The sequence below is a fragment of the Salmo salar genome, chromosome 01 (assembly GCF_965601325.2).
Source record: "Salmo salar chromosome 01, fSalSal1, whole genome shotgun sequence".
NCBI classification, from domain to species: domain Eukaryota; kingdom Metazoa; phylum Chordata; class Actinopteri; order Salmoniformes; family Salmonidae; genus Salmo; species Salmo salar.
The window spans coordinates 162006274-162067221 of record NC_138291.1 but is presented as its reverse complement, the minus strand read 5'-3'; the positions used below and the strand labels follow the sequence as shown (position 1 = coordinate 162067221).

Genomic DNA, 60948 nt, shown 5'->3' with positions numbered 1-60948 from the left:
TATCTATATCTTTGTAAAACATGCAAATGATTTGATAACATTTTCACCGAAGCCAAAGAGTTTAAATGACCTAAAGAGAAATTCATGTTCAATTGTGTCAAAGGCTTTACAGAAGTCCGAAAATAAGACAACCGCATCTGAGTCAATTGCATCTGAATAATCTAGAAGGTCCAAGACTAAACGAATGTTAGAGTTTATGTGACGGCACTTCATAAATCCTGTTTGAGTCTCATTTACAATTGTATCTATTCCTTTCTTTAATCTTTGGCATAAACCAGAGCAATCAATTTGTAATCAATATTTAATAAAGTAATTGGTCTCCAATTGTTAATGAGAGAAGGGTCTTTATCGGGCTTCGGAATCAGTGAAATAAGGCCCTGTTTCATAGTGGAGATCATTTCCCCATTTTCAATGCAATCTTGATACATAAAAAATAGGGTCTTCTAGTAACTGCCAAAACTGTCTATAGAATTGAACTGACAGGCCATCAGGGCCAGGTGTCGTCAATATGATGTGTGTGATTGTATCCAGCTATGTGCGTCATCGCACCGTTATATTTGATTTAACCAATCCGCGTTTTATTACAATATTTAACTTTTTTAGAGGCATCACTGGAGACGTAGCGCCGCCTGCCGGCCAGTGAAGGTAATGTTGTCAGCAGTACTCAAACATGTCTAAATATCCCTCTGTCTAATTGTTTGTTTGTTTATTTATTGATTTATTTAATTGTTTGTTTGTTTGTCTCTAGCTATATTTATCTCATAGTACCATTTAATCTACAGTTGACATACATTCAGAGAGGCAGAAGCATGGACGGTAGGTCAGTGAGGTTTTAGAAAGACAGTTTATTCAGCATTGGTTAGCAGTGGGGATAAGCTTGGGGTAATGGGTGAAGTTACTGCTGAATGCGGCGGATGGACTGGATCTGAGGGGTCTGGGAGTGGGAGCCGAACTCCCTGAAGTGCTTGTACTCGCCGCAGTGACGGTCACACTCCATGATGTACTGGTAGCCACGGTATCCGGGGTACTGGTAGCACACAAAACTGTTAGGTAGAGAGACAGAGAGATTTCAGAGTCAGTTTGCGGTAATGGCTACTATGAGGCTAGGGGAGTAATAAAAAATGAAATTGGAGAGAGGATGAGAGAGATTCATAGAGAATGTAAGAGAGAGAGGCAGATTGGAGTGAGAGCTTGAGAGTGAGTGTAGTATTATGTGTTTTACTTTTTATTATTTCTCTATTTTCTTTCTCTCTGCATTGTTGGGAAGGGCCGTAAGTAAGCATATCACTGTTAGTCTACACCTGTTGTTTACAAAGCATGTGACAAATAACATGTGATTTGATTTGAGAGAAGGAGAGAGGGTGAAAGAGAGGGTGAGAGGGAGATTAACTGTGTTAAAGGCTGGCTACTCACGCTCCAGACTGGATCCTGAGGGAGCCAACCTCGTTGTTGCACCAGCCCATGGCCTGAAGGGAGGGGTAGTCGTCACTCAGCTCGCCCTTACGACCCAGGAAGTTCTCGCGCTCATAGATGGTCATACGGCACTCCCTGTGGTTCTGGAGGGGAGAGGATATTAGTTAGTCAATCAAGAGGAAGAGTGTACATTTACATTTTAGTCTTATCCAGAGCGACTTACAGTAGTGAATGCATACATTTCATACATCCCCCCCCCCCCCGTACTGGTCCCCCGTGGGAATCAAACCCACAACCCTGGCGTTGCAAACACCATGTTCTACCAACTGAGCCACACGGGAATAGATAGTGGTAGAAAGAGATATGGATAGATAGAGTGGTGGTTGTGTTACTCACAGCGCAGGCAATGGGCCTGAAGGAGGTCATCCTCTCTATGTGGTAGGCATTGCTACCACTGAAGGCATCGCACTGGGGGTACTCTCCTCTCTCCAGCACAAACTGCTGGCCCTGGTAGGAAGCATGCTCATAGCCAATCCAACTATAGGAGAGAGGGAGAGACAGGGAGGGAGAGAGGGAGATGGAGAGAAGATGGGAGGGAGGGAGGGAGGGAGGGAGGGAGGGAGGGAGGGAGGGAGGGAGGGAGGGAGGGAGGGAGGGAGGGAGGGAGAGAAGGAGAGAGAGGGAGAGATCATAATTTCCCCCCGGCTTCTCTGAGCAATAGTTCTAAAGTCTGAAACCATACAGTGCTAGGTGAGTGTGTCTGCGTGTGTATGTGGATTTGTGTGTGTTTTTTACTCACGCTCCACTCTCAATCCTGAGGGAGCGCACGGTCTCAAAACCAAACTCCATCACATTGCAGCACTCGGAGGTGAACTCATGCCGACGGCCCTGGAAGCACTCCTCGTCGAAGACAATGATCTGAGGGGGCAGAGAGAGAGAGACATGAATTACATACTCTATCTATCTATTTACCTGGACAGGTTAAAGCTGAGGTTTGGGTGCAGCCACAAGTACCTCTACAACTCCCTCTTTAAAGCTGTGCTATTGGTCAATTTGGTTCTAATAACAGTTACATGAACCTGGGTAAATGGACCAATCATATGAGACTATGGTAATGCAATGTGGTCTGTTTTGTCTAAATTTGGGCAGGGTGTAATCTGTTCAGCTGGAACAGAAATAGTGTGTCTAGACCCGAGCCTGCTGTTATGACAGAACAGTCTCCTGTGATAAACAGTGTGTCCTAAGCTCAGCCTGTTTCTCACACAGTCCTCTGTTAAAGAGCTTTCCTGAACACACAGGCAGGCTATGCTCAAATACTTTACAAATCCATCCTTCCTTCCCCTCTTCCTTCCTTGGGGTAATCACTGTTCTGACGTGGCTGGATAGGTGGAAGTACACTACATTGCTTTCAGATCATTGACTACTGCAAGAAATGATGAAAAGTTTTGAAATAGGGCCAGAGCAGACCTTTATATAATGCATTGAGCTGTGCTGTCATCCATACACTCAGTTAATCAGTCTCACATACCTTCCAGTGGCCGGAGAACTTGGTACAATGGTGAGTCATCTTGTCTGGAATGAGAGTGGACCGATAGTAGGACTGTTATAAACAATTGTAGTCTTACAAAGTGCAGAATGTTACATTTTTGCAATGTACAACTCGTGATGCTAGATAGACTGCTGAGAATTTCTTTCCCACACATTCATACTCATATACACACACACACACACACACACACACACACACACACACACACACACACACACACACACACACACACACACACACACACACACACACACACACACACACACACACACACACACACACACACACACACACACACTTTCTTCTCACATTATTAACACACACATACACGGTGCCCCAGACACACAACAATGTTTAGATACAAAGTTTGCCCATATCAAAAAATACTGAGCATCAAACAAATATATGGGTGAAAATTAAAACACAAAAACAAATAAAATAGCTGGTGGAGGGAGAAAATGGAGAAGTATTGTGCTTCAAACCCCAGAATAGTTTCCAATGGCAGGTTAGCACAGCAGGACTCCATCCATGTGTGTAAACTATTCATACTCTACGACCACAGCTACGCTATGCTACGCTGCATGGCCTGCTTTTGTACTGAAAAGGCCTATACAGCTCCAATGCTCTAGAATGTGGAAAGGCTGGTTTAGCTTTGTATGCAGGGCTAAAAGGCTTGATTTAACTATGTGTTGTTCGGGGCTGAAACGCCTGTGAGGCTAGTATCCCAGCGAGCCTAAAAGCATGAGCTGTGGAGCAACTGGCCTGGACAGCAGCACCATTGTGTGAGGCTGGATTGAAATCATCAGCAGCTATTTACACATCCCTGATTAGAATGAGGAAAGTCCAGCTGGCCAGGGTCCATATCCAGGATACTACTCTATGTCTATTTTTCCTGTGTCGATCTAACCATTTTTCTCTCTATTTACCCCCTTTTCTCTCCTTTTTTTCTCCTCTCTCCATCTCTCTTTCTCTGTCCATCCTATGTCTGCCCCTGGTCTCTGTTTCAGCCGCCCAGAGTTAAGCTTTTGGGCCTGCTTGGCTGCAGTATGAAGTGGTGGGGGACAGACCGAGTCAGTATGGGGCCTGCTACCCTACCCTGGGTACTCTGCCCTGCTCTACCTGCCTGCTTGCCTGCCTGGCTTGCTGGGTGGATGATCAGGCTGGTGCTGGGTGGGACAGAGGGACTCACCTTGCTTTGATGCCCTTGGCTGTCCTGGAATGAGAGTGAGAGGACTCACGCGCCCCCACCCTTTTAAAGCCTCCCCTGGCAAAGGGCCACGCTGAAAGCCCCGGCTCAGCAGCGGGGAGGGGCTTCTCTTTGTCCCACCGACAAAAGCAGGGTTAATCTATAGAGGGCCAGAAGTGCAGACACCACAGTATCACCCAGGGCAGGGACCAGATATGGGGAGGAGAGAAGGGCACTTAGAGAGCATGTCAAGGGGCGTGGAGGAGGGGAGGGGGATGCCCTCAAAGCCATGTACAGTAGCCTACACTGTTGATTTCTCTCTCTCTCACTTCCTCTCTCTCCCTCTCTCTTCCTAACCATCTCTCCCTTTCAACCTTCTCTATTTCTATCATTCACACCCCACGTTTTCTTATGAGTAAGTGAACTAGCTAGCTGTGTCCCCAAAGCCTAATGGATGACCCTCTCCTACCTCTCCCCTCTGTTGACAAGCTTGTCATGTCCTTTACTCACCTATAGAGAGAGACCTGTCTGTCACACTGTGGTTCACCTCACCTGCTCTGCTACAGTCACTGTCTCCTATTAACCCCCAAATAACAAAATACTGTCTCTATATACAGTGCATTCGGAAAGTATAAAGACCCCTTGACTTTTTCCAGATATCGTTACGTTACAGCCTTATATTACAACCTGTATTAAATCATTTTCTTCCCTCATCAATCTACACACAATACCTCATAATGACAAAGCGAAAACAGGTTTTTAGAAACATAAATACCTTATTTACATAAGTATTCAGACCCTTGTCTATGAGACTCGAAATTGAGCTCATCATCCTTGAGATGTTCTAGAACTTGATTGGAGTCCACCTGTGGTAAATTCAATTGATTGGACATGATTTGGAAAGGCACACACCTGTGTATATAGGGTCTCACAGTTGACAATGCATGTCAGAGCAAAAACCAAGCCATGAGGTCGAAGGAATTGTCCGTAGGGCGCCGAGACAGGATTGTGTAGAGGCACAGATCTGGGGATGGGTACCAAAACATTTCTGCTGCATTGAAGGTCCCCAAGACACAGTGGCCTTCATCACTTTTAAATTAAAGAAGTTTGGAACCACCGAGACTCTCCCTAGAGCTGGCCGCCCGGCCAAACGGAGCAATCAGGGGAGAGGGCCTTTGTCAGGGAGGTGACCAAGAACTAGATGGTCATTCTGACTGAGCTCCTCTGCGGAGATGGGAGAAACTTCCAGAAAGACAACCATCTCTGCAGCACTCCATCAATCAGGCCTTTATGGTAGAGTGGCCAGATGGAAGCCACTCCTCAATAAATGGCACATGACAGCCTGCTTGGAGTTTGCCAAAAGGCACCTACAAGGATTCTCAGACCATGAGAAATTAGATTCTCTGGTCTGAACAAACCAAGATGTACATTTTTGGCCTGAATGCCAAGCATCACATCTGGAGGAAACCTGGCACCATCCCTACGGTGAAACATGGTGGTGGCAGAATCATGCTGTGGGGATGTTTTTCAGCGGCAGGGACTGGGAGATTACGTAGTCAGGATTGAAATATGAACGGAGCAAAGTACAGAGAGATCCTTGATGAAAACCTGCTCCAGAGCGCTCAGGGCCTCAGACTGGGGCAAAGGTTCACCTTCCAACAGGACATCGACCCTAGGAACACAGCCAAGACAACACAGGATTGGCTTTGGGAATAGTCTCTGAATGTCCTTGAGTGGCCCAGCCAGAGCCCGGACTTGAACCTGATCGAACATCTCTGGAGAGACCTGAAAATAGCTGTGCAGAGACTCCCCATCCAACCTGACAGCGCTTGAGATGATCTGCAGAGAAGAATGGGAGAAACTCCCCGAATACAGGTCTGCCAAGCTTGCAGCGTCATCCCAAGAAGACTCAAGGCTCTAATCGCTGCCTAAGGTGCTTCAACAAAGTACCGAGTAAAGTGTCTGAATACTTACGTAAATGTTATATTGTTAAAATGTCTAAAAAGCTGTTTTTGCTTTGTCATTATGGGGTATTGTGTGTAAGTTGATGTGTGTGTAAAGTGTGATAAGACTTCATTGTTATTATGACATCATCAATGAAGCTTTCAGTTTAATGTCATTGTGGAAGGTTGACAGGACTCAAACCGAGCGTCTTCAAAATAAATGTACACAGTTAAACTTGTGCCTGGAAGACTTTTAGATTGTTGACAAAGTTGTTGTTTTCCTTTTTTATTCTGTTAGCCCACATTGAGCTACAGCATGTAGTGTTGATGGTGTGTCTCTTAGTTATTCCTGTCATTAATCATAGTTAATCAGTCAGTATGATCAGGACATGCTTCCATGTTTTATAACACACAGTAGCAGGAGGCTCCATTTGCTGCTGGAATGTAGAGATCTATTTTGGCAGAGAAAGAGGGAGAGAGGGAGAGAGAAAAAAATGGGGGAGAGAGAGGAATGAGAGAAGGAAAGAGAGAGATAAGGAAAGAGAGCAATAGAAGGAAAGAGAGAGACAGAGAGAGAAAGAGAAGGGAGAGTAAGGAAAGCGAGAGGGGAGAGAGAGAAACAGAGAGAGAGAGCTAGAAAGAAACATAGAGATTGAGGGATAAAGCCAAGCCAAGAAACGTGACAGAGGACTGAGATTGTCAAGGACTCCAGCCACCCAAGTATAAACTGTTCTCTCTGCTACCTCACTGCAAGCGGTATCAGTGCACCAAGTCTGGAACCAACAGGAGCCTTAACAGCTTCTACCCCCAAGCCATAAAACTGCCAAACAAGAATGCTGAATAGCTAATCAAATGGCTACCCGCTGCTGCCTATTATCTATCCTGTTGTCTAGTCACTTTAACCCTACGCACAGTCAGAAAGTATTCAGACCTGTTGACTTTTACACATTTTGTTATGGTACCACCTTAATATAAAATGAATTAAAGTGTTTTTTTTCTCTAACATTTACATAAGTATTCAGACACTTTACTCAGTACTTTGAAGCACCTTAGGCAGCGATTACAGCCTGGAGTCTTCTTAGGGATGACGCTACATGCTTGGCACACCTGTATTTGGGGAGTTTCTCCCATTCTTCTCTGCAGATCATCTCAAGCTCTGTCAGGTTGGATGGGGAGCGTTGCTGCACAGCTATTTTCAGGTCTCTCCAGAGATTCGATCGGGTTCAAGTCCAGGTTCTGGCTTGGCTACTCAAGGACATTCAGAGACTTGTCCCGACTGCTACTGCGTTGTCTTGGCTGTGTGCTTTGGGTTGTCCTGTTGGAAGGTGAAGCTTCACCCCAGTCTGACGTCCTGAGCACTCTGGAGCCGGTTTTCATCAAGGATCTCTCTGTACTTTGCTCCGTTCAGCACTCCCTCGATCCTGACTAGTCTCCCGTCCCTGCTGCTGAAAAACATCCCCACGGCATGATGCTGCCACCACCATGCTTCACCGTAGGGATGGTACCAGGTTTCCTCCAGACGTGACACTTGGCATTCAGGCCAAAGAGTTCAATCTTGGTTTCATCAGAACAGAGAATCTTGTTTCTCATGGCCTGAGAGTCCTTTAGGGGCCTTTTTGCAAACTCCAAGCAGGCTGTCATGTGCCTTTTATTGAGGGGTGGATTCCATCTGGCCATTCTACCATAAAGGCTTGATTGGTGGAGTGCTGCAGAGATGGTTGTCCTTCTGGAAGGTTCTCGCATCTCCACAGAGGAACTCTGGAGCTCTGTCAGAGTGACCATCGGGTTCTTGGTCACCTCCCTGACCAAGGCCCTTCTCCGCCGATTGCTCCATTTGGCCAGGCAGCCAGCTCGAGGAAGAGTCTTGGTTGTTCCAAATTTCTTCCATTTAAGAATGACGGAAGCCACTGTGTTGTTAGGGACCTTCAATGCTGCAGCAATTTTTTGGTATCCTTCCCCAGACCTGTGCCTCTACACAGTCCTGTCTCAGAGCTCTACGGACAATTCCTTCGACCTCATGGCTTGGTTTTTGCTCTTACATTCACTGTCAACTTGGGGACCTTATATAGACAGGTGTGTGCCTTTCCAAATTATGTCCAATGAATTGAATTTACCACAGGTAGACTCCAATCAAGTTGTAGAAACATATCAAGGATGATCAATGGAAACAGGATGCACCTGAGCTCAATTTTCGAGTCTCATAGCAAGGGGTCTGAATGCTTATGTAAATAAGGTATTTCTGTTTTGTATTTTTAATACATTTGCCAACATTTCTAAAAAACACTTTGTCATTTTGGGGTATTGTGTGTAGATTGATGAGGGGGATAAGTATTTAATCCATTTTAGAATAAGTGTCAGGTGTGTGCGTACTGGTAGTGAAGTCAGGTGCAGGAGAGCAGAGATTTGTGAACAGGCGCACACTTTATTGAGGCAAAAGTGCAAAACGTGCAAAACAGTCACAAGAATTATGTTTAACAATAAACATCTTTGTGAAATACCACGGAAAAACAAACCAGTCTGGCGCGTCAACAACAATCACACACAAAGACATGATGGGGGACAGAGGAATAAATACATGTAGATCGATTGGGGAATGAAAACCAGGTGTGCAGGGAACAAGACAAAACAAATGGATACATGAAAAAAATGGAGCGGCGATGGCTAGAAAGCCGGTGACGTCGACCACCAAACGTCGCCCGAACAAGGAGAGGAGCCGACTTCGGCGGAAGTCGTGACAATAAGGCTGTAACATAACAATATGTGGAAAAAGTCAAGGGGTCTGAATATTTTCCGAATGCACTGTACCAACCATCCACAGGCTCCGGTCAGAGAGAGGTAGGCTAGTGAGTCCTGTCTCTGCTCTTCTCTCTGTTGAGTACTGCTTGACTAGCCAGTCACTATTGTTAACACACAGACACTTTGTTGGTACTGAACTGTACATTGCTGCTGTGAGCTAATTCTAAAGCTATCTGGCTAGCATCAGAGCTACAGTATGACCAGTGATGGAAAAAGTACCTAATTGTCATACTTCAGTAAAAGTAAAGATACCTTAATAGAAAATGACAAGTAAAAGTCACCCAGTAAAATACTACTTGAGTAAAAGTCTAAAAGTATTTGGTTTTAAATATACTACATGTAATTGCTTAGGTATGTAAAAAAAAAGTGTAATTACTTAGGTATCAAAAGTAAAAATCATTTAAAATTGCCTATATTAAGCAAACCCCATGATTTTCTTATTTTTTTAAATTTACGGATAGCCAAGGACACACTCCAATGCTCAGACATCATTTACAAATGAAGCATGTGTGTTTAGTGAGTCCGCCAGATCAGAGGTAGTAGGGATGACCAGAGAGGTTCTCTTGATAAGTGCAGGAATTTGACAATTTCCTGCTAAGCATTTTAAACGTAATAAGTACTTTTCGGTGTCAGGAAAAATGTATGAAATAAAAAGTATATTATTTTCTTTAGGAATGTAGTGAAGTAAAAGTAAAAGTTGTCAAAAATATAAAAAGTAAAGTATAGATACCCCATAAAACAACTTAAGTAGTACTTTACACCACTGCTATGACTATGCTACCACAATGTGGCTAACGCTAAATGTAGTGTGTGTGGCTAACATAACCAGTCACACTTTATGAACAAATTATACACATAATAGCATAGTTCTCATGCCAAAACATGTGTTCCAGTGGCTTTTGGCAGTGATTACAGCTGTGAGTCTTTCTGGGTAAGTCTAAGAGCTTTGCACACCTGGATTGTAGAATATTTCCACATTATTATTTTTAGGATTGGTTGTTGATCATTGCTAGATAGACATTTTCATTTATTGCCATAGATTTTCATGCCGATTTAAGTCAAAATTGTAACTAGCCCACTCAGGAACATTCAATGTTGTCTTGGTAAGCAACTCCAGTATATGCAGTACCAGTCAAAAGTTGACACACTTACTCATTCAATGTCACAAAAAGTGCCGTGTTGAATTGACCGAACTGCAGCGGGTATGTGGATACTCATTCTTTTAATGAAAAAACACAAAGCATCCACAGGAAAAACCAAACAATACTCACGACCAAACAGTGTGGCAGGCTAAAACAAGCAGTGCTCACAAACAATACCCACAAACACAGACAAACACACCCTACTAATATAGGACTCCCAATCAAAGGCAACTCAACACACCTGCCTTCAATTGGGAGTCCAATCCCAATTAACTCTACATAGAAAACAAACCTAGAACCTATACCTACAACTAACTAACTAAACCTAGAAATACATAAACACAGAGCAGTGCCCAAAACCCCCGGAATACATAAATAAAACATACACCACCACCCCAAACCATATAAAACAAATACCCTCTACCACATCCTGACCAAACTCCAACAACAAATAACCCTTAACTGGTCAGGACGTGACAGTACCCCCCCCCCCCCCCCCCCCCTAAAGGTGCAGACCCCAGAATGCACCTAAAAGAAAAAACAAACCCCCAAACAAAAATATCCCCCTAAACAATAAGGGAGGGAAGGAGGGTGGCTGCCGTCAACGACGGCACTGTGCTACACTCTCCCTCCCCAACCCACCTATCCTGGAGGTGGCTCAGGTGCAGGACGTGGACCTCGCTCCACCTTCGGCGTCGCCCACTTCGGTGGCGCCGATAGCTGCGCCGGGCCACTCGGGCTGGGCCGGAGGGCAGTCGGGCCACTCTGGCGGGCAGTCGGGCCACTCTGGCAGACCCGGGCAGTCGGGCCACTCTGGCAGACCCGGGCAGTCGGGCCACTCTGGCAGACCCGGGCAGTCGGGCCACTCTGGCAGCTCCTGACTGGCGAGGTTGGGCTGACGCACTAGACGCCTGATGCGTGGGGCTGGTACTGGACGTGCCAGCCTGGAGACACACACCTCCACGCTAGTGCGCACAGCGGGAAACACCGGACCGTAGAGGCGCACTGGCGGTCTTGAGCGCAGGGTTGGCATCACCCCTTCAGGCTCGATGCCTACTTCGCCCTGGCACATGCGGGGCGCTGGTACTGTGCTACCGGCCTGAAAATCCCAGGCCTCACCACAGCCCCAACCCCAAAGCACGGGACCTGTCCAGTCTGCCCTACAAGGGTACGGGGAGCTGGCCTGGGGCTCCAATCTCGCCCCGCCAATTAGCCCTTGTGCCCCACCCTAAAAAAATTATTGGGGCTGCCTCTCGGGTTCTACCTGCCTCCCAGGCAGGTTGTCACAGTGGACCCGCAACTGCTCCCATGTCCAGTCAATCCTTTCCTCCAATACTTCCAGCGACCAGGAATCCATCTCCTCCCGAGCGCGCTGCTTCCAATAGTCCTCCTTGACTTCCCTCTGTCCTCTTCTCCGCTGCTTGGTCTTTTTGTGGTGGGTAATTCTGTCACAAAAAGTGCCGTGTTGAATTGACCAAACTGCAGCGGGTATGTGGATACTCATTCTTTTAATGAAAAAACACAAAGCATCCACAGAAAAAAAATAACAATAACCGATACTCACGACCAAACAGTGTGGCAGGCTAAAACAAGCAGTGCTCACAAACAATTACCCACAAACACACAGACAAACACACCCTACTAATATAGGACTCCCAATCAAAGGCAACTCAACACACCTGCCTTCAATTTGGAGTCCAATCCCAATTAACTCTACATAGAAAACAAACCTAGAACCTATACCCACAACTAACTAACTAAACCTAGAAATACATAAACACAGAGCAGTGCCCAAAACCCCCGGAATACATAAATAAAACAACCTACACCACCACCCCAAACCATATAAAACAAATACCCTCTGCCACATTCTGACCAAACTCCAACAACAAATAACCCTTAACTGGTCAGGACGTGACATTCAAGGGTTTTTCTTTATTTTTACATTGTAGAATAATAGTGAAGACATCAAAACTATGAAATAACACATACGGATTCATGTAGTAATTAAAAAAGTCAAAATATATTTCATATTTGAGATTTTTCAAAGTAGCCACCCTTGCCTTGATGACAGCTTTGCACACTCTTGGCATTCTCTCAACCAGCTTCATGAGGTAATCACCTGGAATGCATTTCAATTAAGAAGTGTGCCTTGTTAAAAGTACATTTGTGGAATTTCTTCCCTTCTTAATGTGTTTGAACCAATCACTTGTGTTGTGACAAGGTAAGGGTGGCATACAGAAGATAGCCCTATTTGGTAAAAGACCATGTAAATATTATGGCAAGAACAGCTCAAATAAGCAAAGAGAAACAACAGTCCATCATTACTTTAAGACATGAAGGTGTAACGCCCTGGCCATAGAGAGGGGTTATTGTTCTTTATTTTGGTTAGGCCAGGGTGTTACATTGGGTGGGCGTTCTATGTTCATTTTTCTATGTTTTTGTATTTCTTTATTTTGGGCCATGTGTGTGTGTGTGTGTGTGTGTGTGTGTGTGTGTGTGTGTGTGTGTGTGTGGCTCCCAATCAGGCACAGCTGTAGTTCGTTGTTGCTGATTGGGAGTCACACATAAGTAGCCTGTTTTTCCTTTGGGGTTTTGTGGGTGATTGTTTCTGTTTAGAGTATTTCCTAACAGGACTGTTTGGCTGTCGTCTTTTGTTCATTTTTGTAGTGTTCTCTTTTCAATTAAAATTCTAATGATGAACACATCCTCCGCTGCATCTTGGTCTTTCTCTAACAACGGCCGTTACAGAAGGTCAGTCAATCCAGAAATGTAAAGAACTTTGAACGTTTCTTCAAGTGCATGTGCAAAAACCGTCATGCGCTGTGATGAAACTGGCTCTCATGAAGACCACCACAGGAAAGGAAGACCCAGAGTTATCTCTGTGGCAGAGGATACATTCATTAGAGTTACCAGCCTCAGAAATTGAAGCCCAAATAAATGCTTCACAGAGTTCAAGTAACAGACACATCTCAACATCAACTGTTCAGAGGAGACTGAGTGAATCAGGCCTTCATGGTCGAATTGCTGCAAAGAAACCACTACTAAAGGACACCAATAATAAGAAGAGACTTGCTTGGGCCAAGAAATACAAGCAATGGACATTAGACCGGTGGAAATGTGTCCTTTGGTCTGATGAGTCCAAATTTGAGATTTTTGGTTCCAACCGCTGTGTCTTTGTGAGATGCAGAGTAGTTGAACGGATGATCTCCGCATGTATGATTCCCACCGTGAAGCATGGAGAAGGAGGTGTGATGGTGTGGGGGTGCTTTGCTGATGACACTGTCTGTGATTTATTTAGAATTCAAGGCAGACTTAACCAGCATGGCTACCTGTCACAACTTCCGCCGAAGTCGGCCCCTCTCCTTGTTCGGGCGGCGTTCAGCGGTCGACGTCACCGGCTTTTTAGTCACCACCGATCCATGTTTCCCTTTTCGTTTTGTTTTGTCTTGATTACACACACCTGGTTTCAATTCCCTTATTATGTTCCTTATTTAACCCTCTGGCTTTCCTTTCTGTTTTGTCCGTGATTGTTCGTTGTTAGTGGTTGTTGGTGTTTCTCCTCACACTGTTATTTTGCTGTTGGAGATTTTGCTTGTGTTTTTCGGTAAACAAGACTGTTTTCACTCAAACCTGTGTCCTGCGCCTGACTCCGCTACGTCTCCAAACCAAAAGCGTTACACTACCACAGCATTCTGCAGCGATACGCCATTCCATTTGGTTTGCTCTGAGTGGGACTATCATTTGTTTTCTAACAGGACAATGACACAACACACCTCCAGGCTTTGTAAGGGTTATTTGACCAAGAAGGAGAGTGATGGAGTGCCGCATCAGATGACCTTGCCTCCACAATCACCCGACCTCAACCCAATTGAGATGGTTTGGAATGAGTTGGACCGCAGAGTGAAGGAAAAGCAAGCAACAAGTGCTCAGCATATGTGGGAACTCCTTCAAGACAGTTGGAAAAGCATTCCAGCTAAAGCTGGTTGAGAGAATGCCAAGAGTGTGCAAAGCAGTCATCAAGGCAAAGACCTTGTGAAGATGCTGGAGGAAACAGGTCCATAAGTATCTATATCCACAGTAAAACGAGTCCTATATCGACATAACCTGAAATGCCGTTCAGCAAGGAAGAAGCCACTGCTCCAAAACCACCATAAAAAAAGCCAGACTACGGTTTGCAACATCACATGGGGACAAAGATAGTACTTTTTGGAGAAATGCCCTCTGGTCTGATGAAACAAAAATAGAACTGTTTGGCTAAAATGGCCATTGTTGTGTTTGGAGGAAAAAGGGGGAGGCTTGCAAGCCAACGAACGCCATCCCAACCGTTAAGCACGGGGGTGGCAGCATCCTGTTGTGAGGGTGCTTTGCTGCAGGAGAGACTGGTGCACTTCACAAAATAGATGGCATCATGAGGATGGAAAATTATGTGGATATATTAAAGCAACATCTCAAGACATCAGTCAGGAAGTTAAAGCTTGGTTGCAAATGGGTCTTCCAAATGGGCAATGACCCCAAACAGACTTCCAAAGTTGTGGCAAAATGGCTTAAGGACAACAAAGTCAAGGTATTGGAATGGCCATCACAATGCCCTGACCTCAACCCTATAGAAAATTTGTTGGCAGAACTGAAAAAGCATGTGTGAGCAAGGAGGCCTAGAAAACCTGATTCAGTTACACCAGCTCTGTCAGGAGGAATGGGCCAAAATTCACCCAACTCATTGTGGGAAGCTTGTGGAAGGCTAGCTGAAACGTTTGACCCAAGTTAAACATTTTAAAGGCAATGCTACCAAATACTAATTGAGTGTATGTAAACTTCTGACCCACTGGGAATGTGATGAAAGAAATACAAGCTGAAATAAATCATTCTCTCTACTATTATTCGGACATTTCACAATCTTGAAATAAAGTGGTGATCCTAACTGACATAAGACAGGGAATTTTTATTAGGATAAAATGTCATCAATTGTAAAAAACTGAGTTAAATGTTTTTTTGCTAAAGTGTATGTAAACTTCCGACTTCAACTCTATCTATCTATCTATCTATCTATCTATCTATCTATCTATCTATCTATCTATCTATCTATCTATCTATCTATCTATCTATCTATCTATCTATCTATCTATCTATCTATCTATCTATCTATCTATCTATCTATCTATCTATCTATCTATCTATCTATCTGTCTATCTGTCTATCTGTCTATCTATCTACAGTGCCTTCAGAAAGTATTCACACCACTTGACTTGTTCAAAATGTTGTGTTACAGCCTGAAATGGATTACATTTAGAAATGTCACTTGCCTACACAAAACAAAAAGCAGACATTGAATATCCCTTTGAGCATGGTGAAGTTATTAATTATACTTTGGATAGTGTATCAATACACCCAATCACTACAAAGATACAGGCGCCCTTCCTAACTCACTTGCCGAAGAGGAAGGAAACTGCTCAGGGAAACTGTTATAGAGTTTAATGGCTGTGATATGAGAAAACTGAGGATGGATCAACAACATTGTAGTTACTCCAAAATGCTAACCTAATTGACAGAGTGATAAGAATAAAATATTCCAAAACATGCATCCTGTTTGCAAAAAGGCACTAAAGTAATATTCGAAAAAAATGTGGCAAACAAATATACTGTCCTGAATACGAAGTGTTATGTTTGGGGCAAATCCTACACATAATATCACTGAGTACCACTCTTCATATTTTCAAGCATGGTGGTGGCTGCATCATGTTATGAGTATGCTTGTCATTGGCAAGGACTAGAGAGTTTTTTAGGATAAAATGAACAGAATAGAGCAAAACACAGGTAAAATCCTAGAGGAAAATCTGGTTCAATCTGCTTTCCAACAGACACTGGGATACAAATTCACCTTTCAGCAGGACAATAACCTAAAACACAAGGCCAAATATACACTGGAGTTTCTTACCAAGACAACATCGAATGTTCCTGAATGGCCTAGTTGTAGTTTTGACTTAAATTGACTTGAAAATCTATGGCAAGATTTGAAAATGTCTATCTAGTGATGATAAACAAACAACTTGACAGAGCTTGAAGAATTTTTTTAATAATGTGGAAATATTCTACAATTCAGGTGTGCAAGGCACTTTGAGACTTACCCAGAAAGACTCACAGCTGTAATCACCGTCAAAGGTGATTCTAACATGTATTGACTCAGGGGGTTGAATACTTACAGTTGTGTTATGGATGGGACAATGCTGGGGGAAAAGGCCCAAAAAACAATACAGACAACTCCTTCATCAAACACTGTTTCATGACGCATCAGTGACATGGAAGGAGATGTTTTGAAACAATTACTGCTTCGCATACAAGCCAATGAATTATATGCGTTACAACCAGATGTGTCAACAGATGTGGCGGGCCTGGCACAGCTCCTGGCACAGTTGAAGTCAGAAGTTTACATACACCTTAGCCAAATACATTTAAACTCAGTTTTTCACAATTCCTGACATTTAATCCAAGTAAAAAAAAATCCCTGTTTTAGGGCAGCTAGGATCACCACTTTATTTTAAGATTGTGAAATGTCAGAATAATAGTAGAGAGAATGATTTATTTCAGCTTTTATTTCTTTCATCACATTCCCAGTGGGTCAGAATTAGTATTTGGTAGCATTGCCTTTAAATTGTTTAACTTGGCTCAAACGTTTTGGGTAGCCTTCCACAAGCTTCCCACAATAGGTTGGCTGAATTTTGGCCCATTCCTCCTGACAGAGCTGGTGTAACTGAGTCAGGTTTGTATGCCTCCTTGCTCACACACGCTTTTTCAGTTCTGCCCACAGATGTTCTATGGGATTGAGGTCAGGGCTTTGTGATGGCCACTCCAACACCTTGACTTTGTTGTCCTTAAGCCATTTTGCCACAACTTTGGAAGTCTGCTTGGGGTCACTGTCCATTTGGAAGACCCATTTGCAACCAAGCTTTAACTTCCTGACTGATGTCTTGAGATGTTGCTTCAATATATCCACATCATTTTCTATCCTCATGATGCCATCTATTTTGTGAAGTGCACCAGTCCCTCCTGCAGCAAAGCACCCCCACAACATGATGCTGCCACGTCATCATTTTCTGGAATTTTCCAAGCTGTTTAAAGGCACAGTCAACTTAGTTTATGTAGACTTCTGACCCACTGGAATTGTGATACAGTGAATTATAAGTGAAATAATCTGTCTGTAAACAATTGTTGGAAAAATGACTGTGTCATGCACAAAGTAGATGTCCTAACCGACTTGCCAAAACTATAGTTTGTTAACAAGAAATTTGTGGTGTGGTTGAAAATCGAGTTTTAATGACTCCAACTTAAATGTATGTAAACTTCCGACTTCAACTGTATGTAATCAAGATATATTAGTGTTTTCTTTTTTCATATATTCTTTTTACAAATGTTAGAATCTTTCTTCCACTTTGACAGAGTATTTTGAGTAGATTGTTGACAAAAAAATGACAATTCAATTCATTTTAATCCCACTTTATAGCACAACAAAATGTGGAAAAATTCAAGGGGTGTGAATACTTTCTGAAGGCACTGTATCTATCTATCTAAATTAATTAATTAACCAATCAAACAAACAAACAATCAATCAATCTTTCAAGGATCACGATGCCCACAACATTGAAAAAGTAATCTTTATTCTTAAAACCATAACTTCATGATCATTGACCTATACAATGGAGGGACCTGTACTTGATTGGACAATGTGTGTAGAACATGAACATTTTCCATAAAGACCAGTGGTGAGGGGGTAGAGAGAGACGGGGAGATGGGGGGTAAGGAAAGAGGAGAAAGAAGAGAATAGTAAAGAGGAGAAAAGACAAGGATTAAGGCTTTGTCAGTGTCCTACTATTTCTCCTCTCTCTTCCTTTTCTCCATCTCATCCTCCTTTAACACCCTTTTCTGTGTTTTACAATGCTGTGTGATACTGTCTGTATATTAGCATTATATCCATGTAAAACATGTGTGGGAGACAGACAGACAGTGCTGTGAGACATTATCACCTGGTTACATATCCTTTACATCTTCTCCGATAATCATTAGAATAAAAAAATATGAATAGTGATCATAACTTTATTCATAAACTACTTTTCACACATTGTGCTTGGAACTGCATAGAAGAAGAAGAAGAAACGGAGTAAATCAGTCATGGCTATACCATGTAAAGTTTTTCCTGTTAGAGTAAGAGAAAGACAAGAGAGAAACACTGTGTGTGTGTGTGTGTGTGTCTGTGTGTACGTGTCTGCGTGTGTGTGTGTGTCTGTACATGAGTGCATGCATATGTGTCTGCGTGTGTGTGCATGCAGCTGCATGTGAATGTGTTAGAGGATTAACTCCTTGCTCCCTTCAGGTCTATGCATTCCTGTTCTCTATATGCTGCTATAGTTTACAGGCCCAGCGCACTAACAGAGGGGGAAAGTGCCATTGTCAGGGCTTTCCATTGACAGTAAAGTGCTTACAGGCAGCACAGGGGAGGGGGGGGGTTCTGGGTGATGCGATGACCTGGGGTGCTTTGGTCCAGATCAACTCTGATGACGCTTGAGTTTTTATTGTCCTGCGAGCCCCGGCGTTCGGCCCTTGCCAGGGTATAAAAGCTAGGGCTCTGCACTGAGGGGGCCAGCACGAGCCAGCCTACCCCACACGGCACTACAAGCTGTACACGCAGGTAAGGACACACCCCACCCACACACACAATCCACAGCGGCAAACAGTACACAAGGGCCCACTCCTCTCAGCCTACAATGCCTGGGTGTGTCACCCTCGAGCGGGGCAGAGCCCCTAACAGAGGCCCAGGCCTCAGGGCCTACATGAGGCACTCAGACCCCAGGCTGGATTGCTACATTGGATGGTTACTTTCTTATTGGGGATTCTGATCCATCCTATGGAAGTGTGTGGCCTCTGTGTCTTGCCTCAGTTATTTACAAAAATAAAATAGTAACACACAATCAACACACATTCACTCTGTAGTAAGAACATATATACCACACCTTTACCTGATTGTGTTTTGACTGTTTTTACATGTATTTCTCCTTGTCCCTCTTTCTCTCAATCTCTCTCTCTACCTCCCCCTCCATTCTCTCTTTCCCTCTCTTTACTTGCATCTCTATCCTCCTCACTCGCCCTCTTTCTGTCAATCCACTCTTTTACTGTCTCTGCCTGCTCCACCCTCTCTTTCCTCTGACATCCCTCTCCTCTCCCTGTCCCCTCTCTCCAATCCCTCCATCCTTTCCTTGCCCCCTCTCTTCCCACACTCCTCTCTCCATTCCCTCCCTCCATTGTACCCCTTCTCCCTCCATACTTTCCATCCCCCTCCCGCTCTCTGTCAGAATCTCCTGATCCCTCACCATGTCTCAGACCGCCAAGTCCGCCTCCAGTCAGGGCACTGATGCCAAGGACAAGGGAGGCCCCGCCCCCGCTGCCACCAGCAAGGCCACCAAGACCGGAGACCCTGGCATGGGAAACTTCAAAGTGAGTCACCACATCTCCATTATATATAGACACAGCCCACTTGGCACAGGAGCTGGATTCAAATTGTAACTGCAGAAAAAAAGAGTAATGTCCACCCATTGTGTGGGAGCAGCAAACAGACTAAAGTTAGCCATTTGCCTTTAGCCTTTATTTGAGCAGGGTTAATTGACTATGGATAGAGCATTATACAGGAGGTTTGTTGTGGTCAGTGGGTCTTAAGATGACCCCAGACATCTTACGGCCTTCACAGCAGTACAGGGGGCTTTGGGTTTAGTGGAAGGAAGCTCCTGTCCAGGTAGTCAGAGTGATAATGGAGCTTTCTAACTGATTGATAGATTGAGTTACTGTAATTACCAGCCCCAACTATAAAGGGCTCTGAGTCCTACAGTAGTTACATACCTGCAGTAATAAAAGGCACCATATTCATTCTAATTCTATGGTAAAATGGCAAAAAAAGAATACAATACTTCTGGAAGAAGGACAGTGTCTCACCCTTGACCTCTCCCGTTGATGATGTCATCTAACCTCTGACCCCTGCAGATCATGCTGTTCGACCAGGAGAACTTCCAGGGCAGAATGATGGAGATCCAGAACGAGTGCATGAACGTGTGTGACCGCGGCATGGAGAGAGTGCGCAGTATCATCGTTGAGTGCGGCCCGTAAGTGGACACATACACCTACAGGGAAAGATCACACACACACACACACACACACACACACACACACACACACACACACACACACACACACACACACACCTATAGGGTATGATTACACAATCAGTAAGCTCCACTATATTCTATTCCAAAACACAAGAACATTTTAACATCTGAGATCAAACACTGATCCTGTACTTTTTCACAGTTCTTCACAATCATTTCATCCTGTCTTCTAATCCCTCTCTCCCCCATCTCCCCCTTGTGCCCCCCCTGTCCCTGGTGGCCCCCCCTCTCCAGCTTTGTTGCCTTTGAGCAGACTAACTTCCGTGGGGAGATGTTCATCTTGGAGAAGGGAGAGTACCCTCGCTGGGATACCTGGAGCAACTCTTACCGTAGCGACTGCCTCATGTCCCTCAGACCCATCCGCATGGTGAGGGACACACACACACACACACACACACACACACACACACACACACACACACACACACACACACACACACACACACACACACACATGCCAAACACACACACATGCCAAACACACACACAAACACACTCTCACATTTTCACACACACACACACACACACACATTCCCAACATGACAATGACAAAGGAGTTTGCTAAAGCAAAAACATCTGGTGACCAGGGCTAATACAGTAGCTAGTGGAATTAACCTCCAACACTGTACCCTGACATTCTCTCTCCTTCCTTCCCTTCCTTCCCTCTCTCCCTCCTTCCCTCAACAGGACAGCATGGAGCACAAGATCTGTCTGTTTGAGCTCTCCGACTTCAAGGGCAATAAGATGGAGATCCAGGAGGATGACGTGCCCACCCTCTGGGCGCACGGCTTCACTGACAGGGTGGGCAGCGTGAGGGTGCCCGGCGGAGTGTGAGTACACACACACACACACACACACACACACACACACACACACACACACACACACACACACACACACGCCACACACATGCACTCATCCTTATACACACACACCACATTTATATTTATATGTATCACAGCAGTAGGGCTACTCTGCTGCTGAGAACCTGGTTAAATAAACTGACAAATCATCAGCTATATCAGTGATAAAGCTCATATCTGCAGGAGAAGCTAGAAATAGAGTAGTAATACATTAGTATAGTGACATATGGCCCAGAGCCTGAGGCAGAGCTGCAGGTCCCTTGCCGTGTGCCTACAACATGAGGCCTTGTGGGAAGTGTCACTCTATAAAGGGAAGTATTCAGTCAGTCATGGGGAGGACTGGGTCATGTTTGTGTGTCATAAAATATCAAAAGGTACATTTATGACTGTAGAACTCCATTATATGACTTCATTTTAATCCAAAAACACCCTAGAAATACTATAAATCTAAATATACTGTAACTAAACTAAACTGACCCTCTCTCTCTCCTCCTCTCTCCAGGTGGGTGGGTTACCAGTACCCCGGATACAGAGGCTACCAGTACCTGTTTGAGTGTGGTGACTACAGACACTACAACGAGTTCTGTGCCTTCCAGCCCCAGATCCAGTCCATGCGTCGCGTCAGGGACATGCAGTTCCATCAGCGTGGTTGCTTCAACCTCACTTCCGCCAGCAAGTGAGTGACCTCTGGTGGACGGACGCTGTAACTGCAGCCAGCTAGCCCTCCCTCACTCAACCCCCCCAACCGGCGCTTTTTATTTCTCCAACCCTATCCCACCTTTCCTTCCCTTCACCCACCCTCATCCCTCCATCCTAAAGGGATAGAATGACAGCATCGTACCAACTGGAACAACCTAAATGACTTTTTATGATGCCAAAAAATAAACATGTTTTGAAAAACCTGAACTCCTTTTGCCTGGACTACTTTTATTCAGAGCCTGTGGCAACATTTTTACCACAGCATTTTGTGCTTCACTGTCTTTCTCGCTCTGTTTGTTATTCACTGTTTCTTTCTCTGTTTCTTTCTCTCTCTTCCCTTATGTCTATCTGACTGCTTTCTCCCAATGTTTTTGTCTCTCTCTTCCTTCTGTCCCTCTCCTCTCCATCTGTCCTGTTAGACTGAGAAAGGACCATCTGATTAGTGAGGGGTTAAAGGTTGAACACAGCCCCTCGCACCACTGACAGACAGCACAGTCCCCCTGTCTCTAAGCTATAGATTGAACAGTTTAAATTATTATTACCTAACCATGAGGATGCATGTAGATAAAGCTTGTATAAGGTTATTCAATGGGACCTTGAAATGTGTTTCCTATCTAGAGCTATGAAGTAGGAGTTATGGTCAGTTTATAACAAAAAGCTAAATGTGACAACAATGAGGGATTTAAAATATTCACCTTTGAGTTTTGGCCAATGGTCCCATAAAATGACCAAAGAAAAAGATGTAGACATGATAAATATCATTAAAATAGGAAAATTATCAAATGAGCTCATTTTAGGTTACAACAGAGCATCCCTTTGTTTTAACATCAGCCAGTTCTGCACATAAGGCTGCCGCTATACTGATGTAAATATGTAGCTAAATAATGCTGATAAGAAATGTAGGCTACCTCACCTTCTTGACCTACCCTAACTTAATCCAGTTGACTCTCCAATAGGAAAAATGTGTTTCTGCTTGCTCCCTCAGAACAACAGATCTATACATGCTTTATTTCAAAGGTATATTGTATCCATTCCTTATGTCACAACTTACTGGAATACATTTGTCAATAATATCTGTTGGAAAAAAGTCTGGTTATTGCCACACAAATACCTGCTTGTTAACAATGTCAAACAGGTCTCTTTCAGAATGATCCTTAAGTATTACCCTGTGAATCATTACCTGAAGAAACTCAAAAAATACATTAACATAAACTGTACATTTTGTGTTGAGCATCCAGAAACAGTTTTGCATTTATTTTGGCATTGTCTACATGTAAAACAATTATGGAAAGATATTCACAGTTTTATAATTGTTCAAATTCTTGATGACTTTTGTTTGTTATGGGAGAATGTTCTGCTCGGTTTCCTTAACCATAATAAAGATAAAGAAAACAATTTTACCTCATAAATCTAATTGTGCTAATGGAAAAATGTCATATTCATAAATGTAAATTCACTAATAAAAAAACCACTCTTCCGTGTTTTCTATAAGGAATTCGAGCAGTACATTAAGACCATTCTACATTCTTCTAATAAGAAAGCTGTCACAGCAATCAATATGTGTGTATCTTTTAAGGTCTTTGTATAATCTGTAATTTGTTGTACCCCCTAGCATATGTTATCATTGTCTGGTTGTATACTGGTTAATCTGGAATAAAAAAAATAAAAAATGTAAAGAAATGTAGGCTACATAACCATAACAAAAAGTACAGACGTCACTCGAACTATGTCACGTGGGTTGATAGCTACTCCAGCTGTCTGGTTTCAAGCCAATCATAAACAACATGGCAGCGCTCTTCAAAGCTGGAAAAGGTCAGTATACAAACTATTGAAAAATGCGCATTTGTCTCTCGAATACAAAGGGATATTGTACTTATTTTGTTTGTGTGTTGATCCTTCGACAATGAATAGACTGACATTCATGTGCCGGGGTGCTAGCAAGCTAGCTACATTACTCGGCCAGTAGCTTATGCTAGTATTTGGTAACGAGCTAGCTAGCTGAAGACCAATGCTAAGTAACGACAGCTAGCTGCATATCGAGCGTTGAGTTGGCTTCTTAGGTAGCTAACCACCCCCAAAAACGATTGACAGCTTTTATGCATTACAAGAATGCTGCATTTGCAATGGCAGTAAATTAGTCTGGCTTTAGTTGAGTTAGTAATAGCTTTCGAGGCATTTGAACTTGAATGGGGTTAAGTAAGGACTGCAACCAGTTAACGTTAAGTAACCAATGTTTGCACTGACTTTTGTTGGGTGATTAGCTATGTAATACACAGATTGTAATGAATCTATTCGCATTTCAAGGTATCGGGTTCGTTGTCCACCCAAGTGTTTTCTCGGGCAAGCGCGCTCCCACTGGGATAAAGGTTAAGAGCGAGAGGACGGAGGTGACCTTTCACCTACACTGAACAAGAATATAAACTTAACATGTAAAGTGTTGTTCCCATGTTTCATGACTGAAATAAAAGATCCCACACATTTTCAATATGAACAAAAATCTTCTCTTAAATGTTGTGTACCCATTTGTTTACATCCCTGTTAGTGAGCATTTCTCCTTTGCCAAGATAATCCATCAACCTGACAGGTGTGGCATATCAAGAAGCGGATTAGACAGCATGATCATTACACAGGTGCACCTTGTGCTGGGGACAAAAGGCCACTCTAAAATGTGCAGTTTTGTCACACAACACAATGCCACAGATGTCTCAAGTGTTGAGCGAGTGTGCAATTGCCATGCTGACTGCAAGAATGTTCACCAGAGCTGTTTTTATTTTTTAATTTTTAATTTCACCTTTATTTAACGAGGTACGCAAGTTGAGAACAAGTTCTCATTTACAATTGCGACCTGGCCAAGATAAAGCAAAGCAGTTCGACACATACAACAACACAGAAGTAAAATAAACATACAGTAGAAAAATAAGTCTATATACAATGTGAGCAAATGAGGTGAGATAAGGGAGGTAAAGGCAAAAAAGGCTATGGTGGCAAAGTAAATACAATATAGCAAGTAGAACACTGGAATGGTAGATTTGTAGTGGAAGAAAGTGCAAAGTAGAAATAGAAATAATGGGGTGCAAAGGAGCAAAATAAATAAATACAGTAGGGGAAGCGGTAGTTGTATGTGCTAAATTGTAGATGGGCTATGTACAGGTGCAGTGATCTGTGAGCTGCTCTGACAGCTGGTGCTTAAAGCTGGTGAGGGAGATAAGTGTTTCCAGTTTCAGAGATTTTTGTAGTTCGTTCCAGTCATTGGCAGCAGAGAACTGGAAGGAGAGACGGCCAAAGGAGGAATTGGCTTTGGGAGTGACCAGAGAGCTATACCTGCTGGAGCGCGTGCTACAGGTGGGTGCTGCTATGGTGACCAGTGAGCGGAGATAAGAGGGGACTTTACCTAGCAGGGTCTTGTAGATGACCTGGAGCCAGTGGGTTTGGTGACGAGTATGAAGCGAGGGCCAGCCAACGAGAGCGTACAGGTCGCAGTGGTGGGTAGTATATGGGGCTTTGGTGACAAAACGGATGGCACTGTGATAGACTGCATCCAGTTTATTGAGTAGGGTATTGGAGGCTATTTTGTAAATGACATCGCCGAAGTCGAGGATCGGTAGGATGGTCAGTTTTACGAGGGTATGTTTGGCAGCATGAGTGAAGGATGCTTTGTTGCGAAATAGGAAGCCAATTCTAGATTTAACTTTGGATTGGAGATGTTTAATATGAGTCTGGAAGGAGAGCTTACAGTCTAACCAGACACCTAGGTATTTGTAGTTGTCCACATATTCTAAGTCAGAACCATCCAGAGTAGTGATGCTGGACGGGCAGGCAGGTGCAGGCAGCGATCGGTTGAAAAGCATGCATTTAGTTTTACTTGTATTTAAGAGCAGTTGGAGGCCACAGAAGGAGAGTTGTATGGCATTGAAGCTCATCTGGAGGGTTGTTAACACAGTATCCAAAGAAGGGCCATAAATATACAGAATGGTGTCGTCTGCGTAGAGGTGGATCAGAAAATCACCAGCAGCAAGAGCGACATCATTGATGTATACAGAGAAAAGAGTTGGCCCAAGAATTGAACCCTGTGGCACCCCCATAGAGACTACCAGAAGCCCGGACAACAGGCCATCCGATTTGACACATTGAACTCTATCAGAGAAGTAGTTGGTGAACCAGGCGAGGCAATCATTTGAGAAACCAAGGCTATTGAGGATGCGATGATTGACAGAGTCGAAAGCCTTGGCCAGGTCAATGAATACGGCAGCACAGTATTGTTTCTTATCGATGGCGGTTACGATATCGTTTAGGACCTTGAGCGTGGCTGAGGTGCACCCATGACCAGCTCTGAAACCAGATTGCATAGCGGAGACGGTGCGGTGGGATTTCGAAATGGTCGGTAATCTGTTTGTTGACTTGGCTTTCGAAGACCTTAGAAAGGCAGGGTAGGATAGATATAGGTCTGTAGCAGTTTGGGTCGAGTGTCCCCTCCTTTGAAGAGGGGGATGACAGCAGCTGCTTTCCAATCTTTTGGAATCTCAGACGACACGAAAGAGAGGTTGAACAGGCTAGTAATAGGGGTTGCAACAATTTCGGCAGATCATTTTAGAAAGAAAGGGTCCAGATTGTCTAGCCCGGCTGATTTGTAGGGGTCCAGATTTTGCAGCTCTTTCAGAACATCAGCTGACTGGATTTGGGAGAAGGAGAAATGGGGAAGGCTTGGGCGAGTAGCTGTGGGGGGTGCAGTGCTGTTGACCGCGGTAGGGGTAGCCAGGTGGAAAGCATGGCCAGCCGTAGAAAAATGCTTATTGAAATTCTCAATTATAGTGGATTTATCAGAGGTGAGAGTTTCCTATCCTCAGTGCAGTGTGCAGCTGGGAGGAGGTGTTCTTATTCTCCATGAACTTTACAGTGTCCCAGAACTTTTTTGAGTTTGTGTTGCAGGAAGCAAATTTCTGTTTGAAAAAGCTAGCCTTGGCTTTTCCAACTGCCTGTGTATATTGGATATGCAACTTCCCTGAAAAGTTGCATATCACGGGGGCTGTTCGATGCTAAATGCAGAACGCCACAGGATGTTTTTGTGTTGGTTAAGGGCAGTCAGGTCTGGAGAGAACCAAGGGCTACATCTGTTCCTGGTTATACATTTCTTGAATGGGGCATGCTTATTTAAGATGGTGAGGAAGGCATTTAAAAAAAATAACCAGGCATCCTCTACTGACGGGATGAGGTCAATATCCTTCCAGGATACCCGGGCCAGGTCGATTAGAAAGGCTTGCTCGCTGAAATGTTTCAGGGAGCATTTGACAGTGATGAGTGGAGGTCGTTTGACCACTGACCCATTACGGATGCAGGCAATGAGGCAGTGATCGCTGAGATCTTGGTTGAAAACAGCAGAGGTGTATTTAGAGGGTACCTGGTAGGTTCATTGATAATTTGTGTGAGATTGAGGGCATCAAGCTTAGATTGTAGGATGGCTGGGGTGTTAAGCATGTCCCAGTTTAGGTCACCTAACAGCACGAGCTCTGAAGATAGATGGGGGGCAATCAGTTCACATATGGTGTCCAGAGCACAGCTGGGGGCATAGGGTGGTCTATAGCAGGCGGCAACGGTGAGAGACTTGTTTTTAGAGAGATGGATTTTTAAAAGTAGAAGTTCAAATTGTTTGGGTACAGACCTGGATAGTAGGACAGAGAGCTTTACACTCTCTTGGCATTCTCTCAACCAGCTTCACCTGGAATGTTTTTCCAACAGTCTCAAAGGAGTTCCCACATGCTGAGCACTTGTTGGCTGCTTTTCTCCCTGTCCATGTGGCTGAAAAACATCCCCACAGCATGATGCTGCCACCACCATGCTTCACCGTAGGAATGGTGCCAGGTTTCCTCCAGACATGACGCTTAGCATTTAGGCCAAAGAGTCCAGTCTTGGTTTCATCAGAACAGAGAATCTTGTTTCTCATGGTCTGAGAGTCCTTTAGGTGCCTTTTGGCAAACTCCAGGCGGGCTGTCGTGCTCTTTGCTGAGGTGTGGCTTCCATCTGGCCACTCTACCATGAAGTCCTGATTGGCGGAGTGCTGCAGAGATGGTTGTCCTTCTGGAAGTTTCTCCCATCTCTACAGAGGAACTCTGGAGCTCCGTCAGGGACCATCGGGTTCTTGGTCACCTCCCTTACCAAGGCCCTTCTCCCCTGATTGCTCAGTTTGGCCGGGAGGACACGTCTAGGAAGAGTCTTGGTGGTTCCAAACTTCTTCCATTTAAGAATGATGGAGGCCACTGTGTTCTTGGAGACCTTCAATGCCTGCAGACATTTTTTGGTACCCTTCCCGAGATCTGTGCCTCGACTCAATCCTGTCTCTGAGCTCTACGGACAATTATTTCGACTTCATGGCTTGGTTTTTTCTCTGACATGCACTGTCAACTGTGGGACCTTTTTCATTGGCCTAATGCTATTGGTTTCATTTAAGATTTCGGTCGTTCATTTTATTGATCTCTATGTCAATGTCAGAGTAACATGTCATTTAGGTAATTTGTGTGGTATATAAAATATTATTGTACTGTCTCCAGTCATGTAAAATGATCTAGCATTGCAAGAAATGATTTTAGAAAAGGCAAACATTTTTCTCTGACCTGCAAACCCCTTAGCCCCTGGTCTTCGGGACTGATCCCTGAATGGTATGAAACTCTGGTGACGTTCCTGGTGTGTGTGTGTTGGGTCTATTTACAATGATTGGTTGTCACTCAGGGTCGACCTGGGCAGTTGTATTCATGTAACGCTGTCTAACAGTTGAGTTATGATGTTGTTAATTCATACTAGACATGAGCAGCTCTTACAATACTAAAGCCTCTCTCTCTCATGTCTTTCTCCCCCTTTCAAGCCCTGGGCCTGTGTGTCAGTGGCTGTAGGTCTCTGTCCTCTCTAGCTGAGCTACCAGAGATGCACCAGATGATGAGACAAACCTGTAGAGACTACGCAGACAGAGAGCTGGGTCCTATAGCTGGCAAACTTGACAAGGAACACCTCTTCCCAGTGCAACAGGTACACACACTAGTGCTGCTCGGGTTGACTCATAACCCACAGTCCCTGTGGTTATAGGCATGAGTAATTGAGTCCTCGATTGGATGTCAAAACTCAATCTTTGACCAGAGAGGATAAAAATAAATTAAAATACTGTAAAACTATTTGGTGGAATGTGCTTTGTGGATTGCCCCCCCCCCCCCCACACACACAAATGTCTTGAAGACAGTGTTAATTTACTTTCTTTAGTGTTCATTTGTACATGTGCATTTGCGGGGCACAACAAAAAAGAATCCAAGGCAACACAGTTCTTCTCCCTAAATTCCCTTCCATATCTCTCTCACTCATTTGCGTTCCGACCACTCCCTCTACACACGCGTGCTGAGGCCTACAGAAATGCCAATACAAACAGTGGGCATAAATGCCTCTGATGGGATACACAATCTACCCTCCTTGCCAAATGACGACAGTTTTATCACAAATTCACAATGGACTGGTTGATTTGAAGTAGGTAAATATGTTCCAACAACGAGCTGCAGTTTTGGAATAATTGCATCCTGTCTATTTTCTGCTTTGGCTACTTTGTGAACTGCTAGTGCCATTTAGAATTAGTTAGCCCAGGCTATAACCCCCATAAACATAGACAGGATCCACACTGAAAAAACGCAAAAAACATTAGTTTGATAAAGACAAAGAGAGTATTTTCATCAGAATCATTAAGCCTACTCACCAAATGGATGTCATCGCCATAATTCATCACCATGCAGTGTTCAATGAGGAATTGTTACGCTAGTACTCGAACAGTCAAACGTCAAAAGCCCATCGCTACCCCTGGTTATATCCGCGGGAAGGGTGGGTTTAGGGTCATGAAATATTGTGTGGATGAAGTGCAGGTGGGTGGCAGGCAGGTTGAATAAAGGGGGAAAAATGCATTAAAAATGCACAATTCTTGTGCAGTTCATATCTATGGGCTAAATTGAAGTTTTTCTTTCATTTTTATGTCATTCGTGCGTAAGCCTAAGCTTCAGAGCTTGACTATACGAGCGCCAAATACATGCCATTCGCCAAATGCTTTTTGAAACATGCGCTGGGAAGCTCATCTGCGTGCTCATCACCCTCACCAGGGTCTTGACCTGACTGCAGTTCGGCATCGTAACCGACTTCAGTGGGCAAATGCTCACCTTCGATGGCCACTGGCACGCTACGCTGGAGAAGTGTGCTCTTCACGATTGACAGCCGGTTTCAACTGTACTGGACAGATGGCAGACATCGTGTGTGGGCAAGCGGTTTGCTGATGTCAACGTTGTGAACAGAGTGCCCCATGGTGGGGTTATGGTATGGGCAGGCAGGCATAAACTACGGGCAACAAACACAATTGCATACTCACCAGACATGTCACCCGTTGAGCATGTTTGGGATGCTCTGGATCGACATGTACGAAAGCATGTTCCAGTTCCTGCCAATATCCAGAAACTTCAAACAGCCATTGAAGAGGAGAGGGTCAACATTCCACAATCAACAGGCTGATCAACTCTATGCGAAGGAGATGTTGTGCTGCATGAGACAAATGGTGATCACACCAGATACTGACTGGTATTTTGATCCACTCCCCTATGTTTTTTTTTAAGGTATCTGTGACCATTTCCCAATCATGTGAAATCCATAGATTAGGGCTTAAGGAATTTATTCCGATTGACTGATTTCCTTATATACTGTAACTCAGTAAAATGTTAATTGTTGCATTTATATTTTTGTTGTGTATTAACTCCTACAGAATGAAGCATTTTATTGCATAACTCAAACACCAAATTTACATTTTGAACAGGAGTGGAGAAATATGATTTATTTATTTCAGCATCTTAACCTCTCTGGGGTATGTGGGACACACTATTCAACAGCCAGTGAAATAGCAGGGCGGCAAATTCAAAACAACAAAAATCTCATAATTCAAATTTCTCAAACATACAACTATTATATCCCATTTTAAAGATACACTTCTCGTTAATCCAACCACATTGTCTGATTTCAAAAAGGCTTTACGGCGAAAGCATAACATTAGATTATGTTAGGACAGCACCTAAACAAGAAAAACCACACAGCCATTTTCCAAGCAAGGAGAGGCGTCACAAAAACCAGAAATGCAGCTAAAATTAATCACTAACCTTTGATGATCTTCATCAGATGGCACTCATAGGACTTCATGTTACACAATACATGTATGTTTTGCTCGATAAAGTTCATATTTATATACAAAAACCCCATTTTACATTGGCGTGTAATGTTCAGAAATGTTTTGCCTTCCAAAACTTCCGGTGAATGAGCACATCAATTTACAGAAATACTCATCATAAACGTTGATAAAATATTCAACAGTTATTTAAAGAATTATAGATACACTTCTCCTTAATGCAACCGCTGTGTCAGATTTCAAAAAAGCTTTACGGCGAAAGCAAATTTTGCAATAATCTGAGTACAGCGCTCAGACAACAACAACAACAAGCAATACAGATACTCGCCATTTTGGAGTCAACAGAAATGACAAAAATTACATTATAAATATTCACTTACCTTTGATGATCTTCATCAGAATGCACTCCCAGGAATCCCAGTTCCAGAATACATTTTTGTTTTGTTCGATAAAGTCCATAATTTATGTCCAAATACCTCCTTTTTGTTTGCGCGTTTAGTCCACAACTCCAAATGCAGGAAGCGCGTGCAAAATGTCACGACGAAAAGTCAAAAAAAGTTATATTTACGTTCGTAGAAACATGTCAAACGATGTATAGCATCAATCTTTGTTGATACAGCAGACCATTCCATTGTTGTGGGCCGGCTAAGGAGTATTGGTGTCTCTGACGGGTCTTTGGCCTGGTTTGCTAACTACTTCTCTCAAAGAGTGCAGTGTATAAAGTCAGAACATCTGTAGTCTCAGACACTGCCTGTCACCAAGGGAGTACACCAAGGCTCGATCCTAGGCCCCACGCTCTTCTCAATTTACATCAACAACATAGCTCAGGCAGTAGGAAGCTCTCTGATCCATTTATATGCAGATGATACTCTTATACTCAGCTGGCCCCTCCCTGGATTTTGTGTTAAATGCTCTATAACAAAACTTTCTTGTTAGTGTCCAACAAGCATTCTCTACCCTTAACCTTGTTCTTAACACCTCACAAACAAAGGTAATGTGGTTTGGTAGGAAGAATGCCCCTCTCCCCACAGGTGTGATGATTACCTCAAGCTCTAAATCCTCAGAGGTAGTAACCTCATTCAAGTACTTGGGAGTATGGCTAGATGGTGCACTGTCCTTCTCTCAGCACATATCAAAGCTGCAGGCTAAAGTTAAATCTAGACTTGGTTTCCTCTATTGTAATCGCTCCTCTTTCACCCCAGCTGCCAAACTAACCCTGATTCAGATGACCATCCTACCCATGCTAGATTACGGAGACAATTTATAGACTGGCAGGTAAGGGTGCTCTAGAGTGGCTAGATGTTCTTTACCATTCTGCCATCAGATTTGCCACCAATGCTCATTATAGGACACATCACTGCACTCTATACTCCTCTGTAAACTGGTCGTCTCTGTATACCCGTCGCAAGACCCACTGTTTGATGCTTATTTATAAAACCCTCTTAGTCCTCACTCCCCCTATCTGAGATATCTACTGCAGCCCTCATCCTCCACATACAACACCCGTTCTGCCAGTCACATTCTGTTAAAGGTCCCCAAAGCACACACATCCCTGGGTCGCTCCTCTTTTCAGTTCGCTGCAGCTAGCGACTGGAACGAGCTGCAACAAACACTCAAACTGGACAGTTTTATCTCAATCTCTTCATTTAAAGACTCAATCATGGACAATCTTACTGACAGTTGTGGCTGCTTTGTATGATGTATTGTTGTCTCTACCTTCTTGTCCTTTGTGCTGTTGTCTGTGCCCAATAATGTTTCTACCATGTTGTGTTGCTACCATGCTGTGTTGTATTGTGTTGCTGCCTTGCTATGTTGTTGTCTTAAGTCTCTCTTTATGTAGTGTTGTCTCTCTTGTTGTGATGTGTGTTTTGTCCTATTTTATTTATTTTTTATTTTTAATCCCAGCCACCGTCCCCGCAGGAAGGCTGTCATTGTAAATAAGAATTTGTTCTTAACTGACTTGCCTAGTTAAATAAGTAAATCAGTCAATTGAAAAAAATTCATTAGGCCCTATTCACATGACTCGGCAGGGGCGCAGACATAGGTGGGCCTGGGAGGGCATAGGCCCACCCACTTGGGAGCCATGCCCGGCCAATCAGAATAGGCTTTATTACAGACAGGAATACTCCTGAGCACCCCCTTCTGAGGCAACTTATGGTAGAGAAATTTACAAATTCTCTGGAAACAGCTCTGGTGGACATTCCTGCAGTCAGCATGTCAATTGCACGTTCCCTCAAAATATGAGACATCTGTGGCATTGTGTTGCGTGACAAAACAACACATTTTACAGTGGCCTTTTATTGTCTCTAGCACAAGGTGTAATAATCATGCTGTTTAATCGGCTTCTTGATATGCCTATCAGGTGGATGGTTTATCTTGACAAAGGATATATTATGTACAGTGGGGGAAAAAAGTATTTGATCCCCTGCTGATTTTGTACATTTGCCCACTTACAAAGAAATGATCAGTCTATAATTTTAATAGGTTTATTTGAACAGTGAGAGACAGAATAACAACAACAAAAAAATCTAGAAAAACGCATGTCAAAAATGTTATAAAATGATTTGCATTTTAATGAGGGAAATAAGTATTTGACCCCTCTGCAAAACATGACTTAGTACTTGGTGGCAAAACCCTTGTTGGTAATCACAGAGGTCAGACGTTTCTTGTAGTTGGCCACCAGGTTTGCACACATCTCAGGAGGGATTTTGTCCCACTCCTCTTTGCAGATCTTCTCCAAGTCATTAAGGTTTCGAGGCTGACGTTTGGCAACTCGAACCTTCAGCTCCCTCCACAGATTTTTCTATGGGATTAAGGTCTGGAGACTGGCTAGGCCACTCCAGGACCTTAATGTGCTTCTTCTTGAGCCACTCCTTTGTTGCCTTGGCCGTGTGTTTTGGGTCATTGTCATGCTGGAATACCCATCCACGACCCATTTTCAATGCCCTGGCTGAGGGAAAGAGGTTCTCACCCAAGATTTGACGGTACATGGCCCCGTCCATCGTCCCTTTGATGCAGTGAAGTTGTCCTGTCCCCTAAGCAGAAAAACACCCCCAAAGCATAATGTTTCCACCTCCATGTTTGACGTTGGCGATGGTGTTCTTGGGGTCATAGGCAGCATTCCTCCTCCTCCAAACACGGCGAGTTGAGTTGATGCCAAAGAGCTCCATTTTGGTCTCATCTGACCACAACCCTTTCACCAGTTGTCCTCTGAGTCATTCAGATGTTCATTGGCAGACTTCAGACGGGCCTGTATATGTATTCTTGAGCAGGGGGACCTTGCGGGCGCTGCAGGATTTCAGTCCTTGTTTTCTTGGTGACTATGGTCCCAGCTGCCTTGAGATCATTGACAAGATCCTCCCGTGTAGTTCTGGGCTGATTCCTCACCATTCTCATGATCATTGCAACCCCACGAGGTTAGATCTTGCATGGAGCCCCAGGCTGAGGGATATTGACAGTTCTTTTGTGTTTCTTCCATTTGCGCATAATCGCACCAAATGTTGTCACCTTCTCACCAAGCTGCTTGGCGATGGTCTTGTAGCCCATTCCAGCCTTGTGTAGGTCTACAATCTTGTCCCTGACATCCTTGGAGAGCTCTTTGGTCTTGGCCATGGTGGAGAGTTTGGAATCTGATTGATTGATTGCTTCTGTGGACAGGTGTCTTTTTTACAGGTAACAAGCTGCGGTTAGGAGCACTCCCTTTAAGAGTGTGCTCCTAATCTCAGCTCATTACCTGTATAAAAGACACCTGGGAGCCAGAAATCTTTCTGATTGAGAGGGGGTCAAATACTTATTTCCCTCATTTAAAATGCAAATCAATTTATAACATTTTTGACATGCGTTTTTCTGGAAATTGTTGTTGTTATTCTGTCTCTCACTGTTCAAATAAACCTTCCATTAAAACTATAGACTGATCCTTTCTTTGTCAGTGGGCAAACGTACAAAATCAGCAGGGGATCAAATACTTTTTCCCCCACTGTATTTATATTATATTTACTTTATTCATTCTGGTGAGCAAGGGATTATTTAGTCTTCTAGGGCAGTAATGGCAGATGAGAAGCTGCATGTATCTAATTATAGACAAGTTGATTAACATATATATGCTTAAAAAAATAAACCCGGCATCCCCTGTCAAAAAGATTGGTACGCCTTCTCTGACTCATTTTCTATCGGCCTATTTCCGTGTTAGGGTCGGGTGGGGCCTTAGTGAAAATCACAGTCAGGTGGTTGTGGATGGGTTATTAGCAATTTGCGGGCGTGTGAACAAACACGCATCACTAAACAGGCACACACGCAGATCACAGAATATGAGGTACACACACCCTCTAATGCATCCATGTGTGTTTCTACAGGTGCGAGAGCTGGGTGCTATGGGGGTGATGGCTGTAGAGGTTCCTGAGGAGCTGGGAGGAGCAGGAATGGACTACCTGGCCTACTCTCTGGCCGTGGAGGAGATCAGTAGGGGCTGCGGCAGCACTGGATGTGTGGTCTCGGTCAACAACGTACGTAAGAGTGTGTGTGTTTTATGTTGTAGCTGTATCTAGCACTGATACTAAAGGGGGTGTGTGTGTAGTCTTTGTACATAGGGCCAATATTGAAGTTTGGAACACAGAAGCAGAAGGAACAGTGGATCACTCCCTTCACGACTGGAGAGAAAGTTGGCTGCTTCGCTCTGAGTGAACCAGGTACACCACAGATGCACACAACACACTGTGCCCCAGAGCCCTCCATTTACTACTACACAACACACTGTGCCCCAGAGCCCTCCATTTACTACTACACAACACACTGTGCCCCAGAGCCCTCCATTTACTACTACACAACACACTGTGCCCCAGAGCCCTCCATTTACTACTACACAACACACTGTGCCCCAGAGCCCTCCATTTACTACTACACAACACACTGTGCCCCAGAGCCCTCCATTTACTACTACACAACACACTGTGCCCCAGAGCCCTCCATTTACTACTACACAACACACTGTGCCCCAGAGCCCTCCATTTACTACTACACAACACACTGTGCCCCAGAGCCCTCCATTTACTACTACACAACACACTGTGCCCCAGAGCCCTCCATTTACTACTACACTCCAACTCGGGAAGATGAGTGGTTCTTGATTCTCTCTCTTTCTCTCCCCCATCTCTGTGTAGGTAATGGTAGTGATGCAGGGGCAGCGTCTACGTTAGCCAGACAGGAGGGAGAGGAGTGGGTGTTGAACGGGACTAAAGCCTGGATTACCAACAGCTGGGATGCTTCGGCTACTGTCGTATTCGCTACCACTGACAAGTCACTCAAACACAAGGTTAGATACATCGTTGTTGAAGTCAAGTCATAGTGAAACCCCCTATATTCCTTCTTCCCTCTCTCACTCACTTACTCGCTCTCTCTGTTTCTCAGTATTTTGATATTATAATCAATGTAATTTATACAAGCATTTCAGTGTGTTGTCACCCCCCCCCTCCTCCATAGGGTATCAGTGCATTCCTGGTGCCCATGCCCCATCCTGGCCTGTCCCTGGGGAAGAAGGAGGACAAGCTGGGCATCAGAGCAACCTCCACTGCCAACCTCATCCTGGAGGACTGTAGGATACCCCTGGGCAACATGCTGGGACCACGAGGATCTGGCTTCAAGATAGCTATGGTTGGTTTATAGGTGGGAGTGGGGTGTTGGTTGTGTGTGTGCATTATGTGCTTGTCTGTTGGTACTGACCCCCCCCTCTCCCCTCTCCTCTCCCACAGCAAACCCTGGACAGTGGGCGTATAGGTATAGCTTCCCAGGCTCTGGGTATTGCTCAGGCTGCTCTAGACTGTGCTGCGGACTACGCTCACAAACGCACCGCCTTCGGCGCTCCCATTGGCAAGCTGCAGGCCGTACAGGTGTGTGTGTGTGTGTGTGTGTGTGTGTGTGTGTGTGTGGTGTGTGTGTGTGTGTGTGTGTGTGTGTGTGTGTGTGTGTGTGTGTGTGTGTGTGTGTAAAAGTTTATTTAAATGTTAAGGTGTGTCTGTTTATATTAAAGTGGAACTGACAGCGTTAACTACTTTTCAGATATGAAACAAACAGACAATCATAATATCAGTCAAAAAGATCAAATTCTCAGTTTATGCTACAAAGCCAACTTTATAAGACGTTTAAAAAATTGTTTCTATTTGACTCAACATTCCATGACGTACACTAAGGCACTGTTGGTAGAATAGATGGATGCAGTTCAATGCATGATTCATATAATTCACCAATACATTTCTTGGTAGTCCAAAAAATATTGCTGTCAGGTTATAAATCACAGCTTCCCTGGTACATTGTTTGCTGCCTCCATTCGGGATGCACTGTTTGTTTCAATGACTCATTATTTTGGACAAAAACACATTAATGTAACGAAGGCTGGGAATGTCAATACAATCAAACTAGCAAGGGCAATGATCACAAGTCAGTCATAACATCTTGCTCTGGCTAGCATTAGTTGTTGATGTGCATAACAGAGAGAGAGAGGGCCTACCTTTTCATGGTTGTTTGATCACTAATGTAAGAGCACTCCTGTGGTATTTACATACTTGCAGAAATCCATTCAGGTGTATTTTGTGGCTTTTGGTGAATGTGTTCTAATGATCTAAAGGCGCTGTTGCTACTGCCTGGAAACGCACAGTCCAGTGTCATGTTCTTCCTGGTGGTGTATATGCTAAAATACTGTCAGTTCCACTTGAAGGGTGTGTATCTCTATGCTTCAGTTCAAGCTGGCAGACATGGCTGTAGCTGTTGAAAGTGCTCGTCTCCTCACCTGGAAGGCTGCAATGCTAAAAGACGCCAAGAAACCCTTCACCAAGGTACACATCCCACCACACCACACCACACACACCATCCTCTCTGTCATATTACATAACGTTGTACTTCGTCCTTCCTGTCCCACAGGAAGCAGCGATGGCCAAACTAGCAGCGTCTGAGGCTGCTACCTTCTGCGGCCACCAGGTACGCATCAGAGAGCCTGTCATGTCCTTATTTCTACAACTAGTGACTGAATCAATCAATAATCAATATGGAATTCACTGACATTTCTCAGATGCTAAACCCTTAAATATTTACCCCTTTTTCTCTATCTGTGGAACTAAAAGTCAATCCAGGTTCTTGGGGGAATGGGTTACGTGACAGACATGCCAGCGGAGAGGCACTACCGTGACGCGCGAATCACTGAGATCTATGAAGGCACCAGTGAGATCCAGAGACTGGTGATAGCCGGCCAGCTGCTGAAGGAGTACGCACCATAGAGACTTGCGATTTAGACCCAAATGGCCGTATATTCCCTACATAGTGCACTACTTCTGGATAGATTCCAGTGGCCAAAAGTGGTGTACTATATAGGGAATAGGGTGCCATTTCAGATTGGCTCATAACAGCCTCTACACCCAGGGCTGCGTTCAGGACTGCAGTGTTGTGTTGCACAGTCTCATCAGCGCCGGTCAGCTACTGAACTGGAAGGAATGCCAGGCATGGAGACAGGCTCACACAGCTCCGGGTAGAAGTTGCCCTTAACCACAGATCTAGGATCAGATTGCCTAACGCCCAAATTCTAACCTCAACTGTTATGGAGAGAACATCTTTCCCTGGACCAATGGGGAAGGACACCTACCTACCACTCCAATGGCACACCACCAGGCCAGGGTTCAGGACAACTTGCACCCCGCCTCTGACTCCGGTATTACTGCAACAATTACTAAACAATCCAAGCAATTTGTTACTTTTGATATCAACATGACGATATGTATCTTCCTTTCTGCCTTAAAACATTATTATCTGCCTTAAACTGATGGTATCTGGTAACATAATAGAAGTTAGTGGACTCATGTCCTTATTGTGGATAACCAGGGTGAAGATGACTAGCTCTGTCCAAATCAGGCAAAAAGAAAGGTGCTGTCCTGGGTGGTGATCAGATAGAAATGTATTGTGTGGAACTGACATGTCTCTTAGACATGCATAGTGAGGAATGATTTCAGTTCTGTTCGTGGCATTTCTGTTTGCAATGTCCAGTATGCTGTTGCGTCCTCCTGAGCATGACCCTGTTGTCTGTGTGAGGTGCAGTGCCAATTCAAGCCACACGAGGGCAGTGCAGTGACTGGACTGTCCTGCCTTCACCTGCAATGAGGGAAATCAATGGCCCTTTGAACACTTGTAACATGCATTCCTCCCTGTTCTCTTCCTTGGAAATATTTATTCACCAAATCGGGTAGTTTTAAACAAGGATTCCACTGCTGTTGTCTAACCTTATCATCAAGCTAGGCTGGTGGGTGAGATTAGTAGTTAGTTATCACCATGTTGGAAAAGGATCAATGATTACTTTAAGCAGGGGGGAGAAATGCATTTTGGAGTTTTTAAACACAGACACACACACCTCAGAACCTTCCTGCTGTGCCTGGTCTGATGCTGCTCTAGGCTGTACATTGACAATATGATATGATGAGACTGTTATGGAACTGCAACAACTGGGTAGTGGTTTAATGGTTTAACATGTTTGTCTCTATGGCTGTTAGTTATTAGGATTATTGCATTGAATGTTTAATATCAGTCGTGTGAGTGTGATCTGTTCAGATGAAACTGAATGACGCAGCTCTATAGGAGCTCTTGGGTTTCAGAAGTCTAAATAATCAAATGTTGGGTTGTGTAGCAAACTTAATTCGATTTGGGACCCATCAGGATACAGGAAAACTATTAGAATCAGAACTTAGTCAATTGGTCCAGTGATTCAGAAGTCAATTCATTCAAGGAGCATCGCTAGGACATACACCTTCTAATCTAAAGTAAGGTTTAGTAGCAATGAGGGAGTTCTATTACGCTGGCCCGGGTTGAACTGAGGAATGGCCCGTCACATCATCGGGCGAAAGCGGGGAGGGAGGAGCGCCCTTCTCGACTCAATCTGCGCTGCTCGGTCATGTCGTCAAAAAGGCAGCTAGGTGCATCATCCAGAAACATACAACAGGCAGAAAGAGTTTTTATCAAAAGCAATCATTTTTGCATGTGAACAAGGAATCCTACTTATCGCTTCACGTGCTTAATCTGTCACTTTTGTTTTTAGCCGGCGTCGCCGTCAGCCAGAGTGGGGCACAAGGTTCACACCCAGGAGGCAGCATGGATCCAAAACAATGCAATCACTTTTCACCCGTTTCAAACTCCCACTGGGGTAACCTGACCCAGATAAACAAACCCCCTCATTCACTACTCTTCCTTATAGCCACACCCTTTCTCTGCTCCCTCCTTTCAAATACTTCCTCTTTCCCCTCATTGGTGATGGCCTCTGATAGGCATTGGAGGAGTTTAAGGTGTTTTCCTCCAGGAGGACCTCTCGAGGGTGGAGTAGATGGCCTTGGACAAGGTCAGCGCGTTATGCGGGGTATTGTTGTAGTAGCCTAGGCTAGGGTATTGCAACCCAGACATGTACAGTTGAAGTCGGAAGTTTACGTACACCTTAACCAAATACATTTAAACTCAGTTTTTCACAATTCCTGACATTTAATCAGAGTAAAAATTAGGTCAGTTAGGATCACCACTTTTATTTTAAGAATGTGAAATGTCAGAATAATAGTAGAGTGATTTATTTCAGCTTTTATTTCTTTCAGATTCCCAGTGGGTCAGAAGTTTACATACACTCAATTAGTATTTGGTAGCATTGCCTTTAAATTGTTTAACTTGGGTCAAACGTTTCAGCTAGCCTTCCACAAGCTTCCCACAATAAGTTGGGTGAATTTTGGCCCATTCCTCCTGACAGAGCTGGTGTAACTGAGTCAGGTTTGTAGGCTTCCTTGCTCGCACACGCTTTTTCAGTTCTGCCCAAAAATGTTCTATAGGATTGAGGTCAGGGCTTTGTGATGGCCACTCCAATACCTTGACTTTATTGCCATTTTGCCACAACTTTGGAAGTATGCTTGGGGTCATTGTCCATTTGGAAGACCCATTTGCAACCAAGCATTAACTTCCTGACTGATGTCTTGAGATGTTGCTTCAATATATCCACATCATTTCCCATCCTCATGATGCCATCTATTTTGTGAAGTGCACCAGTCCCTCTTGAAGCAAAGCACCCCCACAACATGATGCTGCCACCCCCGTGCTTCACGGTTGGGATGGTGTTCTTCGGCTTGCAAGCCTCCCCCTTTTCCCTCCAAACATAACGATGGTCATTATGGCCAAACAGTTCTATTTTTCTTTCATCAGACCAGAGGACATTTCTCCAAAAAGTACAATCTTTGTCCCCATGTGCAGTTGCAAACCAAAGTCTGGCTTCTTTAGGCGGTTTTGGAGCAGTGGCTTCTTCCTTGCTGAGCGGCCTTTCAGGTCATGTCGATATAGATCTCGTTTTACTGTGGATATAGACACTTTTGTACCTGGTTCCTCCAGCATGTTCTCAAGGTCCTTTGCTGTTGTTCTGGGATTGATTTGCACTTTTCGCACCAAAGTACCTTAATCTCTAGGAGACAGAACACGTCTCCTTCCTGAGCGTTATGACGGCTGCGTGGTCCCATGCTGTTTATACTTGTGTACTATTGTTTGTACAGATGAACGTGGTACCTTCAGGCATTTGGAAATTGCTCCCAAGGATGAACCAAACTTTTTTTCTGAGGTCTTGGCTGATTTCTTTTGATTTTCCCATGATGTCAAGCAGAGGCACTGAGTTTGAAGGTAGGCATAGAAATGCATCCACAGGTACACCTCCAATTGACTCAAGCTTCTAAAGCCATGACATTTTATGGAATTTTCCTAGCTGTTTAAAGGCACAGTCAACTTAGTGTATGTAAACTTCTGACCCACTGGAATTGTGAGTGAAAAAAATCTGTCTGTAAACAATTGTTGGAAAAATTACTTGTCATGCAAAGTAGATGTCCTAACCGACTTGCCAAAACTATAGTTTGTTAACAAGAAATTTGTGGAGTGGTTGAAAAATGAGTTAACCTTTCTGTGAAGGGGGTTCCGCTAGCGGAACACCTGGCCTACAGCCAGTGAAATTGCAGGGTGCCAAATTCATACAATAGAAATCTCATAATTAAAATTCCTCAAACATACAAGTATTATACACCATTTTAAAGATAAGCTTCTTGTTAATCCAACCACAGTGTCCGATTTCAAAAAGGCTTTATGGCTAAAGCACACCATGCGATTATGTTAGGACAGCGCCTAACCACAAAAAACCATACAGCCATTTTCCAAAGAAGGAGAGGTGTCACAAAAGTCAAATAGCGTTAAAATTAATCACTAGCCTTTGATGATCTTCATCTGGTGGCACTCCCAGGACTCCATGTTAGACAAATGTTTGTTTTGTTCGATAAAGTTAATCTTTATGTCCAAAAACCTCATTTGAAATTAGCGTGTTATGTTCAGAAATGCATTGTCTCAAACATCCAGAGAGCGACATCAAATTACAGAAATACTCATCATAAACATTGATATAAGATACAAGTGTTATACATACGATTAAAGATACACTTCTTGTGAATCCAGCCGCTGTGTCCGATTTCAAAAAGGCTTTACCGCTAAAGCACACCATGCGATTATGTTAGGTCAGCGCCTAGCCACAAAAGCATACAGCCATTTTCCAAGCAAGGGGAGGTGTCACAAAAGTCAGAAATAGCGTTAAAATTAATCACTTACCTTTGATGATCTTCATCTGATGGCACTCCCAGGTCTCCATGTTAGACAATAAATGTTTGTTTTGTTCGATAAAGTTAATCTTTTTGTCCAAATACCTCCTTTTTGTTTGCGCGTTTAGTCCAGTAATCCAAATGCACAAAGCGTGGGCACAAAGTCTAGACGAAAACCCCAAAAAGTTCCATTAGAGTTCGTAGAAACATGTCAAACGAGGTTTCTAATCAATCCTTAGGATGTTTTTATCATAAATATTTAATAATGTTTCAACCGGACAATACTGTTTTCATTAGAAAGGAAATGGAACGGAGCTCGCGCTCACGGCCACGCACGTGACAAAACTAAAGGCTTTCAGCTGAGCACCTGCTTAGTGGTCTTATTCGCTCCCCTTTCACAATAGAAGCCTGAAACAACTTCTAAAGACTGTTGACATCTAGTGGAAGCCTTAGCAAGTGCAATCTGACCCCACAGACACTGGATATTCGATAGGCATTCACTTAAACTACAAACCTCAGAATTCCCACTTCCTGGTTGGATTTTTCTCAGGTTTTCGCCTGCCATATGAGTTCTGTTATACTCAAAGACATTATTTTTAACAGTTTTGGAAACTTTAGAGTGTTTTCTATCCAAATCTACTAATTATATGCATATTCTAGCTTCTGGGCCTGAGTAACAGGCAGTTTACTTTGGGCACGCTTTTCATCCAAACTTCCCAATGCTGCCCCCTATCCCTAAAGAGTTTTAATGACTCCAACCTAAGTGTATGTAAACTTCTGACTTAAACTGTAGTTAAGTTTTGAAGGTTGGTGAGAGGACTCGGTCCCACACCACATCAGTTACAAGGCCTTCAAACTGATACACGTTGGTATTGGTTATTATATTAGGATCCCCATTTTAGCTGTTGCAAAAGCAGCAGCTACTCTTCCTGGAGTCCATACAAAACATGACATAATACAGAACATTAATAGACAAGAACAGAACTACATTTTTTTTTTTTTGTTATGTCACACACAGCCTACATATCAATACATACAATATCTAGGTCAAATAGGAGAGACGCATTGTGCAGTGAGGTGTTACTTATCTGTTTTTTTAAACCAGGTTTGCTGTTCATTTGCGCGATATGAAATGGAACAGAGTTCCATGCAATAATGTCTCTATATAATACTGTATGCTTTCTTGAATTTGTTCTGGATTTGGAGACTGAAAAGACAGGAGGCCCACTGGTCTACAAACACTCGCGCACACACACAAATACGTTGTATAATCACAATACCTATAGTAAATGTACACTCATTATCAACGTTATGCTGCATTGTTTTGTCCTTTTTGAGAGATATATAAATTTGTTTTCTGCTTTTCACAACTACCTCAAGACGCACAGGTTATAAGCTGCACTTATGTCGAACTCTCTCTCTCACCAATTGTCCCCCTGCTAGATGGAGTGGCGGTCCTTCCCATCATATCTGTCCGGTAATAGGTTCCAATAGTAACCCTGAGTGAGGCTGAAGAAAGCATTTTCCTCTCCTCGGCCATGTAACGCAGACACATTCAGAGCAGACACATTCAGAGCTGGTGTAGGGATATGAGGTATAGGGAGAGGAGCTGGTGTAGGGATAGGAGGTATAGGGAGAGGAGCTGGTGTAGGGATAGGAGGTATAGGGAGAGGAGTTTTTGTTGATTTGATTAGATTTATTTGACCATTTTAAACAACCACACGTGGATATACAGTAAAATGCCATTAAAATCTTTGAGGATGACACAAAAAAAAGGAAATACATGAAAACATTTATTTAACCTTTATTTAACTAGGCAAGTCAGTTAAGAACAAATTCTTATTTACAATGACGGCCTACACCGGCCTAACCCGGATGACGCTGGTACACAAGATAACATGAAAACAAAGTACATCTCATCAATAGGGAGGAAACCGTAAAAGGAATAAAATAGATGACCAAGTAACATTAATTGAAACAATTATACTTTCTTTAAGCCTGTGCATTTTTAAATCATTTTGCCCATTAACCATTAAGGTTTCTCTTAAAGCTCCCTAGTGTAGGGATAGATTTTATATTGTTTGGTAGACCATTCCATTCATCTGCACAAGTGTTAAATATTAAATACACCTCCAATTGACTCAAATTATGTCAATTAGCCTATCAGAAGCTTCTAAAGCCACGGAATTTTCCAAGCTGTTTAAAGTCACAGTCAACGTAGTGTATGTAAACGTTTGACCCACTGGAATTGTGATACAGTGAATTATAAGTGAAATAATCTGTCTGTAAACAATTGTTGGAAAAATTACTTGTCATGCACAAAGTAGATGTCCTAACCGACTTGCCAAAACTATAGTTTGTTAACAAGAAATGTATGGAGTGGTTGAAAAATGACTTAGACTCCAACCTAAGTGTATGTAAACTTCCGACTTCAACTGTAGGTGGTGGAAGAGGAGGAAGATGGGTAGGAGTGGGGGGAGAGATCGAATTTATGTACATGGTGAGTCCCCCGCCATATGACACTGTAAACAACAGACCATGCAGATCTGAGGTGGAGGGGACTGGAGCACGGGGCAGAGAAACAATCCATCCCTCAATCTATCAACCCGATATTATCTGTGTGGAACTTTTGTCAGCACTTTGTCACTCAACACTTCAAAGAATCCAGACCTAACATAATGTATGTGTGTGTGTGTTTGTGCACGTGTATTTCAGGGGCGAAAATCTGATATCAACTTTGGAGGGGACAATTACATTAAATATTCTCAAGAGCAATTCCTGAGGGGGACACCAAAAGTAGTGCTGTAACACATAGCCTACATTGTAATATGGTTAATGTATATTGAGGAACCAAAGAAATAAGGTGTTTGCCGTACTCCTAACTACCGGTACCCAAAACTACACAACTAATCACAACAGCAATACCATTGCCTTTAACAAATCTTAGTTCAGTCACCAGTTTAAGTTGAGAGTGGGGGTATCCATGGCATTTTCCAATTATGTTCCTATTTTACAAGTCCAAAAAATTGAGAACCTTTCATAATGTTGCCAAACAAAGACTCAACAAACTTACCTGAGACTCCCTGTCTCTGCCAGTCTGTCCCTGCATATCTGTCCCCAACTCTGCTGTCTGTGTGCCATCTGTTGCCTGCTCTGCCTAATGACATCATTGTGAAACATTTCCATTAGAATTTCATTTCTTTCTTATGAACATTTTGTCAACTAGTCTTTGAGATATTAGGCTACTATGGTTCTTACTTTGCGTTTTGGTGTACTGAAAAATAGTCTGATGTCCGTCTTATTTTTCTGCCATTTTTCTACCTGGCTGGCTGGCTACACACACACACAGATTATTTACACAGGTTATTTACAGTAGGAGATGGGCTTCTATCATCTTATCTTTTATCATTCTATTTGGGCTTCGATCTAAAAGGTAGCTAGCAAATGTGAAACGGATTAAAATGGCAAGAGTTGACAGCTGTATGAGTTCACCATTTACACAACATATGCTGCAACCTTTTGTAATTTTAATAGTTTGTTTCATATTGGCTGGCTTCCAACAATAGCTGAATTTGCAAAGCTAGCGAGCACCAATTCCGTTTCAGTGGTGTTTGCTATAATCTTTGCTACCCGGGTTAAATAAAGGTGAAATAAAATAAACAAATAAAAGTTCCCTTGCGACAATTTAGCTTTTGCAACGAGACCATTAAATATATTTAAGACAATGGTAGAAGAGAGTGTAGTTCTGTTCAGTTTGGACTTCAGTTTATCGCTAACCTTATCGCAGGGACTTTGAAGCACTAACTTACATCATCTGCATGCTGATCTTGGAATAAATTGACGATAGCAAAGATTCCATCTTTGACGAGGCCACATAAATGGAATAGGTACTAGCTAGCTTAATAGTTAATATTTGCGCGCTAGCTCTGCATATTCAGCTAGTGTGTGTGCGCGATTGACTGGATTAACCTCACTTCAGTTACGTTCATTGAGTGCCTTTCAGACAGTAGATACGACCCCTCTGTTACCTTGCCAACTAAGGAACTGGCAGTGGATCAAAACATTGAGGCAAAGGGTGGGGGGGGTCGCAATCTTTTGAAACTTAAAAACGCGCTATTAAGTGTCTATAATCAGCACAATTGCTTCCATTGCGTATTATTAACCCCTGTGCGGCTTCCGTCCCGCATCCAGCGAAAAATCATATCGCCATTAGCATAACAAAATGTAATAATTTTTTTTGTCCATTTTTTTTTCAAATTATATCGTTTTATAGATACACCTCTCCTGAATCGAACCACGTTGTCCGATTTCAAAAAGGCTTTACAGCAAAAGCAAAACATTAGATTATGTTAGAGGAGTATATCGTAAAAGTAGCCACATAGCCATTTTCCGACCAACCACATGCATCACAAATAACCAAAAAACAGCTAAATGCAGCACTAACCTTTGACAATCTTCATCAGATGACACACCTAGGACATCATGTTACACAATACATGCATTCTTTTGTTCGATAAAGTTCATATTTATATATAAAAACAGCATTTTACATCGGTGCGTAACGTTGACTATTTTCCCTCAAATGCATCCGATGAAACAGAGCTACAATTGACTAAATTACTATTCGAAAACATTTTTAAAATGTAATATTGTCATTCTAAGATTTATAGATGAATATCTCTTGAAAGCACCTGTAATGCCAGATTTAAAATTAACTTTACTGGGTAATCATACTTTGCGATGAAAGGGGATGCGATACTCTGAAAAATAGGCTAACGTTACAAGTCAGCGCCATGTTGGAACAATCGCATATCACATCTAGTCTTGTATACTATTGTCAATAATCCCTTACCTTTGGTTGTCTTCATCAGAAAGCACTTCCAGGTCCACAACAAATGTATTTTTGTTCGAAAAAACTACTCCTTTATGTTCCAAGAGCTTGTTCTTGTTAGCGCGTCTGAAGGCTGATCAAAATGCTCCGTGTTTGTTCAAACATGTCAAACGTTGTATAACATAAATCTTCAGGGCGTTTTTCAACAAGAGAGCCAATAAGATTCGAGGGGGACGATTGCATTGTGTTTCAAAACGTTTCGAAAGGGGAGGGTAACCAGGGGCGCCGGCGTCATAATGGTGATGGCCCTCTCCGTGTGACCACGTTCCACAGCGTCTCATTCATTCAGTTTTAACAGTAGGAGACTCAAACCACTTTGTAAAGACTGGGGACATCTAGTGGAAGCAATAGGAAGTGCTCAATGAACCATAGCTCACGGTGTGATTAATAGGCAACGTGATGAAGTTGAGTTCGCAATTCAGAATTCCACTTCCTGTTTCGATCTGTCTCGGGGTTTTGACTGCCATATGAGTTCTGTTATACTCACAGACACCATTCAAACAGTTTTAGAAACTTTAGGGTGTTTTCTATCCACAAGTATTAATTATATGCATATCCTAGCTTCTGAGTTTGAGTAGTAGGTTGTTTAAAATGGGCACGAATTTTTTTCAAAATGTGCTGTGGCGCCCCCTATCCTAGGCGACCGTCGAGGTTAATATTATTTAAATTACATAGTTATGTTTCAGTGATATATTGGGGGGACAAATCATATTTTTCCAAGGATGGGGGGGTCGTGTCCCCCCCGGGATTTCCGCCCCTGGAAAATACGATACCTGAAGTAGTTGTATAGGGCTACGATGTTGTTTGATATCTTGCCCAGCTAGCCCAACCCCGCCATCAGCACGAGAGCTTTGAACAGCTCGGGAATCATCCTCCGGAGCCAGACGCTTTAACAGTGTAAGGAGTTTATTTTGATCCTGACATGAAACCCAAACCGGCTGCGCGCGTGCGCCATCAGGCTTACATTTATTTTGTGCCCCCCACAGCAAACGCGATCACGACGACGCATGTTAAAAAATCAAAACAAACTCAACCAATTACATTAATTCAGTTCTGTCGTCACATTCTGCGATTGGCTTGAGAATCTACGTCAGCCGACATAGGCTCCATCAACTGTAGCTGTTTATTTCATCTGCGCATTGTTTCAGAACCAGCAGCGCAAGCCTCTCCCTATGCTTATGTAAGAGGGAAGTGAGTTCAGAAAAACTTAAAGTATGCATAATTTTCACATACAAACTTCATATGTCCGAACTCAGAATCAAGTAGCCTTCCCCAAAATAAGATGTTCGCTGTGGTAGAACGTAGGGGTCAGTGGAGGATCCTTTCATAAATGTTAATAGTGAAACATTAAAAAAAGTGATCCTTTTGCGATAAAACTGTACTAAATATATTCACGTCACCAAAAAATGTATTAAAACACACTGTTTTACAATGAAGATCTACAGTAGCCTCAACAGCACTCTGTAGAGTAGCACCATGGTGTAGCCAGAAGACAACTAGTTTCTGTCCTCCTCTGGGTACATTGACTTCAATATAACATCTAGGAGGCTCATGTTTCCCTTCCATGGACTTACTCAGTGATTATGACAACTTCCTGAGGACATCCTCTAACCTATTAGAGCTCTTGCAGCATGAACTGACATGTTGTCCACCCAATCAAAGGATCAGAGAATGAATCTAGTGCTGAAAACATAAGCTACAGCTAGCTAGCACTTCAGTGCATAAAATGTGAGTAGTTGACTCAAAGAGCGAGAAATACAAAAGTTGAATAGTTAATTAACAAATTCATTTCTTCAAAAATGAAGGACACAAGAGAGAGCTAGCTATATTTCGTTGTATTTTTGTTTCATTTTCACAGCTAGCAAATGCAGCTAGCTAGTTTAGCCTACTTAAACACCCGGCTCAAACAGAGCGATGCTATGTTAGCTAGCTGGCTATGGCTTCCAACACTGGAACTCTTCCACATCAAGGTAAGCTTTTGGTTTTTCTAATTCAGTGGTTCCCAAACTTTTTATAGTCCTGTACCCCTTCAAACATTCAACCTCCAGCTGTGTACACCCTCTAGCACCAGGGACAGCGCACTCTCAAATGTTGTTTTTTACCATCATTGTAAGCCTGCCACACACACACTATATGATACATTTATTAAACATAAGAATGAGTGAGAGTTTGTCACAACAAGACTCTTGGGAAGTGACAAAGATCTCTTATAGGACCAGGGCACAAATAATAATAATAAATAATTTTGCTCTTTATCCATCTTACATATAAAACCTTATTTGTACATCAAAAATTGTGAATAACTCACCTCAGGTTAATGAGAAGGGTGTGCTTGAAAGGATGCACATAACTCTGTGATGTTGGGTTGTACTGGAGAGGTCTGTCTTAAATCATTTTCCACACACAGTCTGTGCCTGTAATTAGTTTTTATGTTAGTGAGGGCCGAGAATCCACTCTTACATAGAAACGTGGTTGCAAAGGGCATCAGTGTCTTAACAGCACAATTTGCCAAGGCAAGAAACTCTTGAGTGCAACCCTATCCAGAAATCTGGCAGTGACTTCGATTAAATTCAATTTTCACAGAACCGCTTGTTGCAATTTCGATGAGGCTCTCTTGTTCACATATCGATAAGTAGACTGGAGGCAGGCCATGAAAGGGATAACGAATCCAGTTGTTTGTGTCGTCCGTTTCAGGAAAGTAATTGCGGACCCAACTCACTCAGGTGCTTCACTATATCACATTTGACATTGTCCGTAAGCTTGAGTTCATTTGCACACAAAAAAAATCATACAATGATGGAAAGACCTGTGTGCTGCCCTTGTTAATGCAGACAGAGAAGAGCTCCAACTTCATAATCATAGCCTCAATTTTGTCCCGCACACTGAATATAGTTGGAGAGTCCCTGTAATCCTAGATTCAGATCATTCAGGCGAGGAAAAACATCACCCAGATAGGCCAGTCGTGTGAGAAACTTGTCATCTTGCAAGCGGTCAGACAAGTGAAAATGATGGTCAGTAAAGAAAACTTTAACCTCGTCTCTCAATTTAAAAAAAACGTGTCAATACTTTGACAACCAGCGCACTTTTGTATGTTGTAAAAGTGTTACATGGTCGCTGCCCATATCATTGCATAATGCAGAAAATAAACAAGAGTTCAGGGGCCTTGCTTTAACAAAGTTAACCATTTTCAATGTAGTGTCCAAAACGTCTTTCAAGCTGTCAGGCTTTGTCACTAAGTTGACTGTGCAGCAAGAGCCTCTCGGTGGATGCTGCATTGTACCCAAGTGACGTCACGGGCCTTACCACCCCACTATGTATTCCTGTCATGGCTTTCGCGCCATCAGTACAGATACCAAAACATCTTGACCACCAAAGTCCATTTGATGTCACAGTACTTTAAAAAATATCCTCTCATGTTGTCCTGGTGGTTTGCAGAAGAGGATGTCTTCCTTAATTGACCCCCCATAAACATAACGGACATATACAGGTGAAGTCAGATGTTTACATACACTTTTTCAACCACTATGGTTTTGGCAAGTCGGTTAGGACATCTACTTTCTGCATGACACAATTAGGACATCTACTTTTATTTAACTAGGCAAGTCAGTTAAGAACAAATTCTTATTTTCAATGATGGCCTAGGAACAGTGGGTTAACTGCCATGTTCAGGGGCAGAACGACAGATTTGTACCTCGTCTCCTCAGGGATTTGAACTTGCAACCTTTCAGTTACTAGTCCAACACTCTAACCACTAGGCTATGCTGCCACCCCACTTTGTGCATGACACAACAATTGTTTACAGACAGATTTTTTCACTTATAATTCACTGTATCACAATTCCAGTGGGTCAGAAGTTTACATACACTAAGTTGACTGCCTTTAAACAGCTTGTAAAATTCCAGGGAATTATGTCATGGCTTTAGAAGCTTCTGATTGGCTAATTGACATCATTTGAGTCAATTGGAGCTGTAACTGTGGATGGATTTCAAGGCCTACCTTCAAACTCAGTGCCTCTTTGCTTGACATCATGGGAAAATCAAAAGAAATCAGCCAAGACCTCAGAAAAAAAAGACCTCCAGAAGTCTGGTTCATCCTTGGGAGCAATTTCCAAACACCTGAAGGTTCCACGTTTATCTGTACAAACAATAGTACGCAAGTATAAACACCATGGGACCACTCAGCCGTCATACCGCTCAGGAAGGAGACGCGTTCTGTCTCCTAAAGATGAACGTACTTTGATGTGAAAAGTGCAAATCAATCCCAGAACAGCAAAGGACATTGAAGATGCTGGAGGTAACAGGTACAAAAGTATCTATATCCACAGTAAAACGAGTCCTAAATCGACATAACCTGAAAGGCCGCTCAGCAAGGAAGAAGCCACTGCTCCAAAACCGCCATAAAACAGCCAGACTACGGTTTGTAACATCACATGGGGACAACGATCGTACTTTTTGGAGAAATGTCCTCTGGTCCGATGAAAAAGAAAAATGGAACTGTTTGGCCATAATGACCATCGTTATGTTTGGAGGGAAAAGGGGGAGGCTTGCAAGCCGAAGAACACCATCCCAACCGTGAAGCACGGGGGTGGCAGCATCATGTTGTGGGGGTGCTCTGCTGCAGGAGGGACTGGTGCACTCCACAAAATAGATGCCTTCATGAGGATGGAAAATGATGTGGATATATTGAAGCAACATCTCAAGACATCAGTCAGGAAGTTAAAGCTTGGTCACAAATGGATCTTCCAAATGGACAATGACCTCAAGCATACTTCCAAAGCTGTGGCAAAATGGCTTAAGGACAACAAAGTCAAGGTACTGGAGTGGCCATCAAAGCCCTGACCTCAATCCTATAAAAAAATGTGTGGGCAGAACTGAAAAAGTGTGTGCGAGCAAGGAGGCCTACAAACCTGACTCAGTTACACCAGCTCTGTCAGGAGGAATGGGCCAAAATTCACCCAACTTATTGTGGGAAGCTTGTGGAAGTCTAGCCGAAACATTTGACCCAAGTTAAATAATTTAAAGGCAATGCTACCAAATACTAATTGAGTGTATGTAAACTTCTGACCCACTGGGAATATGATGAAAGAAATAAAAGCTTAAATAAATAATTTCTACTATTATTCTGACATTTCACATTCTTAAAATGAAGTGGTGATCCTAACTGACCTAAGACGGGGAATTTTTACTAGGATTAAATGTCAGAAATTGTGAAAAACTGAGTTTAAATGTATTTGGCTAAGTTGTATGTAAACTTTGGACTTCAACTGTACCAGGAGCTGTGCCAGGCCCGCCACATCTGTTGACTCATCCAGCTGTAACGCATATAATTCACTGGCTTGTATGCGAAGCAGTAATTGTTTCAAAACATCTCCTTCCATGTCACTGATGCGTCGTGAAACAGTGTTTGATGAAGGCATTGTCTGTATCTTTTTTTTCCCTTTTCCCCCAGCATTGTCCCAGCCATATCCGCGGCAGCAGGAAGAATAAAGTCCTCCACAATAGTATGGGGCTTGCCTGTCCTACCCACTCGGTATCTCACCATTTAAGACGCTTCTAGCCCCTTCTTATTAATGGTATCTGTTACTTTTATACATGGTCTTAGTACTCGAAAGTTGTCTTTATTCTCACTCAAACTTCCATGCCCACTCCATCAAAATTGTCATGTTTTGTTTCTAAATGTCTGTGCAAGAGTGAAGGTTTGCCCACGAGAGAGTCACGGTTAATGTGATTGGTTATTAATTATTTGACTAGGCTACCTGTATTTGACATTGTGTTGTTATTTCGCTCAACACTAGATGGTTTCATTTTATTTTTGGCAATGAAACAAGGCTACTCAGGCGAGAAAAAAACCTCACCAATATGTATAGCTCTGTTCTGTTTGAAAACGTAAAAACATTACTATTTTTTATGTGAATCACAGCATCCCAGTTTGAGAATACCTGTATTAATTTATAGCCTCCGGTTCCCGCCAGTGTAACTGCTTGCTGACTGTACACTGTACTGCATGATTGTTGCGGGATTAGTAACACATTAGTTCTATTATCTATGTTGACTATGACGTTACTTTAGCTAATGTGGTGACAACGATGTAGGTAGCCTGTGTGTAGCGGTTATGAAATGAAGGTTTGGCTTGAAAAGTATTATTATTTTTTGCCTGGTCACAGACAGCTTATGTGTTCTGCATTCAAGTCCACAAGCGACGGGAAAAGGTGAGAGGAGGAGAGCGTTTAGATGCGAGAAGGAATACAATGAGCAAAGATTTCATGCAGTTTGTATGTGGCTGCTATGAAAGTGAACTGTGTTTGCGTGTGATCAGGGGTGTATTCATTCCGCCGATTCTGTTGAAACGTTTCTTACACGGAAACAAACGGAACGGGGATATACATCCCTGAATTTGACCAATATAAACTCTTGTGTGCAACTGTTGGACTAATGATTACACCCTAGATCAGCTAGATTTGGGCGAGTGTGCAAGGCGGTATTGAATGTCTGTCACCTCAAGTTTCTCTCGACCTGTGTGCATCTACGCTGTAAACTTTCATTCATAGGCTAGGTTGTAGCAACCTCGTGATGGGTATAGGGAAAATTCTATTATGTAATAGCCTAAACCTATGGCTGTTGCATTGAGCTGGGTGAATGGAATATGAATGACAGTCATCCAATATGCTGTAATAGAATTAAGGCCATGCTCATAAAAAAAAGATCAAAGAAAAGTGTCCTACCTCATCTTAGCCATTGGTAGCGGTACTTAAATCAGCAGACATTGACCCGTCACACTGAATGGCCCAAGACGTCCGACAATCGTTTACAACCTACGAATTTGCCCACAACATCAACATTTTGTCTGGGACGGAAAAATTGTGGCATAAGACAGCTAAAATCTGTGGGCAGCTTTATCCAGAGCAACTTACATTCATCTTAAGATACTTTTGTATATATAGTGTATGTGGACACGCCTTCAAATGACTGGATTCGGCTATTTCAGCCACACCCGTTGCTGACAAGTGTATAAAATCAAGCACACAGCCATGCAATCTCCATTGACAAACATTGGCTGTAGAATGGCCGTACTGAAGAGCTCAGTGACTTTCAACGTGGCACCGTCAAAGGATGCCACCTTTACAACAAGTCAGTTTGTCAAATTTCTGCCCTGCTAGAGCTGCCACGGTCAACTGTAAGTGCTGTTATTGTGAAGTGGAAACGCCTATGAGCAACAATGGCTCAGGCGCGAAGTGGTAGGCCACACAAGCTTAAAAAAGAAAGAAAGAGAGCCGCACACTCTAGGAGCTCAGATGCAATAATTGTATAACCAACATTTTGATAGCCAAACTCTCTTCATCAGGGTATAATGACAAACACTGCAGGTCACCAGTTTATATAGGGTTTCAAAGGACACACAGGTGTCTGTAATCATGGCCGGCTGTGGCTTGATTTCATTGGTTGATTTACAGACATAAAGAGAACGTATAAAAAAAAGCTTGAATAGATAGCATACGATCATAGATACAATTTGGCCGCATCTTATAGGCCTACAAACACAATATTATTTACAATGGATAGCAAAATCACAATGATGGCTTCAGCTCAAACTCTACGTTGAGAACGAAGGGAGCAAGGGTCTTTAACTTAGAGCCAGACGGCCTCTCGCTTTAACAACAAATTGTCAAGGTCACCCCTTCTGAGGAGTGGGCACACTCCACGCCTTCCTTGCCTGCACGTTGGCTAGTAGAGTAGGCTGCTGGGGAAGATGGCGGATGTTTTGTTTGAAACTGATGGCATGTCGAGTGGAGAGAAGAGTGAGAAGGAATGGATTACAGTGGCGAATAAAAAAGGAAACGAGAAGTCAAGTGGTCGTGGAATCTAGTTAATCCAAGGGTCTCTGAGTTATTTTAGTCAGAGTGAGGGTTTTGGATTGATCGAGATACCTGGGAGATCCGTTTGAAGTCTCAATGAAAATCATAGATGTGTTAAATGTCAGTGAAAATAACAAGAACTGGGTTTATTTTTTTTGTATGTCCAAGGAGCAGAAGGAGCGTGCTTTGCACCTGAAAAAGATAGCTTGGAATGTGTCATGTATGGATCTGTGAAGCAGAGAACCTACTAAGGGGGCTGGTTATCTCTTGAATGGCTCTGAAAGGGAGTACAAAGGATATAACTGAAGAAATAGTGCAGTGGTTGGTGCACGCCGACTGACCCATATGGTAGATGGAGTGAGGATCCCAGTGGTTGGTGCACGCCGACTGACCCATATGGTAGATGGAGTGAGGATCCCAGTGGTTGGTGCACGCCGACTGACCCATATGGTAGATGGAGTGAGGATCCCAGTGGTTGGTGCACGCCGCCTGACCCATATGGTAGATGGAGTGAGGATCCCAGTGGTTGGTGCACGCCGACTGACCCATATGGTAGATGGAGTGAGGATCCCAGTGGTTGGTGCACGCCGACTGACCCATATGGTAGATGGAGTGAGGATCCCAGTGGTTGGTGCACGCTGACTGACCCATATGGTAGATGGAGTGAGGATCCCAGTGGTTGGTGCACGCTGACTGACCCATATGGTAGATGGAGTGAGGAAACCTGCTACATCATTGTGGACGTATGACAAGTAAACTTTCATGCATTGTACAGAGGCTGAAGTTAAAAAAAATATTTAAATAAGCTATTTTGCTTACTGTTTATGAATGATAAATAGCCAGAATAGTGGTCTTTCACTGTAAAGCTAATATTGCATTAGGACTGCTGGTGTTTTATTTCCAAAGAGCAGGTTTGCATTGTGATAAAATCATACAACCAATGCACATTATTACGATAGCTTGGTTTTATATTCACCTTATGCATTGATATCTAAATGATAGGCAATATTATGCAATACAACTAGATTAGAAGGCCTAGACTACTTCCTTCTAATGCAAGCTAAACGCATTGGATACAAAAAAAATCTGGCATATTATAAAGGTCAATGTCCAATTGAATTATATGCATGCATATATAACAGGAATGTTAAATTAAATGAATACGCCATTGTAATATTATTAATGCCTCTCTCCCTGCAGGGGATTAGACAGATAAACGGCATCCCCCAGATGCCCAAACCTCAAAATCGTGGGGAGACATCAACACTTCAAATGTTTTATAAATATTAACCCTTTCATTGGTTTTCCTGTATCTGTGCATGAATCCTTAGAACACAGACCATTGTACAAAAGTTGTATTAGTCGTATGAACAAGATATATGGTCCAACAAAATGCTTACTTGCAGGTTCCTTATCGACAATGCAATAACAAATATTTGTTTTATTTTAATTTAACCTTTATTTAACTATGCAAGTCAGTTAAGAACAAATTCTTATTTACAATGATGGCCAACCGGGGAACAGTGGGTTAACTGCCTTGTTCAGGGGCAGAAAGACAGATTATTACCTTGTCAGCTCAGCCCAACGCTCTAACCACTAGGCTACCTGCCGCCCCAAAAATATAATACGAACATAAAGTAAATGGCTCAGTAGAATAAAAAACATTTTAGCATCCCCAAGTGAGGGACATCAAGGAGATTAACATTCAAAGCTTGTTTAGTACACCTCATTCTAATCAAATCAAATGTTATTGGTCATATACACATGGTTAGCAGATGTTATTGTAGGAGTAGCAGGATGAAGGAAAAAAAGGAAACCGCAAACTGTTCTTGATAGTATCACTGATATTTAATAAGCTTACGTATCGGCCTAACGGCCTTCGTCAGAGCTTTTGTAGGTGTAGCGAAATGCTTGTGTTTCTAGCTCCAACAGTGCATTTGACAACAATACACACAAATCTAAAAGTAAAATAATGGAATTAAGAAATATATTAATATTAGGACGACTAAAATACAGTAGAATACAGTATGTAAACATTATTAAAGTGACCAGTGATTCCATGTCTATGTACATATGTACATAGGGCAGCAGCCTCTACGGTACAGAGTTGAGTAATCTAGTGATGGCTATTTAACAGTCTGATGGCCTTTTAAAATTGCCATCCCTAGCCTAATCACATTCAACTAATTGTGGTCTAATTGTGGTCAAAATTTTTGACAATGAATAATTGTACATGTTGTTTGCTAGGCAGCAATAAAAACTTGCACACAGGGCAGAAATCACCCACGTCTATTGTAAATGAGCTTCATATGTTACAATGAGCTGACAATTCTGCATGATAGAGAACAGTATGTGTGGATCTACTTTTAACAGTGACATTGCACACTGCTGAATAAACTCCTGACTTAACTCCTGGAATTGGGTGATTTTCCTGGTGGATGGGAGGTTCCCAAGTTCTTTACATCTGTCAGGGTGGTGGGATGTGCTTCAACCTGAGACCAAGAGAGGAGAAATTAACCTCACTGCTCAAATTAGATGTTACGATTGCTTTGTTTAGTTAGTCATCCCTAAACAGCTGATAACCAGGACAAGATCGCCTGCTAGCTAGCCATTGCATCCGACGAGCTCACTTAGATTGGCTGGCGGGCTGATAAACAGCAGTGACTCATATGAAAGTAATTTGTTGAACATTTTAACATAATTTGGTGAATAAATAAACGCAATACTTACATTTGACAAATGTATTTCTCTGGAACATTTTCTCACAAGCGGGAACTTATGTCCACCATTAATTCAGCAGTTTTTTCCCACTGTGTCGCAAGGTGTTATGGGATAGCCTCCCTGGCGAAGGGAACGAAAATGATTGCTCCCATGCGTGATTTGTTTTCCAAACCTCCCAAGTACGCTAATAGAACTTCCTGGAAAATTAGAACATACTTGCCGTTTCGCTTTCTTAGGTTTGGAATCGCACTTTAAAAATGACAGTTGACTTCCGCACTTGCTATACTCTCTAGATAGAACGCAAGTATGCAATTTGGAACATGAAATAACCAACGTCTATCTATGAAATATCACATTTTGCTGAAATATATTAGCTCTCAATTGAATATAGAAATAGTTTGATTTAAATAGAAATTGGTAATTTTAACTGTCACGAACCGGCTCGAAGTTCATAACAAGAAGGGAGACAACGTGGAGATAAGGAATAACAAAATATTTTAACTGAAGTAAACTAAATACAATTAACAATGGTGTGTGTAGTCAGTAGTGTAAGTGAGTGTTTGCGTGCATAAATGTGATAATGGGGGGTGTTGAAAGGTGCCAAAACAAACAAACAAAACAAAACGGCCACACAAAAAAAATGCCACAACCAAAATCTATAAGTGTGTCTGTATGGAGAGAGTCTCCCCAATGAATGGGGAAGAGGTTTATTCATCCCGGGACACACCTGGGCCCATGTGTGTCCCATGTCGCTGACGACCGCCGGCATGCTAATAAGGAAAACAAGAGCAAAGAGAATGAATACGGCAGACAGAGTGGGAGGGTCGTCACATTAACGTTACTTCTTCTCTCTGTTTTACTTTTAGCTTGCTTGGACAGTTTCACCACCAACATGTGAGTTCTCTTCTTTTCCCTTCCAGCTTAGACTACAGGGAGCACAGAAAACACACAGTATAACACTGGAAATTCTTACCTTGTATTTCTAACAGTTTAGCAGAAGGCACCACACCACATTAGAGTTGGTAAGGTCATGAGAAAACAATACATTTACTAATTCATCTGTTTCTGATTCTTTGTCTCATTTGGAGCTCCATTAGTCTAGTACTCTACGAGTTAAAGCTCCATTAGTCTAGTACTCTACGAGTTAAAGCTCCATTAGTCTAGTACTCTACGAGTTAAAGCTCCATTAGTCCAGTAGTCTACTAGTTTAAGGTGAGTAGGTTGTCTTTTACTACTAAAATATATAATTGACACAATTTTGTTGCTGTTTTTCATGTAACACAGAAATGTTCTGCAGTTATATTCTGAGCTCTGCCACTCTCATGTCTCTCCTGTCCTCCCCAGTTAAGACCGAGCCTGTAAACAACAGTGAGCCTGACTGCCACAGATGGCAGCACTGGACAGCTATGTAGGCAAAGGTAACACCACAAACCGTCCATATTAAAACCAACTAAAGGTTACCATTGCAGACATCTGGTTCCCCTCACACCAATACACATAAACTGTTCATGTGATGTCACCATTACTCTCACTCTTGTTACAACATATATTTTTTACCATATTTAGTCAAACTCATATTTTCTTTCTCCTATGAGTCATATTTTATGCAGTGCTAGTGAAATGGACAATCAAACACGTCAGCTGTTGCTTCATTGGATAATAAAATTGCCATGCAATCTTAAATCTTGTGCAATCTGTCCAATCTTTTAAAATAATGTGTATTGTCCTACATGAAATGCTCTGAAGGACGAGGAAGGAATCCAGCAGGTTGTCTTACAGGAAAATGGCCCTGGAAATCTTGTGGAATTACCTCCAGGACTCTTAGCTACAGGATATCCCACAGGATTTTGTGGAGATTTTAGTGTAGGATAATTCCTGCAGGATTTGTTTGAAGACTGTCTTCAGGATTGTTTTCCTGAAGGACTGCCTGCATGATTCCTACAGGAAAGTGTCCACGAAAATCCTGTGGCATATCTGTTATGTATGGTACGACGTGCTGTACTACATACTGTATGTTGTTATGGTTTACGACAGTGTGCTGCTTTACGGATGAATGGGTTGTCAAGGATGAGTGGCACATGTCATTAAACGACAGAGTGATGTACAATGTGTAACTGTGCAGATGTGCGTTCTTCTACAGCTAGGCTAGATATAACATTGGCGATGAAGATGGCTGAATTCAGTTTACCACCGCCAGCACCATTCCTCGCCGTGCCTGGCGAACCTCCAGTCCCGTGGAATAACTGGCTTGAAAGCTTTAACACTTATATCGAAGCTATGGACTTTTCTACAATCTCCGACAAGCGGAGGACAGCACTGCTCCGTCACTGCCTCGGGACAGAGGATTTTCAGAGCGCTTGGATCGGCTCCTACATTCACTGCTGCAGTCAGCCTCCTACGGAACCACTTCGCCGGGAAAGAGCGAGTGCTCCTCTGACGCTACCGGCTACGGAAGAGACACCAACGGCCGGGTGAGTCCATTCAAAGCTACGTGGCTAATCTGAGGGATTTGGCTAGCTCTTGTAACTATGGGACACTTCAGGACGAGATCATCAGGGATCAGTTGATAGAGGGGACGTTATGTGAAAAGACAAGGGAGAAACTGCTTTTGGAATCGGATAATTTACAACTAGATGGAGCTATTAAAATAGCACTCCAGGTTGAAGCGGCGTTGGAATGCTCTACTATGCTAACAGACAGCTCTGCAGCATACACTCGGCCCCCAGCCATTCTCACACAACAGCTTCAGCCCGAGCAGGCGCACTACAACGATCACGCGCTGCGCATGGCCTCCCACGTTGATAGCTGCATGGACACAGACACCGGCATGCCCGTGCAGCAGGCACACAGACAAACAAACAGAAGTAGCTGTGGCAACTGTGGGGC

General features: G+C 43.0%; 3 protein-coding genes across 4 annotated transcripts; 2 read left to right on the top strand and 1 right to left on the bottom strand.

Annotated features, from left to right (window-relative positions):
• Window positions 1–825: 825 nt before the first annotated feature.
• On the bottom strand, window positions 826–4214 carry LOC106568369 (beta-crystallin A4). The gene is made up of 6 exons (XM_014138662.3): window positions 4152–4214; window positions 2942–2985; window positions 2213–2331; window positions 1810–1951; window positions 1414–1556; window positions 826–1043 (listed from the first exon to the last, which is right to left on the bottom strand). The coding sequence occupies exons 2-6, from the start codon at window positions 2978–2980 to the stop codon at window positions 896–898; spliced, it is 591 nt and encodes a 196-aa protein (XP_013994137.1). The 5' UTR covers window positions 2981–2985; window positions 4152–4214; the 3' UTR covers window positions 826–895.
• A 14355-nt stretch (window positions 4215–18569) lies between these two features.
• On the top strand, window positions 18570–22003 carry crybb1 (crystallin, beta B1). The gene is made up of 6 exons (XM_045692209.2): window positions 18570–18709; window positions 19371–19512; window positions 20053–20171; window positions 20469–20601; window positions 20922–21064; window positions 21600–22003. Exons 2-6 carry the CDS (start codon window positions 19390–19392, stop codon window positions 21775–21777), a joined length of 696 nt encoding a protein of 231 aa, XP_045548165.1. The 5' UTR covers window positions 18570–18709; window positions 19371–19389; the 3' UTR covers window positions 21778–22003.
• Window positions 22004–23514: 1511 nt separating this feature from the next.
• On the top strand, window positions 23515–38623 carry acads (acyl-CoA dehydrogenase short chain). 2 transcript variants are annotated; one of them, XM_014138652.3, is made up of 10 exons: window positions 23515–23608; window positions 28650–28810; window positions 35330–35479; window positions 35551–35662; window positions 36134–36285; window positions 36453–36623; window positions 36722–36859; window positions 37706–37801; window positions 37887–37943; window positions 38087–38623. In XM_014138652.3, the coding sequence occupies exons 1-10, from the start codon at window positions 23581–23583 to the stop codon at window positions 38237–38239; spliced, it is 1218 nt and encodes a 405-aa protein (XP_013994127.1). In that variant the 5' UTR covers window positions 23515–23580; the 3' UTR covers window positions 38240–38623. The 2 variants fall into 2 exon arrangements, with proteins under 2 accessions (XP_013994127.1, XP_082811797.1); XM_082955671.1 differs by lacking the exon at window positions 23515–23608 and adding an exon at window positions 24997–25138.
• Window positions 38624–60948: the final 22325 nt, after the last annotated feature.

Excerpts from the sequence above, each read along its gene's own strand:
- LOC106568369 (XM_014138662.3), bottom strand. The coding sequence starts at position 2,980 with ATGACTCACCATTGTACCAAGTTCTCCGGCCACTGGAAG. Across the intron at positions 1,952-2,212 it reads CTCAGGATTGAGAGTGGAGC|TTGGATTGGCTATGAGCATG; the intron begins GTGAGTAAAAAA and ends TCTCTCCTATAG. Across the intron at positions 1,557-1,809 it reads TCAGGCCCATTGCCTGCGCT|AACCACAGGGAGTGCCGTAT; the intron begins GTGAGTAACACA and ends TCTCCCCTCCAG.
- crybb1 (XM_045692209.2), top strand. The coding sequence starts at position 19,390 with ATGTCTCAGACCGCCAAGTCCGCCTCCAGTCAGGGCACTGATGCCAAG. Across the intron at positions 20,172-20,468 it reads ATCATCGTTGAGTGCGGCCC|CTTTGTTGCCTTTGAGCAGA; the intron begins GTAAGTGGACAC and ends CCCCCTCTCCAG. Across the intron at positions 20,602-20,921 it reads CCCTCAGACCCATCCGCATG|GACAGCATGGAGCACAAGAT; the intron begins GTGAGGGACACA and ends TTCCCTCAACAG.
- acads (XM_014138652.3), top strand. The coding sequence starts at position 23,581 with ATGGCAGCGCTCTTCAAAGCTGGAAAAG. Across the intron at positions 35,663-36,133 it reads CTTCGCTCTGAGTGAACCAG|GTAATGGTAGTGATGCAGGG; the intron begins GTACACCACAGA and ends ATCTCTGTGTAG. Across the intron at positions 36,860-37,705 it reads GCAAGCTGCAGGCCGTACAG|TTCAAGCTGGCAGACATGGC; the intron begins GTGTGTGTGTGT and ends TCTATGCTTCAG.